Source organism: Sorex fumeus, unplaced genomic scaffold (genome assembly GCF_029834395.1).
Source record: "Sorex fumeus unplaced genomic scaffold, SorFum_2.1 ptg000072l, whole genome shotgun sequence".
Classification (NCBI taxonomy): domain Eukaryota; kingdom Metazoa; phylum Chordata; class Mammalia; order Eulipotyphla; family Soricidae; genus Sorex; species Sorex fumeus.
Genome location: NW_026606129.1, coordinates 85,214 through 156,798, shown reverse-complemented (window position 1 = coordinate 156,798; position 71,585 = coordinate 85,214). Strand labels below are relative to the sequence as shown.

At 54.4% G+C, this 71,585-nt stretch overlaps 1 protein-coding gene across 1 annotated transcript; it reads right to left on the bottom strand.

Moving 5' to 3' along the window:
- Nucleotides 1-51,004: 51,004 nt before the first annotated feature.
- LOC130037410 (vacuolar protein sorting-associated protein 33A-like) lies at nucleotides 51,005-70,578 on the bottom strand. Its single transcript, XM_056129253.1, is given in 15 exon segments — nucleotides 51,005-51,013; nucleotides 52,076-52,110; nucleotides 52,113-52,217; nucleotides 52,220-52,232; nucleotides 53,406-53,543; nucleotides 54,182-54,319; nucleotides 54,974-55,041; nucleotides 55,670-55,796; nucleotides 57,400-57,590; nucleotides 60,447-60,621; nucleotides 61,120-61,236; nucleotides 66,461-66,647; nucleotides 68,355-68,482; nucleotides 69,713-69,734; nucleotides 70,571-70,578. Coding segments are annotated over 15 exon segments (1,461 nt in total).
- Nucleotides 70,579-71,585: the final 1,007 nt, after the last annotated feature.

Sequence of the window (71,585 nt, the reverse complement as noted above, 5' to 3'; positions counted from 1 at the left end):
TGTGCCTCTGTATCTGTGAGTCTCTGTATGTTGTGTATATATGTGTCTGTGTTTTCGTGTGTGCGCAAGTGTGCATCTATGTGTACGTCTCTATCCCTGTGTGTACATATGCTGTCTATATGTATGTGTCTGTGTCTATTTCTGTCTTGATCTATATGTCTCTGTGTTTCTGTATGTCTATGTGTGCATGTGTGTGTCTGCGTGTGCATTTGTCAGTGTATATGAATGTGTGTCTGTATATCTCTACGCTTGATTCTGTGTAAATGTGTGTATGCATCTGTGTGCATGTGCCTATGTACATATCTGTTTGTCTGTGCATGTGTCTGTGTGTCTATGCATGTGTCTGTGTGTATATGTTGGATTTCCATGTATGCATGTGGGTCTGTGTGAATGCCTGTGTGTTTCTATATAAATATAATGTGTTGTTTGTGCGGTAGCTGTGTGACTGTATATGTGTGTGTAATAATGTCTGTGTGTAAACATGTGTGTGTCTGTGTATGTCAGTGCCACTCTATGCATTTGGCTGTGTGTCTACTTATATATCTATATGTCTATATTTCTATGTATGTTTGTGTGTTCACGTCTGTGAGAATGTATGTCAATGTATACATTTATGTGTGTCTATGCATTTGTTTGTGTATATATCTTGTCCCTGTGTGTGCATATTTGCGTCTGTATACATGTCTATGTGTATGTGCACATACCTGTCTGTTTGTAAATAACTTTCTGTATGCACACATGTGGCACATGTGTGTCAGTGTGTCTTGTGATTGTGTCTACTTACATAACTGTATCTCTCTTCATATGTATGTGTGTTTGTATATATGTCTGTGTCCATTGTGATTGTATCTGTCTATATCTGTGTCTCTGTGTGCATTTTTCATTTCATTTCATTTCATCATCCTGTTAATCGTCGGTTGCCTCGAGCAGGCCCCAGTAACGTCTCTTTCATCCTAGCCCTGAGATTATATTCACGGCTCTTTAGGAGAATGAGACCCATCATTGTTACTGGTATTTGGCATATTTGGTGCGCCACGGGGAGTTTGCCAGACTCTGCCCTGTGGGCAGGCTACATTCGATAGCCTGCAAGTTTGTCCAAAGTAGGAATGAGACAACAAGATGTCATAAAGAAAAGTTCTGATAAGATGTCGCGCAGCCGCGAATGCGGCCGCGCGGTTCTGGGATCTGGATTTTATAGTCTCTGAGTCTTGGGCGTTGATGGGATTACACGGCGCCAGGGGGCCAGGTGGTAGGTGTGACCCCCGCCTACTGGAACTTGGAGGATCTGGGTGGAAGATGCTCGACTCCAATTCGAGTAGGCTTGGAGGTCTCGGCCCCGGAGCCCGCGTGGCTTTGTCCCTCTGCCAGTACCTTCATGTGTGCGGAGAGTGATCTCAGCATGGTGGTGGCTGGTCCTGGAGGTCTTCGGCTGCCGGAGCCCCGGTCGGGGCGGGGAGGAAAGCTCGACCCGCTCCCCTCCAAGGGGTCCCGGCGAGGGACACCCAGGCGCGGGGGCAAAAGACTGCACTGTTCTCGTCCGGGATCTGGATTTTATGTGTGCATATTTCAGTATATATGTCTGTTTCTCTGTGTGTTTCTATGTGTGTCTGTGTGTGCATGTTTGTGTCTCTGTATGTCTATGTGTGTACATGTTTGTGTCTGTGGGTGCATTTGTGTCAGTATACAGGTCTGTGTCTGTGCACACAGCTGTGTGTATCTACGTGTATCTCTAAATATGTCTGTGTGTGTGTTTGTGTCTGGCCAAAGGCACAGCAGCAATTTGGGGGTATCTGGAAGTCGAAGGCACCATCAGGCTGCTGATGCACTCGCCCCGCAGGTACAGGCTGACCTGATGGCGCCTTTGGCCAGATCCCAACAACTTGGGGCCAAGTTTACTAAGAGATCAAATGGCCAAAAGTTAGGTCTGTGGGAGACACACCCACAAACCACCTCGGCTTAGCTGTATAAGCTCAAAGCCTCTGCCCCTCTTGGAGAGCCTGGCAAGCTACCGAGGATATCCCACCCGTACAGCAGCCTGGCAAGTTACCCGTGATGTACGTGTATGTCTGTGTGTGACTGCACCTGTCTGTATTTGACTGTATATGTCTATGTGTACGCATGTGTGTGTTCCACTTGTATATGTCTGAGTATCTGTGTATGTCTGTGTGAGCATGTGCTTGTGTCTGTAGATGTCTGAGTGCAAGCACATGTGTTTGTGTCTGTATCCATCTCTGTAATGTGTAAGTAGATGTGTCTGTCTATATGTCTGTGTGTATGTTTGTGTACTTGTGTGTGACTTTGTATTTGTGTGTACGCATGTGTGTGTCTATGCATGTGTGTGTGTATCTCTATGTCTGTATATGTCTGTGTGTGCATGTGTTTGTACCTGTGTTTCTGTGGATATGTCTGTGTTTGTCTTTGTGTGTGTGTATGTGTCTATTTCTGTGTGTCCACCTCTTGGGGAAAAAGGGATGTTTCTTCTTACCTACTGAGTCAAGGCAGGAGAAGAGAGATTCATCCAGGGGATCCAAAGGACCGGGGCTCCCGTGACAAGGAAACGGCTGCCTCCTTTCTAAACACTCCGGCATGAGTGAGCCTGCAGTCGCGGGAGAATGCACAGAGACTCTGGCGCACAAACCCCACTGCAAGGAAGGGACACTCAGCACACAGCTTACAGAGCAGCTTAGAAGACGCAATCAAGTGTACAGATGGGGACCAGGGACAGAGTCAAAGTACAGTGGGGAATGTGTGTAGCTTTCTGTATGTCTGCGTGTATGTGTACGCAACTGTCTATCTACATATAAGTCTCTGTATCTATGTACATGTCTGTGTATGCATGCATGTACACATGTCTGTGTATATGTCTCTGTGTCTATATATCTGAGTGTGAGCATTTGTGTCTGTTTATAAGTCTGTGTGTCTTCTGTGTGTGTATGTTTGTGTGTGCATGTTTCTGTGTGACTATGGGTATGTCTATGTGTGCATGGGTGTGTTGTGCGTTTCTGTGTGTCTGTATGTCTCTGTGAGCATGTGTCTGTCTGTGTATATGTGTGTGCACAAGGGCACGTCTTTTTATGTGTGTCTCTGGGTGCATGTCTGTAAATCTGTGTGCTGCATATGTGTGCATCTGTGTGTATATCTGTATGTGATGTGTGTGTTTTGTTTATTTGTTCATGTGTCTGTGCACATGTGTAATGTGTCTATATATACACCTGTGTGTCTGTGTATGTCTGTGCATCTTTGTGTCTGTGCGTACCTCCCAGCGTCCATGGGTGAGCACGGGCATGTGTTGTATATGTCTGTGCATGTCTGATTCTCTATGTATATGTCCTTGTGTATGTGAATGTTTGTTTCTCTGTGTCTGTGTACATATATGTGTGTCTGTGTATATGTCTGTGTGTAACTGTGTGACTGAGTCTGTGTGTCTATGTATGTATCTGTGTGTAATGTGTGCTCTTGATATGCCTCTGTCAGTCTGTGGATATGTTGTGTGTGGGCACACTTGTGTCTGTATATGTCATGTGTCTGCGTGTGCATGTATGTGGCTGAGCATATGTCTTTTGTGTCTATATGTCTGGTATATTTGTGCACATGTATGTGTCTGTGTGTGCCTGTCACTGTGTCTGTTCATATATTCGTGTGTCTCTGGGTGTGTGTCTGTATGTCTATCTGTGCCTGTGTACATGTTCTTGTCTGTGCATATTTGTGTGTATGTGTGTCTATGTCTGTATGTAATACATATATACATACATGTGTGTATATACATAACTGTGTGTCTGTGTGTCAGTGTTTTTGTGTGTGCGTGCATGTGTGTTTGGATATATGTCTGTGTCTGAATCTGTGTATGTCTGTTCTGTGTCTGCATGTACATGTGTCTGTATATGTCTGTTGTGTTTGTGTCTGTCTTTTTGTGTGTAAGTGTAGGCATCTGTGTATAATTCTGTGTATTTGTGTGTCTGTATATGTTGTGTGTGTCAGTGTTTTTGTGTGTTCATCTATGTCTGTGTATAAGTGTGTGTCTGTATATGCCTGTGTAAGTGAGCACATGTGTGTATGCCTATGTTTGTCTGTGTATGCCAATTTTTATGCATGTGAATGTTGTGAATGTGTCTAAGTTTGTGTTGTGATGGTGCTGCATGTGGGTGTGCCTACATACGTGCCATTCTACTATCAGCCGATTTTATTTTTGAAAATCCGTCTGAAATTTTGTCTGACAGCTCCCTGGAAGATTTACGTACAGTTGGATCAGAGGGGTGCCGAACCCAGGAGGCAAGCTCTGCTGGGGGATCCCAGGATGGCCCCCAGATACCGGCACTCTCTGCGGGAAACTCCGACGCCGTGCCCAGCTGGGGCAGGCTGGCCGCTCGGCTAAGCATTAAAAGTGCAAGAGTCAAAGCTGAATGGTGGGGCTGGAGCGATAGCACAGCGGGGAGGGCGTTTGCCTCGCATGTGGCAGACCCAGGTTGGATTCCCAGCATCCCACTGAGTCCCCCGAGCACCGCCTGGAGTAATTTCTGAGTGCAGAGCCAGGAGGAAGCCCTGAGCATCTCCGGGTATAACTCCCCCCTCCCCACTAAATAATAAAACCGAATAGTTCTAAACATGCCCGCAAAAGGTTTGTCTTGAAACACTCGTTCTTTATCTGGCAGCTATGCAGAGGGAAGAAGACAAGGGCTGGAAGCGGCAGAGGGGGAGCCTGCCGTGAGTGGCCGACCTGGGTTCCACCCCAGCACCCCTTTATGACCCGGCAGCTGTGCCAGGAGTGACCCCTGAGCACCCCCGGGAGGGGCCCTAAGACAAAACAGAGAAACTTCTCTCCGTGTGACACGGGTCAGCTGTCCTTCCTCGGATGGGGACTATTTCCGCTGCCTGGGACAGGCCGTGCCACAAGCAACCCACCACCTTTTCTTCACAAATCACACAAAAAAGTGGGTGACGCTGCGGCCTTCCGATTGTGCAGCTGACTTGAGGGTCCCTGAAGGAGCCTCAGAGATCTCGGAGAGGGCCTCAGACAGAATTCCGGGAGGGTGACTCGCGGCTGCAGGCGACACCACAGAACGTTCCGGAAAAGCAGCCCGACACACCCACCTCTCCTGCAGGCGTAGTTCATCATTCATTCTCATCAGCTGTGCTGAGTTTTCCCCAGACATTTTCACGATGTCCGCGATGTCGTTTTCCAACTTGGCCTTTGCCTTCGTCAACTGCTCTTCTCGCACATCTCTCTCTTTGAATTTGGCCTCCATATCTGAGGGGAGGGGAGGAGGGGGGGAGGGAGGGAGGGAGGTAGGGAGGCAGGGAAGGAGTGAGAGGGACAGAGGGAGAGAGAAAGTCAGGGAGAGATGCAGGGGGGGGAGAACAGCTTTGGGGTGTCGTAGGCAACGAAGCGTCCCCTGCGCTTCTGTCCCAGGCCTCCCTCCGAGGATGTTTCACTCTCTGGCCCCTGCAAACTGCTCGAACCGAGCAGCAGCCAGTGAAACCAAGGACAACTCACAAGACGGGGAAGAAACGCAGGCAGCGAGCAAAGGATGGGGCCAGGACGGGGGTCCGACCGTACAAGGCGCCTCATAGATGGCCCTCAGGGGGGACCTTGGGCAGCATTTGACAGTCGTCCCAGGGCCAAGGTGGCCGGAGTGTCACAGGGCCCCAGGAACTGATGGGGGGGCGGGCGCGAGGGGCACTGGGACCTGCTGTGGGGGCTCCCTGAGGGAGGCCGGGAGGCTGAGGAGGGGGCGCGGGAGCGTCAGCAGGGAGGCGCCTCACGCCCGGGGTGCCCCTGCACGACACCCAGAGATCATCTCTTACCTGTTCAATTTCCTCGCAACTTCTCCAGTTCAGAAGACAGCGCCTTAAACTGTTCTTCTTTTTGATGTAACTTATCAATAGATTCTAGTTAGGATAAAGTTAGAAGTTTAATATATTTCACGTACCATCGGGATTATTTGAGAGTCTGTCTGGCAGGCTCCATCAAATCTCGCACTGGAGTCTGAGGTCATGGGGGCGATAAAGCGTCTCTACGGGAGAAGCCTCCAGCCGAGGGCAACACCAGGAGGTTTCGGCATGGAGACGGTGGGTCTGGGGCCAGGAGGAACTCGAGGTCTTGGCTGGGGGCATCCCAAAATCTTCCCATCCAGCCAGCTCCCTGCCAGGTCACACAGCACTTTCCCAAGCACACCAGCATGTCACCACAAACAGTGATGTAGGGACTATGATGCCACCAGCAGGTCCACCTGTACCTGCGGGGAGATTGCATCAGCAGCCTGATGGTGCCTGCAGACTTCCAGATACCCCAAAATTGCTCCTGTGCCTTTGGTCAGACCCCAACAACTTGGGGTCAAATTTACCAAGAAATTAAACGGACAAAAGTTCAGTATGTGGGAGACACATCCACAAAACACTATATAAGCTATGTAAGCTCATTTATTGGCCTTATTTCAGAGACCCATACATCTCAAAAGAGATCAAAAGATGCAGTTAGGGTCAGTGGCCCGGAGGTAAACGGGAACCCGTGACTGAGAGCTCCAAGCTTGCTCAGATCAGGACTGGGCCTCCTCCCGCCACATTCCCAGTTTTCCAGTAGCTTGGCAGTCACACCCACAAACTGCCCCCCAGCACCACGTAATCTCGGCAATGGCCAAGACCCAGAGACTATACAGTACAGCTCCCGGAAGAGAATGACACAGATATTCCTGGTCATTATATTCTAGCCATAAGAAGCAATACGAAACAAATCATCTAGCATTGCCTTTTCAGCAGGTTTGAGTGCTGGTGGGACTGGTGTCAAAATATCGGATGTAACCAAAGTAGAGAGAGAGTATGGGGGAAATTGTGTGCCTGCCACACAGGCAGGGGAAGGGTTGGCACAGGGGTGGGGCTGGTGGAATTCTGGGGATTTTGGTGGTGGAAAATGTGCACTGGTGATGGGACTGGTGTTTGATGATTGTATGACCGAAACTCAAATATGAAAGCTTTGTAACTATATCTCACATGAATCAAAAAAAGGAGGGAAATATAATAATAATAAAATAATAAAATAAAGTTAACATTCAGAACAGAATTTTAAAAAAATAAGTAATGTGGAGTTCATGCCCAATTAAATCAGCTTCATCAATGGCTGAATAATTAGTAGTACTCCTACTTTATTAACAAAAAAATAAATTAAAAAAAACAATGTGTATGTGTGTGATGTGTGTGTGTGTGTGGGGGGGGCTTTGTGCGCGTACATGCTACGCCCAGGGTACCTCCTGGCTCTACACTCAGGGATCAGCCTGCTGGTATCAGGGATGGATACCAGCTTGGCAGTGAGCAAGGCAAGTGCCTGGCCTGCTCGGGTCTCTGGGAATGAACTTTAAGTCAAAGAGGAAAGAGCCGGAGGAAGTCAGCTGCGGGAAATGAGTGGGCAGAGCCCTGAGTGTGGGACCCCAGAGCCCCGGCCCCGACACAGCCACCCGATGGCCCGCACCCACCTTGCATGTTTTTCTGAACAGAGGCTGACTCTTCTGAAGCCTCTGCGAACTTTTCTTTCTAGAGAAACAGAATCAGATATTCAGACCAGGAGGGTGCAAAGTAGCTTCCAATCAACGACATGGGAGACACTCCATTTTGTGATGCTGTTCATGAAAATGAACTTGCACTCCAAACATAGATATTGGGGGCTGAAGGGCTGGCACAGGGTCCAGGCGCCCGAGTACAGCCAGCCGGTTAGACCCTGAGCAGGAGTACCACCAAGTTAGGGGGGAGCCCCAATAAACACGGTGAACATCTGGGGGCTGGGAGAGAGCACTGGGTAAGGCCACTTGGCCCTGCTTGAATCGCGGCACTAACAGGAATATCCTGAGCACAAAGCCAGGAGTCGCCTCCAAGGACTGACAGGCATGCCACTAGTCCCCCCCCACCACCACCAAATATATATATATATATATACATATATATACATTATATATATATGTATATCCCAGGGCCAGAGCGATCGCCCAGCGGGGAGGGTGTTTGTCTTGCACAAGGCTGACCCACCTTTGATCCCCAGCATCCCATAGGGGATGCACCGTCAGTAGTAATTCCTGAGTGCAGAGCCAGGAGTGACCCCTGAACATCCCCAACTGTGACAAAAAAAGACCAAAAACAAGAACTACAACAAGAACAAAAAAACCCAGAAAACAAAAATAATCCACCCCAAACTCAGCTACCAATGTCCAGTGTGTATCTGCCTGGCAAACATGAGTGAGTTGTGCAAGTATGTATGTACTTGCTTGCATGTCCAAGGACATGTATGAGTCTGCACATGACAGAAGCCCATGTGTGTATACTGGGGTGTGTGCATGGCTGTGGACACACGTGTGTACACATGTTCTCGACCACACACAGATAGCATGTGATGCCGCTTGTGCTTGGCCCATGCTGCCCCAGCAAGGACGCTTCCCTTGGAATCCTCCCACAGGTTCTGAAAGGCTCCTAAGTGCTCAGTCCCGGGTCCTGACAGGATACAGTCAGCACTGTCTCAGCAGAAAGGCCCGGCTCACCCAGGCCCAGAGACAGAGTGACAGGACAGCGGGAAGAGCATTTGCCTTGCACGTGGCTGACCCAGGTTAAATCCCCAGATCCCATTGGGTCCCCGAAACTCCACCAGGAGTAATTCCTGTGTGCAGAGCTGGGAGTAACCTTTGAGCATCACCAGGTGTGACCCCAAAAGCCAAAAACAAAAACAAAAACAACGAGATACTTTAGGTGTTTTGCTTTGTATGTATTCAACCCAGGTTCAATCCCCAGCATTCCACGTGGTCCCCTGAGGGCCACCAGGAATGATCCCTGAGTACAGAGCCAGGAGAAAGTCTCAGCACAGCTGAATACAAGAAAACCCAAGACACAAACCAAAAAAACAAATACAAACAAAAAAAATCCTAAAAAGAAAACAAGAAAACACACTTTGATCCACCCCAGGAAGGTGTCTGGAAGGTTCCAGAAAAGCGGCCTTCCCAGTGCATGTCTCTCACCCACCTCCCCTTGCTGTGAGCCCCCAGTGCTCCCGGCTGGCAGGGGAGACAGAGCTGAGGGGGCAGGGGGCGCTTCTGAGGGGAGCAAGGAGCCCGACACTCCGGGAGCATCGTTGGCCAGTCACTGATCAGGCAGAGGCGGAGGGCATAGCGGGGACAGATCAGCCCACCTAACTTTGCTGCCCCAACGGGGGCTTGCACAGCCCCTGGGGCTTCCAGCTGACATGCTCGTGAGCCTAAGAGGCCACAGGGCCGAGCTCGCTTGAGGAGGCTTCGCTTTACCCTCAGCAAGGTAAAGATCAGCGTCCGACTCCCCTGGTACTCACCAAACTCCGAAGCTCTTTCTCCAAAGCCTCGTTCATTTGGCTGGCGGAGAGACGGTACAAAGGGCTGGAGTACACACCAGGTACGAGGTAGAACTGCAGCACAACTGGGCGAGCCTGAGATCGGTCCACAAACTGAAAAGACCCAGTACTGCTGGGTGGGAGGACCCCAGAGCCCAGACCATGGCTTGGCGCGAAGAAGGAAGTAAGCAAGGGAGGAGGGAGGCTAAGGATACGAAGGAGGGAGGGAGGAAACAGGGAAGAAAGAGAAAGGGAGGGGAGGGAGGGAAGAAAAGGTTTATCTTTTTTTTTTTTGGCCTGCTCGAGCTAATCGATGAACAACGGGAGGACAGTGACAATGACAGTGACCCTATGGGATGCTGGAGATCGAACTCACTTAGGCCGTGTGCAAGGCAAATGCCCTTCCCACTGTACTATCACTCTGGCCCCCAAGATTTACTTTCTTGTAGTTTCTTGTCTGTGACTTTAAAAGTTTGAGGGGTTTCAATATGAAATTTAAAATGAAGAACCTCTAATCCACTAGGCAGCAGTCACCAGAACTTGAGGTTTGTTACATCTTGATGAGAACAAGTGGCTCAACTATCCCCTGCTGTGTCCTAGGAATTGATTCCGTTTGTTTCAGCCGGTGTTTCCGGAATGCCAGCTAAGGAGTCCTGAGTCCTGAGAGGAACTCCCGGGGGTCTCTGGGTCCTTCTGTTATGTCTGTCAGTCCTGTCTACAAATCCCACAGCCCTTCCAACTTGGCAAACAGAGAAGGTTCTCCAAAAAAGCGCTCAGCGTCGGGGGGAGGGGGGAGAAAGGGGGAGAAGGGGGCGGCTGGGAGGGCACGTCTCTGCCACCACAATCCTATAGGAGGAAAAGGGCATTTCTCGGGGCTCCTTGGTGAGAAATGCAGCTTCCTCGGCTTGGCCCAGAACTCACTCTCTTGTCCTTCCCCAGGGTCAGGGCTACTGATGTAGAAAAGTAGATAGGGAAAGGCCCTTTGCAATGAAACACAGTTTCATGGAAGAAGAATTCTAGGAATGACCCACCTTGTGGATACAGAAAGCAAAGGCCTGATAAGACCATCCACAGGCCCTCAGGATATAGGCCTCCCATGAAATTCCTCTTTTTGGACCTCCCTGGTAATCTCCTTAGCAACCGGACTTTTACCCGGGAAGAAGCTTCACGTGGGGACAGGCTGGAGAAACCCTATAAAGGCCACCTGGAAGAAAGGCAGGGTGCGCACATGCTGCCTGAGCCCATGTGTGCTTACGTCCACGTGGCTGAGCACATGTGGTGCCTGAGCACATGTGTCGCCCGTATCTCCCCTCTTGAGATGTGTACTTTCATGCTCTCGTGTCTAATGCTGGGATGTGTGGAGGGGCTCTCTCCACCCTCGGAGAAGCCCGCGTTCTCTCTGGACGTGTTACTCTCTCTCTTACTCTCCATTCCCCCGCTTATCTGCTTATGCCTTTCTCTCCCTCTCCAAAAATCCTCCAAATAAAATCTATTTGTTTCACTGCTTGTCTACTCCTGAAATTCCTTTCTGTGAGGCGAGACAAGTACCCAGTAACCCTGGGTCCCGGGTGGCAGAGGCGGGTGGGGAGAAAGTGACCGTCTTTCTCCTCCCCGCTTCACATAAGTCACCCGTAGGGCTCACCGACATCACTACCATGAGAGTCCATGCCCGTGGCTAGCAGGAGGCCATGCTGGAAGGCAGACTTGGCCCAAGCACCCCTTAGAGACTGAAAGGGATGAAATCTCTGCAGGGCTGGGCGGGGGCTTGTGCTGCAGGCAGGGAGGGGCGGGCAATGAGAAATACCAAGATGGGCCACGTCACCAGCCCTGAGGGAGCTCAGAGGTTCAGAGGCATTGAGCACCAGCTGGAAACTGAGGCGCCTCGGGGAGAGGACGGCAAAGCCAGTCACACGATCAGGTGGTCATCAAGGCCAGGGAAAGACCCTCGCAGCCAGCCTCGAGCCCAAGGGTCTGGGCGGACTCGGCGAGTACGCAGGGGGTGGGGGGGCCGAGGTTTGCTCTGGGGGCTCCTATCTCGTTTTCTCACTGGCCTTGTGAAGAGTTCTCAGTTTCAGAAAGACCCCAGACGGGCCCGATTAGCTGGGGCCAAGGCTAGCACGGCATCCGGGTGCTGGGGACCAATGACAGCCCCAGAATCGTGCCGACACGTTCTCAGTCCCATCAGAGGGAACCGCACGGGACGTGACCGGGAGACCTGTCAGCACCAAGCCGGAACACGGCGGCGAGCAGACGGACACACAGCATGCAGGGAGCGAGCGTGGAAGTGGGCGAGGGCGCCCGGGTACCAACCTGCCGCTCTCGGCCCACTTTGCATTCTCTAACTCCTGAATCTGCCGCTCAGCCACCTGGAGCTGCTGCCTGAGCTTCTCCATTCCCAATTTACCTCGGAACTGGCCTTCTGGAGCCCATCGAGCTGCAAGAGCTTCTCCTGGGTGGCCTCCAGCTGCGCCGTGGTGTCGGCCAGGGCCTGGGCTTGCTGACTACACATGGCCCGCAACCCCTCCAGGTGCTTTACCTTCGTCTCCGCCTCCTGCAGCTTGTTCCGGGCGTCCTCCATCTCCACCAGGTGCTGATCCTCGGTCTGGTCGAGCTTGGCCCGCGCGGCCTCCAGGCTGTTCTTCTGCTCCTGGGCCGTCCTGACCAGCCGCGACCTGAGCGTCTGCAGCTCAACGGCGTGCGCTGCACGCTCAGCCACCTGCTGGGCCTTCAAGTTCTCCACCTCCTGCTTGGACTCGAACTGCAGCCTCTCCATCTGCATCTTGAGCTCGGCCAGCTCGGCCGCCTCGGCACCCACGCCCCGGCTCACGAACGCCTTCGGCTCACCCATGGCCTGTTGGTGTGGGGCGATGGCTGTCTCCAGCTTGGACTTCCACGGGGCGATCACGTCCGTGTTCTTCTCGTTCGCGTGGTCCAGCTTGGTCCTCCCCCACTCGTTCTCCTTGGCGAGCTTCTTGGAGGCCGCCTGCAGGGCCTTCACCTCCTTCTGGTGGGAAAACAAAATTTCCATGAACTTAAAACAGGAAGGAAAAGAAGCAGAAATAGAAATTATTCTTTTGCAAACTGCTTTGGTAGGGTCCGAGCTCAGGACAGCCTCACCTGTCAAGGAAAACTCTGAGAGACCAAGTCCACGCAAAAGCAAGAGGTTTATTCGAGCATGCTCGGGCTCACAGCATGACCGCAAACCGTCAGTGGCTGAGAGCCCCGAGCCTCTTCAGAGGGAGCTTCTTATAGGGCAACTTCCCGCCGTCTCAGAAAAGCCAGCGCACAAATCACCCAATACCTTCGAATGATCACATTAGATGCTGCACGCAGGCAGCCAATCAGGCCTTCTCTGGCCCCATGACCTTATTTAGTGAATTCCAGGGGCAACAAGAAGAAGATGGGGGTCCTTGGTGCTATCAACAGGACGCAGCTGCAGGGCAGGATATGGGCTGGGACTTGCTTTTCTAGGGCCCAATTGTCATGGAGCTATCTTTCAGGTATTCAATTATGTAGGCTAAAAGTAACGTTCTTGCTCAAGTTTTTTTTCCAGAAAAATCAACCTGAGGACACATGTGCTGCAAACGTAAAGGAGTTGGTGCTTATAAGCATCTTTGGTTCTGTTTATTTTGAGTTAATATAGCAACTTCCAGTTTCTTTCCCAGACTTTATGGATTGATGGTGTCTGTACTGCATGGTGTCCCTTTAATTTCGTCTTGTCAAATAGCTATGGAGAATCACTGAAGGTATTCATTTTAGGCTACATTGGTCATGAAGCTTTGCAATAATGCAATAGAGGTTTTATTTGTTTTGGGTTTTTTGCCTTTAAACCTCACCCAGTTGTTCTATTTTTTTTTTCATTTTTTATAATTTTATTTATTGAATCACCATGAGAGCAGTTACAAAGCTTTCGGGTTTAAATCTTGGTTATAAAATGAAAGACCCGTACCTTCACCAGTGCCATTCTCCACCACCCAAAACCCCAGTATGCCCCCATCCCACACCCTCCCCCTACCTGTGGAGAGATGATTTTCACATTGCGCTCTCTCTACTTTGATTACATTCAATATTTTGACACTGGACCCACCATTATTATTTGGGATTTTACCCCAACACTCAGAGCTGCTGAAAGGGCAACAGTAGACAATTTGTTTTCTATTCCTGGTTATGAATAACATATGATGTCACGTGGTTGTAGTAGTGGCTGTGCGATTTTGAAATTCCAAAATTTTAACAATTAAATCTGGAGGAATTTCTTCCCAAAACCTGCTGGGTTCCAGGATTTGTTCCTGAGTCTGTGGTATCATGGCCGTTAAGCAGATTGATCGGGAGCCAGAAAGGCCGTTAGTGGGCGGTGACTAGGGGTCTTGCTGGGATGGGGAGGAAAGGGCTGGTCCCACCCCCATCCCGTGAGGCCCCACATGTCTCATCACTGAGGGCCCAAACCTGACTGTCCAATGGCCTCTGGAGGATGGCAGCCACTGAGCCGCCAAGGGGGAGCAGGTGGAAGGGATAGCACCCTTTCCTCCCTGGAACGGCCCAGCGACAGTAACCTACTGCAGGGTTCAGATGCATTTCTGCCAAAAGCCACTGGATTCTGAGATTTGTGTCTGAGTCTCTGGGATCATGGCCGTTAAGCACCTTAATCAGGAGCCAGAGAGGCCATTTGTGGGTGACGACTTGGGATCTTTTTGTTTAGGAAAGGGCCAGCTCCACCCCCATCCCGTGAGGCCCTACGTGTCTCGTCACTGTGGGTCTAAATCTGACTGTCCAGTGGCCTCTGGAGGATGGCGGCCAGCGGGCTGCCAGGGGGAACAGGCCAAGGCACAAAATCTATTCCCACCTGGGGTGGCCCAGCGCCTCTAACTTACTGCAGGGACTGGACACATTTCTGCCAAAAGTCGTTGGGTTTCGAGACTTGTTTCTGAGTCTCTGGAATCATGGCCATTAAGCAGTTCAATCAGGAACCAGAGAGGCCATTCCTCCAATTATATAGCTGAACTGGAGGTGGTTTGTGGGTGTATCTCCCACATATCTTTTACCTGTTTACTTTCTTGGTCAACTCTGCCTCAAGTTTTTGGGGTCTGGCCAAACGCACGGCAGCAATTTGGGGGTACCTGGAAGTCTGAAGGCGCCATCAGGCTGCTGATGCACTCGCCTCACAGGTACAGACTGACCTGCTGGTGGCACCATACCCCCAACCCAGTGCTTCTTAGGGTTTACTCCTGCCTCTGCACTTAGAGATTGCTCCTGCCAGGGCACAGATGACTGGATGGGATTCCTGCCATCGAACCCAGATCAGCCACATGCAAGTACCCTACTCACTGCACTATCTCTTTAGCCCAAGATAAACGCTTTTAAGAAAATGGTTTACAGGCCCAGAGCAATAGTGCAGCTGGTAGGGCATTTGCTTTGGCCAATCTGGCTTCAATCCCTGACATTCCATATAGTCTGCCCAAGCACTGTCAGGAGTGATTCCTGAGTGCAGAGCCATGAATAAGCCCTAAGACATCAACAGGTGTGGCACAAACATAAAGAAACAAAAAGAAATTGGTGTATTAGAATTCCATTGTAGAAACTGTTTGACTTATTTGACTCTATAATTCTTGATTGTTAGCCAAAAATCTTTTATAAATGAACCTGAGCATAATCAATTATCACTGGCAAAAAGAAATAATTTTATTAAAGTAGATATAGGACACTTGTTTGCTCAAATTTTAATACTGCTTTACATAGTTTGTGAAACAATTTCAAGAATGGTTATTACTAAAAATTTCAATTGATACAGATCTTTCACTTGTCAGACAGTTGATAATCTCCAGAGGAAAATACATCAAAAGCATATATACAATGATAGAAGTTCTTATTATACATGTAGCCTGGATGGTACATTATTTATCACTTTTTACAGAACTAGAAAACATTCAAGTGAAAAAAAATAGATTCAAACTGGATGATAAACTTCTGATGGTTGAGGTCCTTCATTTAATTTTTTAGTGATAAGAAAATCCAAAAGAATTAATGTTGAATTTCTCATCATACATCATCTAAACGCACAGTCAAAAAAAGTAAAGCTTATAAAAACAGTAAATTGGTCATTTTAGGTGTTTCACAAGTAGACTGTTATGTCATCCATCAACTGCTGTAGATTTCTGCACAGTGCAGAGAATGGGGTGGCCGGGCCGAAACTGTTGTTTTCGTAATTGTTCAGTTGTTGAGGTCGTCCCCCTTCCTGGAGAGTGGCCTCGGACGTCATCTCCACTTTATTGTTGAGGTCCCGATTCTTTCTTTGGAGGTCCACAATCACGGAATTCAGGAAATCAATCTGTGGTAAAGGAGAGCGTGAGACGGTGAGCCATCTGCGGGAGCCATCGGAGCCCGCCACAGAGGAGGCTGGGCCCCGCTTCCAGTCCCCGCCCCAGGGTTGGAGGCAGCCAGAGCTCCCCTTTCCCTTCCTGAGCGCAAGCTCCCGGGTGCCCCAGGGAAGACCCCAGGAGGACATGCTGGGCCCCCTCGGTTCCTCTCAGAGCAGGGAGTCAAGAGGGCCTTCCCTCTCCTACAAAGACAGACTCACTTCTTTAAAATCCACGGGGGGAAAAATCCCACTTTACAAAAGCAAGCATGACTGTAGGCACAAACATTCATGTTTCATTTAAAAACTGGCAGGTTTGGGTCTGAGTGATAGCACAGCGGGAAAGGTGCTTGCCTCGCACGCAGCCAACCCAGGTTTGATCCCTGGCATCCCACAGGGGCCAGCGGAGAGCAGCCAGGAGTGATTCCTGAGTGCAGAGCCAGGAGGAAGCCCGGAGTATCGCCAGGTGTGGCCCCCAAAGAAAGAAGAAAGAAAACCAGAAAAACAGACTGATTCTTTTTCTCCCTCAGGGCAAGTTCTGATGACATGTCTCTGAGAGTGCCCAGGCCCCCCCACACTGGAGCCAAGAAACACAGATCTCCCTTCCTCCAGCTGAAAAAAAAACCAAAAAAAACATGGAAATGTTCAGTTCCCAACAAGCCCATGCAGGGTCCACGTCCACAGCCCACATGTAAAGTTCACTTCAGCCCACATGTGCCGTCCAGGGCCACTGGCAGTTAAGTACAGAAGTGCAGGAAGTGAGGGTGTGCGGAAACTCCACAGGGCACGGGGACCCAGATGGTCCCCTTCCTCGGAGAGGATTCAAACTATAAAGCGCTGCAGGCCCGGGTGTGATGGAAGAGGTTGGGGAAGGAGAGATATCAAGGAGGCCCCAAGACTGACTCCTGCCGCAGGCCAGACCTGAGCCTGCTGATGGTAGGTGCGGGCACTGGGGTCTGCAGCAAAGTGTGCACACCCCAGAGGACCCCACCCAGCTGTCTCCCTCGACAGGAGCAAGAAGCAGGAAGGCGGCCCAGAGGACCAGACTCCCCAGCTCTGCGCCCAGAGCATGCGCAAGGTGGCCGGGACAGCCACATGTTGGTGGACGTTTCCGTTTGCGACCGGACCTTCCTGATGGGAAGGAGGCCCTCCAAAGTGGTGTTCGACTCTGTCAAAGTGAAGATTTGCCAATTTGATGGGAGCCCGAAGCCCAGGTTCTGGGAGAGCAGCAGGAGTAAGGGCAGTGGAGGGGTCTGGCTTCTCGGCTCTGGCAAGGACGTGACCCCTTGACTGAAGGGATGTGTCCTTGTCCATGGGGCCTTTCACTCCGTAAGCATCACCTCTTGTGCTGGGAGCGTGTGGGGGTGGGGTTCTGGCAGCAGGTGCCCGGGCCCTGGTTCTCACGGGTGCCAGGTGAGCACAGTCCCTTCTTCCTCAGCTTCCTTCTTTTTGGCTTCTGTTATTTTAATTCATCAATTAATTTGGGAGGGGGGATTTTGGGGTCAGAACCGGGCGTTGCTCAGGAGTGACTCCTGGCTCTGCACTCCGGAATTACTCCTGGCTGTGCTTCGGGGACCATATAAGATGCCAGGGATGGAACCTGGGTTGGCCACGTGCAAGGCAAACACCCTACCTGCTGTGCTATAGCTCCGGCCCCATTCTCGGATATCTTAAATGGTAGATATTCCCCGACTCTTTTGAAGCACACACGCATATATACATAGGTACATGTCTGTGTATTTATACATGCTTATCTATAACCTTTGTGGGTAGTCAGTTTGGTTTGTTTGGTGGGGTGGGGACTAAGCCCTGGCTCTGTTCTCAGGGATCACTCCTGGCGGGGAGGAGCAGCCCAGGCCATCAGCAGTCACTCGAGCCCAGGAAAGTGGGGCTGTGTGGTCAGAGGGCAGTGGCTGGCCTTCTCATGGTCATCAAAGAGCCTTGAGACGCTGCGTATGTCAACACATGTGGCTTCTCTTCCTGTCCCGGCCCAGGCTCTGGGCGAGCTAACTGGGGCGTCCAGTCCCTGCCGGGCTCATTGCTCCTCCGAGCAGTCTGGGAGTGGTCAGCTGTTCAGTGATCTCGCCAGGCCGCCCCATGTCCCCCGGATCCTGTGTGGTCACTCCGCGCAGCACCTCCCCAGGGGTCTTACAGGGGTCACGCAGGGGTACACTTCCCCTCCTGTCCCATGCGAGAACCAGGGACCAATTACTCCTGGCGGTGCTCAGGGGACCATATGGGATGCCGGGGATTGAACCTGGGTCTGGCATGTGTAAGTCAAACGCCCTCCCCGCTGTGCTATCACTCTGGCCCAGGATATGGTTTCTCTCAAGGCTGAGGCCGGGCCTACACGCCCTGGTCACCACCATCACCCACCTCATTCTGCAAGTTTGCATTGGTGTTCCTGGTGTCCTCCAGGGAGGCCAGGGTCTCTGTCTTCTCTTGGGACAGTTGTTCCATAAAATGCCTGGCATCTTCCGCTGTCTGCACAGCCTGGAGAGAGAAACCTCGTTGAGCCACGCGGGGGGGGGGGGGGGGGGCAGGGAGGGGTTGGCCACAGTGGCAGAGCACAGCGCGAAACGCCACACAAACCTGCCACAGTGGTTCCGGCCCCCGCTGGGCGCCGCTCACCCCGCGGGGACTCACGTCTAAACCGCTCAGCGGCAAGACTGATGCCCCGAAACAGCCTAGTGCTCCCAAGAGCCTCCATTCCTCACACAGAATAAAAATGACATGAGCGGACAGCTAAGCAGGCCTGGTTGGAAAGCGTTGGGGGCAGGGGGGAAAGGAAGGAGAGGAGATGTGAGCCGTGAGCACAGGTGTGGGAGTGGGAGAAAGGCAAACCCTGAGTCAGCTGGGAAGAGAGAACACCTGCCCGGCACCAGGCACCCTCGAGTCCAGGCTGCCCTGCACCGGGCACACTGCTGGTGGCACAGGGCACCCCCGAGTCCCAAGTGAGCAGACTCAGGGCAACCGCTCAAAGTCCCCCCGGAAGACACTGCTTTACTTTACAACTCAGTGCCTCTCTCATGCCTTCCCTTATGTCTTGAAGAGCCACAGTGCAATCTTCCGTGAGAACTCCCCCCGGATATGAACATACTGTTCTTTTTGGTTTTATTCACAGCTTATGCCTTGTCCTAGAGGTCAGCAGGCACGTGGTGACGAGCTGTCCCTGCGCCCGCAGCAAACAGCCCGTGACACACGGGTTCCGTGGGGATCCACTGCTCCTTGTGCCGACGAAGAGCAATCCTCTTAACCGCTACAAGGGGGTGCCCGGGGCCAATGGGGGTCGGGCCTGCTCCACTTTACCGTAAATGACGGCAGCGTCTCGAGCTCTCTGATTTTAACGGCGAGCCTGATCTTGTCCTTTCTCAGCAGGCGGTTCTCCTTCTGGGCCTCCAGAAGGTTGGCCGAGACGTGGCTGCTGGTCTGGGCCAGCCGACTGACCTCGTTCTGGAGGAGGAAGTAACTGCCGGCCAGCTGCTCCTTCTCCCGCAGGATCTCGGCCACCTTCTGGTCTGACCGTGCCTTCCTCTCCAGCAGGTCCAGGTGCTCGGCCTGCAACCCCTGGGCATGCGCCCGCAGCTCCTCCACCTCCTGCTCCAGCAGAGCCAGGCGGCCTCGCAGCTGGCTGGCCTCGTGGGCGGCCGCCTGGGTCTCCTGGGCGCGGGCCTCCCGCTCCTGCACCAGGGCCTGCTGTGCTGCGAGCCTGTCCTCCGCCAGCCGCTGGCACTCCTCCTGCCACTCGGCGTCAAGCGCCTCCTTTGCCTGCAGCATACTGGCGTGTGTCTTCTCCAGGCTGCGGGCCGCGTCCCGGGCCTCCTGCAGCGCCGCCTCGAGGGCCGACTGCTTCTCGAGGGCCGACTTCTTCTCGGCCGTGAGCTCCTCGATCTCTTGCACCAGCGACTTCTGATCCCGAGCCAGCTCCTCGTAGGAGCACTGCAGCTTCTGGATGATGTTGTCCTTGTCCTTGGCCAGGGATAGGTTCTCCAGAACCAGCTTCTTGACATGCTCCTCCAGCTGGCCCCTCTCCTCCAGGCCCTTCTTACACTCGGCCACCAGGCCGCTCTTGCTCATCTGCAGCTCCTCCACCAGGGCCTGCAGCCCCACCTTGGCGACCTGCAGGGCGTCGTTCTCCGCGCGCACCCTCTGGAGCTCCTCCTGCACTGCCCTGCCCTCTTCCAGCACTTTCTCTTTCTCCGCCTCGAGGGCTTCTCGGCCGAGCCGCTCCTCCTGCCAGAGCTTCTCTGCGGCCTGCCTGGCCTCGATGACCTTCTCTTTATCGAAAAGAATCGCTTGGTTCAACAGCCAGAGCTTCCTCTGCTCTTCCCGCAGCGAAGAGTTTTTGGCCTCCGCTTCCTTCAACTTCAATAGCAATGACTCTCTCTCTGACTTCAGAGAGAGCTTCTCCTTCGCCAGCAATTGATTCTCTGACCTCAGGGCCCTGCGATCCTCCGACATCAGCTCAATTTCCTCTGATGTTATTAGGTAAGTTAATGACTACAGAAACAAAAGCGGGGAAGAATGGAAACAAGAATGAGATCAAGCAGGCACAAGCAAGCCAAGCACTTAATGTGGCCTAAATACCAGAAATGAAAATGGCAGAGTAGTCTTACCTGCACACACGTGTATATGCGCGCGCGCACACACTCACACACTCACACACTCACACACACACACACGCACACACACGCAGGATGGAGAGGCTCAAACAGTTAGCTTCACAGGGTCAACATATCTACCTGCCTTTTTTGTGGATGGGGGCCCCACACCTGGAGGTGTTCCGGGCTCGCTCAGGGTTCTGTGCTCAGGGATCACTGCTGGCAGGGCCGGAGGACCATACGGGATGCTGGGGATCAACCCGGGTTGGCCAAGTACAAGGCAGCACTACCCATTCTACTATCAGCCATTTTATTTTTGAAATGCCGTCTGAAATTATTCCTGACAGCTCCCCGGAAGGTTTAAGTACAGTTGGATCTTGACATTGGGGCATAAGATTTTTTCCCCCCACTTCAATTATTCTATTATAAAATCCATCACTGTCATAGAAGGGATGCATTAAAAAACTAGTTTTCAGTACAATTCAAAGAACTACAAAAAGTATTTTGTTTTTGAACTTTGTGCAGAAGGGGAAGGCAAAACAACCACTGCTGGTCAAACGATTTTCACAGGGACAAACAGAGGCAGGAAATGGACTTAGTCCCAAAAGTTATACACTTTATAGAAAATCCAGACTAATCCACCAAGCTTTGGAGACTGAAGCCAACAGGTTTTGCTTGCCAAACACAGTAACAACAAGTCTCAAAATGGAGACATTAGTGGGCCCGCTCGAGCAAATCGATGAACAATGGGAGGCAGTGTTTGCAGTAATTTGGGAGGGGCCCAGAGGCTCCAGGAGGAGTGGCCGCACACGGGCCAGGGTCTCCCTCACCTGCTCTCCCTGCCCGTCAGCAACGGGTTGTGCGTTTTCGTTTCTGAGTCTCAATGCACACCATAGTTTAACTGCCATGTACTTTCCAGAACTTTCTGCAGCAAGGGCTATCTTCTCTGTCCAGCTCAGCAGCCATGAGCCACAGCGGGCTACTGGCGTGTGCTGGGCAGCTGACCGTTGAGGGTCATGTTACCGGAATGGGGCTGACCTGAGCATGCACACGAGGCTGCTGGCCACAGAACTGGGCTGTGCAGGTGGTCCAGAGAGGAGATGTAGCCCTGGCTCTGGTGCGTGGTGGAAAGAGGCCAGGCACCAACACACACGCGGGCCATGGCCGCCACTCAGCAGCCCTGGTTTCCTCTGATGTAAGCTCGCTTCCGTTTTCTTTGCATTGGCTTATAGATATGTATACACACACATATACATACAAGCACATATATGTATAGGCATACACATATATGTATAAACTATACATGGGACCAAGCGTGGAAAACTAAAAATGTATCAAAATATGTACATATGAATTAAAATACACTTATTATACGGATATAAAGATGTACACATATGTACATGTTATGTATGTACACACATATATGTGTGTGTACATTATTTTCCTTTTTGTTTTGGGGTTCACACCCGGCAGAGGTCACGACTTCCTCCTGGGTGCTTGGGGGACCCTGGGGGATGCTGGGGATCCCCCGGTGGGTCACGTGCACAGCAAGTGCCCTCTCACTGCACTAGTTCCAGCCGCTCTATTTCTCCCCACTGAGCTTCGAACCTTAACATTTCTCTGATACACTAAAAAATGCGTTTGAGCAATCAAGTGAAAACACGAAGGCCTGAACTTACTGAGCAAGCTAAAAACAAAACGGACAGCCCAAGCTGGGGTCCCTGGGCTTCTATGTGCTCTGCCGGGCGCCCCGGGAGCAACCCCCTTCCGGCTCTCACAGGCGCCAACGGGCGGAGGAAGTGTCTGAGGCTGCAGGCCGAGGCCCCCAACAGAGCCCGACCCCGAGACGGCGGCCCTGCGCCCACACACCTTGGCCTTGTCGGCTTGCGTCTTCAGCTCGGCCACCTCCCGCAGCAGGCTCCCGTTCTCCGCCTGCACCGCCTGCAGCTTCTCCTCCGCCTGCAGCAGCAGCTTCTGCAGGGCCTGCAGCGCCTCCTCGTGCTGCGCCTGGCTCTCCGTGGTGGACTTGGCGTGCTCGGCCTGCAGAGCCTGGGACTGGCTGCGGCTCACGTCCACCTTCTCCCCCTGCGGGGAGCCGGGGGCCACCATCAGCCGCAGGCCTCCTGCCTGCCCCCAGCACACACGCGCGCACACACATACACACACACACAACGCACACAAACACATAAACATACCCGCACACACACGGGCGACTCTGCTCTGCTCACCAGCACACACACACAATGTTCATGAAAATGAACTTGCACTTAGAACATAGATATTGGGGGCTGAAGGGCTGGCACAGGGTCCAGGCGCCCGAGAACAACCAGCCGGTTAGACCCTGAGCCAGGAGTACCACCGAGTTTGGGGGGAGCCCCAATAAACATGGTGATCATCTGGGGGCTGGGAGAGAGAGAGCACTGAGTAAGGCCACTTGGCCCTGGTCTGAATCCCGGCACTAACAGGAATATCCTGAGCACAAAGCCAGGAGTCGCCTCCAAGGACTGACAGGCATGGCACTAGTCCCCCACAACCACCATCAAAATATATATATATATATATATATATATATATATATATATATACACACACACACACACACCCCAGGGCCAGAGCAATCACCCAGCGGGGAGGGTGTTTGTCTTGCACAAGGATGACCCGCCTTTGATCCCCAGCATCCCATAGGGGATGCACCGTCAGTAGTAATTCCTGAGTGCAGAGCCAGGAGTGACCCCTGAACACCCCCAACTGTGACAAAAAGACAAAAAACAACAAGAACTACAACAGGAACAAAAAAAACCCCAGAAAACAAAAATAATCTACCCCAAACTCACACACACAAAAAAACAAACACACACACACACAAAAAAATCCTAAAAAGAAAACCAGAAAACACACTTTGATCCAGTGCAGGAAGGTGTCTGGAAGGTTCCAGAAAAGCGGCCTTCCCAGTGCATGTCTCTCACCCCCTCCCCTTGATGTGAGCCCCCAGTGCTCCCGGCTGCCAGGGGAGACAGAGCCGAGGGGGCAGGGGCACGGGAGAGGAGCCTGAGGCGCTGCTGAGGGGAGGAAGGAGCCCGGCACTCCGGGAGCATTGCTGGCCACTCACTGATCAGGCAGAGGCGGAGGGCACAGCGCGGACAGAGCAGCGCACCTACCTTTGCTGCCCCAATGGGGGCTCGCGCAGTCCCTGGGGCTTTCGAGCTGACACGCTCATGAGCCTCAGAGGTGATAGGGGCCGAGCTCGCCTGAGGAGGATTCGCTTTACCCTCAGCAAGGTAAAGATCAGCGTCCGACTCCCCTGGTACTCACCAAACTCCGAAGCTCTTTCTCCAAAGCCTCCTTCACTCGACTGACTTCGTTCAAGTTCTCCTGAAGACTACGAAGCGCTAGCTCCTTCCCCTGCAGCTCCTCGGCCAGGCTCTCGGCCTACCAGAGTGACAAGGATGGAGTGAATGGACCAAAAATACGAACAGGAACAGGAAGGGGAAAACAAAACAGAAAGCACATATGAGAAGCCCATGACCCAACACAACCCCGAAGAACAGAGGCGTGAGGTGAGCGTGATTGCCTGAAGCTCTCAAAGCCAAGGCCTTGGCGCCATCAGTTCTGGTGATGACTGTCTAGTGGTTATTGAAAATGGCTCAAACAGAGGCATTTTCTAGACCTACATTTGGAGTGACCAGAAAATAAGAAAGCCTATGAGAAAGACTGACTTTCCAGGGGCGGGGAGACGGCACAAAGGGCTGGAGTACACACCAGGCCCGAGTTTGAACTGCAGCACCACTGGGCGAGCCTGAGATCGGTCCACAAGCTGAAGAGACCAGCTACTGCTGGGTGGGAGGACCCCAGAGCCGAGAGCATGGCTTGGCGAGGAAGAAGGAAGTAAGCAAGGGAGGAGGGAGGCTAAGGATACGAAGGAGGGAGGGAGGAAACAGGGAAGAAAGAGAAAGGGAGGGGAGGGAGGGAAGAAAAGGTTTATCTTTTTTTTTTTTGGCCTGCTCGAGCTAATCGATGAACAACGGGAGGACAGTGACAATGACAGTGACCCTATGGGATGCTGGAGATCGAACTCACTTAGGCCGTGTGCAAGGCAAATGCCCTTCCCACTGTACTATCACTCTGGCCCCCAAGATTTACTTTCTTGTAGTTTCTTGTCTGTGACTTTAAAAGTTTGAGGGGTTTCAATATGAAATTTAAAATGAAGAACCTCTAATCCACTAGGCAGCAGTCACCAGAACTTGAGGTTTGTTACATCTTGATGCGAACAAGTGGCTCAACTATCCCCTGCTGTGTCCTAGGAATTGATTCCGTTTGTTTCAGCCGGTGTTTCCGGAATGCCAGCTAAGGAGTCCTGAGTCCTGAGAGGAACTCCCGGGGGTCTCTGGGTCCTTCTGTTATGTCTGTCACTCCTGTCTACAAATCCCACAGCCCTTCCATCTTGGCCAACAGAGAAGTTTCTCCAACAAAGCGCCCAGCGCCTGGAGGGGGGAGAAAGGGGGAGAGGGGGGCGGCTGGGAGGGCATGTCTCTGCCACCACAATCCTATAGGAGGAAAAGGGCATTTCTCGGGGCTCCTTGGTGAGAACTGCAGCTTCCTCGGCTTGGCCCAGATCTCACTGTCTTGTCCTTCCGCAGGGTCAGGGCTACCATGAGAGTCCATGCCCGCAGTCAACAGGAGGCCATGATGGAAGGCGGACTTGGCCCAAGCACCCCTTAGAGACTGAAAGGGATGAAATCTCTGCAGGGCTGGGCGGGGGCTTGTGCTGCAGGCAGGGAGGGGCCGGCAATGAGAAATACCAAGATGGGCCACGTCACCAGCCCTGAGGGAGCGCAGAGGCTCAGAGGCATTGAGCACGAGCTGGAAACTGAGGCGCCTCGGGGACAGGATGGCAAAGCCAGTCACACGAGCAAGTGGTCAGCAAGGTCAGGGAAAGACTCCTGCGGCCAGACTCGAGCCCAAGGGTCTGGGCGGACTTGGCGAGTACACAGGGGGCCCAAGGCGGGGGGGCCGAGGTTTGCTTTGGGGGCTCCTATCTTGTTTTCTCACTGGCCTTGTGAAGAGTTCTCAGTTTCAGAAAGACCCCAGACGGGCCCGATTAGCCGGGGCCAAGGCTAGCACGGCATCCGGGAGCTGGGGACCAATGACAGCCCCAGAATCGTGCCGACACGTTCTCAGTCCCATCAGAGGGAACCGCACGGGACGTGACTGGGAGACCTGTCACCACCAAGCCAGAACACGGCGGCAAGCAGACTGACACACAGCATGCAGGGAGCGAGCGTGGAAGTGGGCGAGGGCGCCCGGGTACCAACCTGCCGCTCTCAGCCCACTTTGCATTCTCTAACTCCTGAATCTGCCGCTCAGCCACCTGGAGCTGCTGCCTGAGCTTCTCCATTCCCAATTTACCTCGGAACTGGCCTTCCGGAGCCCATCGAGCTGCAAGAGCTTCTCCTGGGTGGCCTCCAGCTGCGCCGTGGCGTCGGCCAGGGCCTGGGCTTGCTGACTACACATGGCCCGCAACCCCTCCAGGTGCTTTACCTTCGTCTCCGCCTCCTGCAGCTTGTTCAGGGTGTCTTCCATCTCCACCAGGTGCTGGTCCTCGGTCTGGTCGAGCTTGGCCCGCGCGGCCTCCAGGCTGTTCTTCTGCTCCTGGGCCATCCTGACCAGCCGCGACCTGAGCGTCTGCAGCTCAGAGGCGTGTGCTGCACGCTCAGCTACCTGCTGGGCCTTCACGTTCTCCACCTCCTGCTGGGACTCGAACTGCAGCCTCTCCATCTGCATCTTGAGCTCGGCCAGCTCAGCCGCCTCGGCACCCATGCCCCGGCTCACGAACGCCTTCGGCTCGCCCATGGCCTGTTGGTGCGGGGCGATGGCTGTCTCCAGCTTGGACTTCCACGGGGCGATCACGTCCGTGTTCTCCTCGTTCGCGTGGTCCAGCTTGGTCCTCCCCCACTCGTTCTCCTTGGTGAGCTTCTTGGAGGCCGCCTGCAGGGCCTTCACCTCCTTCTGGTGGGAAAACAAAATTTCCATGAACTTAAAACAGGAAGGAAAAGAAGCAGAAATAGAAATTATTCTTTTGCAAACTGACTGTTTGCTTTTTCTTGTTTTAAGGAATTTCATTGTTTTCATTTCATCATCCTGTTATTCGTCGATTGCCTCGAGCAGGCCCCAGTAACGTCTCTTTCATCCTAGCCGTGAGATTATATTCAAGGCTATTTAGGAGAATGAGACCCATCATTGTTACTGGTATTTGGCATATTTGGTACGCCACGGGGAGTTTGCCAGACTCTGCCCTGTGGGCAGGCTACATTCGATAGCCTGCAAGTTTGTCCAAAATAGGAATGAGACAATAAGGTGTCATAAAACAAAAGTTCTGATAAGATGTCGCGCAGCCGCGCGGTTCCGGGATCTGGAATTTATAGTCTCTGAGTCTTGGCCGCTGATGGGATTACACGGCGCCAGGGGGCCAGGTGGTCGGTGTGACCCCCGCCTACTTCAAAAAACTGGGGTTCTAAAGGATTTGATTTGTGCTGCTCGACTGAAAATCAAAGCTGAGGCAAAGGCGTAGACCCAACTGTCAGAACGAGAGAAAAACGCTCATCAACAGCAGCCTCCGGCCCCAAGGAGCAGAGGTGCCTCCGCCGGGCCCTGCCAGGTGCATGACACCAGGTATCCCTGTCTGATTCGGAGTCTCCAGCAGAAGTGGTCCCGGCGGGGTCGGCCCGGCCACCCCGCATCCTTGCCTGCACCCTGCAAGCCTCTTGACCTGCCCGGGCTTTACCTCCAGGTCGCCTTTGGTGATGGACTCCTCTTCGACTCGGAACTGGAGGTCCTCCACTTTCCTGTGGGGGAGAGGGAGAGTTGTGAGGGGCGTCACTGCTGCCCCCCATGAGGGCCACCATCCTGTAGATGCGCGCCTGACCCAGCCCCCGCCTCCACACACAGGAGGGCTGAGAGAGTCAGCGAGGGCCAGAGCGAGAGTACAGCGGGCAGGGCATTTGTCTTGCACGTGGCCGACCCGGGTTCAATTCGGACCTGAGCAATGCCAGGAGTAATTCCTGAGTGCTGAGGCAGGAGTAACCCCTGAGCATCGCTGGGTTGACCCAAAAAGAAAAAAGAGAAAGTCAGCGAGTCCCCTCGGCTGCGAGCACTGGGTGGTACCCACAGGCTACAGGAGGAAGCTCTGTCGAGCCAACGCCAGGCGCAATGCCATATCAGCCTTTTCTGCCTCGCAGCTAACAGAGGTGGTTAGAGACTGACCAGGTGCGCATGCCAGTCCCTCCCAGCCAGCGCCTGTCCCCGCATCGGGACAACAACTGAGCCCCTTGAGAGAAGCAGCAAATGACTCGGGGCCAGGGCGGGGGGATAGGAGGGGCTCCCAGGGGACGTGGTGAGTTCAGCATGTGGAGCTGAGGGGCTGAGCCGGGCACTGGCAGTGCCCCTGGGCACCACACTGCCAGGAGCCCATCTGAGAAGACGGTCTTGGCCGGCACCCCGTGTCCGTCTGTCTGCAGCCTGGCCTGAGCCCTGCCTGTCTGCTGCCGTGCCCCATGGGTGCTGCGGGTTTCCTCCCGCCCAGGACTTAACCCCAGGGACTCCCACAGGGCCCCACTGGGATACGACAGTTCCCAGCCAGCCAGCACAGGTCTCCTGAACACCAGGCCACGTGGACACAGCAGGGAGGGCCGGGGGTGGCTGGGCTCCAGTGAGCTCCCCCCATCCCCCCCAATGAGGCCACTCTCCGGACTGGGCACCCGCTGCTTTGTTGTTCTCATAGCCCTGGAAGGCCAGGAGCACCCCACCCGAGGCAGCCCCCCAGCTCCTGGCACGGCCTCACCTCTTCTCCTCCTCCAGCTTGTTCAGCAGCTCCACCTTCTCCCAGTCGCTCGCTTCCAGCATGGCCCGCAGCTCGTCCATCTTGGCCTCCAGCTCCAGGATGTACTGTGGAGGCAACTGCGCGTGAGTGTCCTCGCCCGCCCCCGACAGCCCTCTGTGGGCTGGCACCGCCACCTGCCACCGTGGCACGCTGAACGCGTCTCCCACCTAAGATGCAGCATTTCTGGAAGGTGGGAAGGGAAACACAGCACGAAAGCACCGGCGGGGACAACTCGGCGCTCCCTGAACCCCCACGGGGCGAGCAGAAGGTGCATGCGATCAAACCACTTGGCGGACGCCACCGCAACGAGGGCAGTCGGGGACCCACGGCCTCTCCCTGCACCGCCTGCACCAAGCTCGCGCCCAGCCTCTGCCGCAGGTGTCTCTCGGACCCGGCACTGCCGTCTGCACAGACGTCACCTGGTTGTGCCCGTCCCGGCCAGGGCCAGCTCCTGCTCTATCTCCCCCACATGGCTCGTGGCCTTGGCCACCTCCACCCGCTCCAGGTCTCGCTTGGCCAGCAGCTGCTCAATGTGCTGCTGCTTCTCCTTCAGCGCCTCCTGGAGGGCGGTGGTGCCGGAGATCTTGAGGGCGCAGCGGGAGGAAGTTACCGGCAATTGCAAAGGAAAAAGAGACGTGAAGGGGGTGGGGGCGGCAGACGCGGGCATGCATGTGGCTATCCTCAGCAAAGCAGATGGAGGAGCGCTGCATCTGTGCATATGGGCCACTGACTCTCAGCAGAAGCGTCTTGAAACCTTCCCGAAGATCCTTGGACGGGACCTGGGCTCCACTGACCTCGGGCCTCGTGGGAATCCAGAGACTCTTCTGCAGAGCCGGAGGCAGCCCCCTCCACAGCCCGCTCTGGCCTGAGCTTCCTTAAGGCTGAGCCCTTGGCTTGAGCTTGAGGCCGGCTCCAGCATCTTCAGCCTTGCACGTCCGTCCGTCAGGGTCTCCCCAGGGCAGCCTGGCCCTTCTCTCTTCCTCTTCCTTCCAGCTCACCTCGCTCTCCCCAGAACCTGCCCCAGGCCTGAACAGCAGTAACCAGAGACTCTTGTCTCTGGGAATGGCCCCGTGCCCCTGAGGGTCACTGGGTGTGACCCCATAAAAGACCCCTGTGCCATCTGCCTTCGAAAGTGGGGGATGAGAGGCTAGAATGGTAAAGTTGCGGGGAAGGCGCTGGCCTTGCACGCCGCTGACCCGAGCTGGATCCCAGGTACTCACCCCATAGGGTCCCGAGCCCACCAGGAGTGAGTCCTGAGTGCAGAGCCCGGAGTAAGTCCTGAGCATTGCTGGGGGGTGGCCCAAAATCCAGGAAAAAAAGGAATAAGTGGTGGGTGAGCATGTGTGAGGGCTCACGCCCAGCGAGCAGGACAGCACGGGCAGCTCTGGGGAAGACCAAGCACAAAGGGAAGGAGAGAAGAGGCAAAGACAGTGAGGAGGGGAGGGGAGTGGGCTGGAGGGCCGCGGGGACCGGGGGTCCTGTCCGTTCTGTCCTGGGCTCGTGGTCGCTCATGGTCGCTCTGCAGACCAGTTTCCTTGCGGCACAACGGCCCCTGCAGGCAGGGACACAGTGGGACCTGATCTTCATTCTTCAGGCACACGGTGGCGGGGGCTGGGGCGGGGGTGGCCGAGGACGTCCGCTCCTTCTGCCCGGCCACCCCTGACCCATTGCCCTGCTGCGAGCCAGCCGCAGGGTCTCTTGCCGCTTCCCTGCATCATCTGAGGTGCTGCCAATTGCCTGCTGACTGACGGGCCCAGCAGGGCCCAGGCTGTCCACCGCTGCTTTGCCTGCTGGGAGCTCTCGAGCTACCTGTTTCTGTCCGGGGAGCAGCTCATCCTTGCCTCTGCATAAGGATCTGGCCGTGACTCCCCAATACACTTAAAGTATATTGGTCATATTAAATGCTCTCCCCAGGGCCAAAGAGTTTTTTTTTTTTGGGGGGGGGGGAAGGTGCTTGCAGAGGTTCAAGATCCAGCACCGTCAGGAGTGACCCCAAGAGCAGAGAGCCAGGCATAAGCCCTGAGCACCCCTGAATGTGGCCCCAAAACCAAATAATAAATAAATAAAATTTCTAGGAGGACACGAGCTCTCGGGCCCAGCCATGTGCAGTGCTGCCGGGAAGTGCACTCAACTCTGATTTCAAGGGGTGGCTGGGAAGAGCTTGACAGCCTTGGGGGTCTCCACCAAGACCTGGGCTCAAACCCCCTCCACCGGAAGCAGCCCCCAAGCACCACGCCTGGAGTCCCTGAGCACTGCCAGGTGAGCCCCAAAACCAAAGAGCAAAAATAAAAACTAGGAAAGGCGGGCGGCGGTGTTCCCTGAGCCTCCTGGCCTGAGCGGGTGGGGCAGGCCGGACGCATGCGCTTCCTGGGTCCGAGACAACTCCCTGAGGAAACCAGCACGGGAGGGAAGGGCTTTAAGCAAACCATGGAGATGAGACTGTGAGGTTCAGGCGCTGGAGCAGGGAGAAAGCAGCACCCCTGGCATGGGGGGAGGCAGGCGCTGAGGGGCTGGGCAAGGTCGGGGCCACGAACTGAACTCAGGATGTTGATGCCAAAGCCTCTGCCCTGCGCATGGTGTGTGAGGCCCCAGGATCCATGCCAGCAAGGCCAGCCCCTCTGTGGGAGCCTGGTACCTCAGAAGAGCAACTCAGCCAACAAGCGAACCGGGAGGCCTCCCACAGGGCACGCACGGACCTGTGTGCATGTATGTATGCATGCACGTACGTTCCTGTGGGCATGTGTACACACACCTGTGTGCATGCACGCGTTGTGTCTATGCATGTACGTGCCTGTGTGTATATACCCATCAGCCTGTGTATATACGGTATGTACTACGTGTACATGTATGAGTCGCTGTGTGTGTGTGAACGCTTGTGTGTGCACGTATGGAATTATGTTGTCGAGGTATACTTCCATGAAGTCACACAGAATCATCCTGTCATAGACGCTAACGGTGATGTGCAGTTTAGGAGTGAGCTCCACCCTGCGTAAAGATATGCAAGGCAGGGGCCAAAGGGCTGGAGAGCGAAGCCCCAGCGCTGCCCAGGCTCAATCCCGGAGGCCCGCCAGGAATAATCCCGAGCACAGAGGCGGGAGAAAGCCCTGGGCTCTGCCAGGTGTGACCCCAGAACAGAACAAAACAAGACAGCGGGCGGAGGCTGGAGATACGGCTCAGGCGTGGGGCTCTTGCTCGGAGGTGGGAGGCCCCGGCTCAACCCCAGCACTGCAAACGGCCCCTTGAAGCACTGCAGGGTGTGGCCCACAGTCAAGCAGAAAAAGAAAACCGAATTCCACAAACGGGCTGGCTCGCGAGGGAAGGCGAGGGGCTTCTGAGTCTGCTCCCCTCCTGAATGGTGAGGCGAGGGGAAGGAGGAGTCGGACGTGAGGGTGGAGGCAGGGCAGGGGAACCTGGTGGTGGTCGAGCAAGACAGGACTGGCCCCAGGCCTGTGCCCACGGCGGGTGGCCTCCTGGCTCCCGTTCCCGTGTCATCTGTTTTGTATCTTCCGTTGCACACACACTCACTCCCTCCTCTTCCGCATCGAGGGTCAATGCAGGGAGCAGAGGAGGTGGCAGGAAGCGCAGCCCCCAGCAAAGCCAGCCCCCCGGGACACATCTCCATTGTGGGCCCATTTCCCTGTGGACAATATCTCAGGACACCCTTGCACATTCGGACAGACTTTAGTGTTTAGGACTCAGAGAGACGTGAGGGGAGAAGCCACGAGGCCCCAGCTTTGACTTGTGGCCCCGCAATGGACAGAAGTCGAGGCCCCTCTGTGTCGACAGGGGTGCAGAGGGACAGGAGGGAGCAGGGAGGGACGGAGAGGGCAAACAAGCAACGCCAAGCACCAAGCGTTCCCCAGAGTCTCTGGTTCCCGCTCTGACCCTCTGACGCCCCCTTCAGCTCCCCCACTTCATCCCTAAGGCGGCCTGAGCCCTGAGCACCTGAGGAAAGGCCCATCCCTGCTCCTGTCACCGGTGGTGGCTGGGAAGCCACTTGCCTGCCACGTGGAGCTGCTCAGTCCACCCGGTCCTGTTCCGCCTCTCGCCCCTGGGGCCCTGGGTGTCCATGGGGGCCTGAGCATCGCACAGGGCGGGGGAGGGGGGCTGCTTACTAGTTCCGTGTGGCTGGGCCTGCTGCTCACGGATGAGGCCACGGAGCTCACGGAGCTGAGCGAGGAGGCCGACGGGCGGCACTTCAGGCTGGCGGGGGTGGTGGCCATCACACGCCTCGCGGGGGCCGCCTTGGCCTTGGCCAGCGTCGTGGAGGGGAAGCCGATCTTGGTGACTTTGTGAATGCGAACAAACAAGCCACACTTGGGCTGACACTGGAAGTACCTGCGGACCACGAGGAGGGGAGGGAGAAAAGACACCTTTGGCAAGAGAGACAGGCGCCGACCGAGGAGGCCACTGAGTCCCACAGTCTCACACGCCCACAGACTAACACGCTCCCACAGCCCCACACTCCCACACACTCACACCACAGCCAACATTCCCACACTCTCACACCCCAACCAACAGTCCCACACTCTCACACTCCCACTCACCCCAACAAACACACTCACACCCCAACCAACACTCCCACATTTCCACAGCCCCACACTCACACACACTCACTCCCCAACAAACACACACACTCACACCCCAACCAACACTCCCACAAACTCACACGCCAACCAACACACACTCACACTCACACCCCAACCAACACTCCCACACTCCCACACACTCAAACCCCAACACACACACACTCACACCCCAACAAACACTCCGAGACTCACCCCAAGAAACACACACACTCACATCGCAACCAACACTCCCACACTCTCACACTTCCACCACAACAAACACTCACACTCACACCCCAACCAACACTCCCACACTCCCACACACTCAAACCCCAACACACACACACTCACACCCCAACAAACACTCCCACATGTCCACAGCCCCACACACACACACTCAAACCCCAACTAACACACACTCACATACAACCAACACTCCCACACACTCACACCCCAACCAACACACACTCACACCCCAACCAACACTCCCAGACGCACCTCAAGAAACACACACGCTCACAACCCAACACACACTCCCACACTCTCACACTCCCACCCCAACAAACACACTCACACCCCAACCAACACTCCCACATTTCCACAGCCCCACACTCACACACACTCACTCCCAAACAAACATTATACCCTCATGCAGCCTCACACTCACACACACTCTCACCCAACAAACACACACTCACACCCCAACCAACACAAACTCACACTCATCCCCCAACCAACACTCCCACACACTCACACCCCAACAAACACACACTCACATCCCAACAAACACTCCCACACTCACCCCAAGAAACACACACACTCACATCGCAACCAACACTCCCACACTCTCACACTTCCACCACAACAAACACTCACACTCACACCCCAACCAACACTCCCACACTCCCACACACTCAAACCCCAACACACACACACTCACACCCCAACAAACACTCCCACATGTCCACAGCCCCACACTCACACACACTCAAACCCCAACTAACACACACTCACACACAACCAACACTCCCACACACTCACACCCCAACCAACACACACTCACACCCCAACAAACACTCCCAGACTCACCTCAAGAAACACACACGCTCACAACCCAACACACACTCCCACACTCTCACACTCCCACCCCAACAAACACACTCACACCCCAACCAACACTCCCACATTTCCACAGCCCCACACTCACACACACTCACTCCCAAACAAACATCATACCCTCATGCAGCCTCACACTCACACACACTCTCACCCAACAAACACACACTCACACCCCAACCAACACAAACTCACACTCATCCCCCAACCAACACTCCCACACACTCACACCCCAACAAACACACACTCACACCCCAACAAACACTCCCGCACTCACCCCAAGAAACACACACACTCACATCGCAACCAACACTCCCACACTCTCACACTTCCACCACAACAAACACTCACACTCACACCCCAACCAACACTCCCACACTCCCACACACTCAAACCCCAACACACACACACTCACACCCCAACAAACACTCCCACATGTCCACAGCCCCACACTCACACACACTCAAACCCCAACTAACACACACTCACACACAACCAACACTCCCACACACTCACACCCCAACCAACACACACTCACACCCCAACAAACACTCCCAGACTCACCTCAAGAAACACACACGCTCACAACCCAACACACACTCCCACACTCTCACACTCCCACCCCAACAAACACACTCACACCCCAAAAAACACTCCCAGACTCACCTCAAGAAACACACACGCTCACAACCCAACACACACTCCCACACTCTCACACTCCCACCCCAACAAACACACTCACACCCCAACCAACACTCCCACATTTCCACAGCCCCACACTCACACACACTCACTCCCAAACAAACATCATATCCTCATGCAGCCTCACACTCACACACACTCTCACCCAACAAACACACACTCACACCCCAACCAACACAAACTCACACTCATCCCCCAACCAACACTCCCACACACTCACACCCCAACAAACACACACTCACATCCCAACAAACACTCCCACACTCACCCCAAGAAACACACATACTCACAACCCAACCAACATTCTCACACTCTCACACTCCCACCCCAACAAACAAACACACCACAACAAATACTCCCACATTTCCACAGCCCAACACTCACACACACTCACTCCCCAACAAACACTCATACCCTCCCACAGCCCCCACACTCACACACACTCAAACCCCAACTAACACACACTTAAACCCCAACCAACACTCCCAAACACTCTCACCCCAACAAACACTCCCACACTCACCCCAAGAAACAAACACACTCACACCCCAACCAACAATCCCACACTCTCACATTCCCACCCCAACATACACACATACTCACAGCACAACAAACACACCCACATTTCCACAGCCCCACACTCACACACACTCACCCCCCAACAAGCACTCATACCCTCCCACAGCCCCACACTCACACACGCACACCCCAACTAACACACACACTCACACCCCAACCGATATTCCCACACTCCCACACTCCCAACGTCCCACACTCACACTCACACCCCAACAAAAACACACTTACACTCAAACCCCAAGAAACACTCCCACACTCCCACAGCCCCACAGTCACACACACGCACACCCAACCAACACTTGCACGCTCTCAAACCAACAATGACACGCTCTCATTCCCTCACAAATATGCTCACACCCCCAAGCAACACTCACATGCTCATGCCCTCACCAACACTCACAGCCCCACACTCACACGCTCACATACACACACCCTCATACATACATATCCACACTCCGAAGCACACACATTCATACATTCACACACACACTCCCTCGCACGCCGCCCACCCCCACTGCGCAAACCAGGGGCGATTCCAAGCAGCCTCCCCGGCATCTGAAGGGCGACAGCAGGCCGGGGGGTTCCTGTGGGCCGAGCACAGCTGCATGTGGGAGCCCCAGGCTGTCCCCACATCCCTGCAGGGTCCCCGAGTGCCACCGGAAGTGGCCCCACCTAAGAACCAAGTGAAGTGGCCTGCAGTCCCCTCAGCACCTCCCGGGCACCGTGCATTGCCCCAGGCTGTCTGGGGGGGGGCAGGAGGACCCACCTCGTTCCAGCCACGGCGCCATCGTTCTTGCCCAGCGGCTTGTCCAGCTCCACGCCACACCAATTCCCCTTGGCGAAGTCCGTCTCCCCGAGGAAGCGCACCACACCGGCCTTCACGCCTCCCACCTGCCGGAGGGACGCGGGTCAGGCACCATGGACTGCGCACAGTGCCCCCACCCCTGCAAAGGAACATTCTGGCTTCAGAGTAGGGATTTCCGGAAGAAACCCCAAAGGTCAAGGTGCCACTTCCCCCCGCAACCCCTACAGGGTGAGCAGACGCTGCTGCTCAGTGTCCATGCAAGGCAGCAGCGTTCACACCCACTCGCTGTCACTGGCGGCCTGGCTGACCACACCCCTGGGAATCTCTGACCCAGGCCAGCCACCTGGTGTGGCGAGGGGGTCCCTGCCCCGCGGGTGTGGGAGCGGAGCCGTGGCAACCCCACCGCTGGAGAACAATTCAGCCAGAAACCAGCTAAAGGAAAATGACTGTTCTCATATCTTAGCAGAGTTCGATTTTCCAGTTCTCCTTCACTATGCCTTGGCTTGATGCTTGGCCCCTGGGACGCAGAGCAAAACAGAATCACAGCGCTGGACACCGACGGGAATGCTGACAAAAAGGGCCAGAGCACCGGGGGAAGGGCACTTGCTTTGTGTGCGGCCACCCTGGGTTCAATCCTCAACACCCAAGATGGTCCCCCTAGCCCGCCAAGAGTGATTCCTCAGTGCAAAGCCTGAGTGACCCATAAGCACTGTCAGGAGTGGCCCCAAAACCAAAAAGTCAAAACAGAAAGGGGAGAGAGAGAGAGAGAGAGAGAGAGAGAGAGAGAGAGAGAGAGAGAGAGAGAGAGAGAGAGAGAGAAACCTCAACTAATAATGCCCGAGAGCGTGGTTTTCTTTTTTCGGGTCTGGGGCAGGACTGGGTTCACGTGCTCGCGGGTCACTCGCAGCACGAGGGGTAGCAGCGTCACCCAGGACTGTCTCTGTGAGTCCTGAAGTCCCATCTGCAAAGGCCCTGGCACAGCCTCCGTGGCCAGGCGTGGGCCCTGGGAACTGTGAGTGTGACAAAGAATAAAAGAACAAGAGACAGGTGGCTGGGGTGGCGGCCCTGGGCTGAGAAGAGGCTGCAAAGTTCATCGGCAAAGAATCTGGCACAGAACATGCCATCCCTGACCCGGAAACAGCCTCCTGGAACAGCACAGCTGGAAGGCAGTCAAGTCTCTCAAGACCCTGACATTATATCCTGGAAATATCATCTGCCCAAAACTGCTGCAAGCCTGTCTCCAGAACATTCTGTCAGAGCTCAGCTGGAGAGAAGGGAAGTGATCTCCCAAGGTCAGGAGAACCACCGCACATGAGCCCGGAGAAACTCTTCACGGTTGGATTCTGAGACGCCACAGGACGGACAGAGTGACCTCCCGCTCTGAGACACCATAAGACTGACCAGAGCGACTGACTGTTCCGCTCTGCGACCCCTGCCTACTTGCGAGCACAGACGGGACTTGAGGTCAGAGCTGGGCATTTCCAGTGACCCCAATGAGGGTCCCTGAGTCTCCAGAGAGAACCAAAGTAGCACAAGCATGGGGGCAGTCTGTCCACTGCCAGTGACAGGGACTGCAGGGGGCAGGGGACCGTCTTCCACAGGCCTGGAGGCTGGAACAGCCATGTCAGAGCCTTCGAAGGGCTCCTCGGAGGTCAGTCCCGTAAACATCGGGGCCAGCTGGCGCAGAACCTGGACTTCCTGTGCGCAGGGAAGAATGGGGCAAAGGGCAGGAGGCCCTTTGGAGAGCCGGGAGGGCGCCAGCCCTGCCCAGGAGCTTCGCCTCAGTGCCCCGAGTCCAGCCCCCACTCGCCACGGCCTCCTGACCACGGCTGCGTTAGGCCGTGGAGTGCCAAGCAAACCTTCCTTGAATCAGGAAAAAGACCAAATAAAGTGTTTGGGTTTTCTTTTTTCCCCCTTCTTCTTTCAGAAAACAGCCATTATGCTGGTTGTGGTCCCCGAAAAAAACCCTCAAAATTTTTTTAAAGGCGTGCTCTAGCTGAGGTATGGATCGATGGAACAGCACAGCGGGCAGGGCGTTGGCCTTGCACACACCTGCCCGGATGTGGTCCCTGAGCACAGGGCCAGGACTCAGCCCTGAGCACCACCACCAATAAATGAATAACTGATCAGAGTTATTCACCGCAGAGCCAGTGGCGGTGTCCCCGCTCCCTTGTTCCAACGACACTGGTGTCCCTGTGTCCGGGTGTGGACGGTTGTGAATGCAAGTTAAAAAAAAAAGTCTTTTTTCTTCTTTGGGTCTTTTGGTCACACCTGGCGATGCTCAGGAATCATTCCTGCACTCAGGAATCATTCCTGCGATGCTTGGGGGACCCTATGGGATACCGGGGAACCCAGGTTTGCTGAGTGCAAGGCAAACGCCCTCTCTGCTGTACTACTGCTCCAGCCCCCCAAACAGTCTTTAAACCGTGAGTCTCCTCCAGCTCCAATTCCCTCCCCGTGTTACTCTTTGGCCACTCCGAACGCCGACCGTGACCCTCCAGGACCCTCCGAGGGCCACCCTGCACCTACAGGCGGGTCCCCTCACTGCTCTCCTCTCCCGCCTCCACCGCTCGGACACCGGCCTGGCGGTGGCCATCCCTGTGGTCCCTGGGAAGCCACTGGCTCCGGGACAGCCCCCAGTCTGTCTGGTCAGAGCCGCCCGCCTCAGACGTCCCCAAGGGGACTTTTCCCGGCCGCTTCCCATGGGTTCTGAAAGCGTTATTGAGTGCTTCTGCTGGGGGAGAACAGTTGTCTACAGCCAAGCGCCTCTGCTTTGGGGACCGGTGCAGAGGAATGGGCTTGGGGTGGACTGAGGATGCCACGTGCAAGGACCTGGTGACCCCCACCAGAAACTCATCTCACGGGGGTGCCCCCTCGCCCCCACCTTCCAGTAGCTGCTCAGAGAAACACAAGAGCAGGTGCTGAGTCTGAAGATCAAGCAACCAAGTCAGCAAAACATACTTTTGAGAATGTTCCGGAGACGGGTCCCTACCCATGGCCTACCCAGGGTCCATCCCCGACACCCCAGATGGTCCCCTGAGCCCTACCAGATCCCTGAGTTCAGCACCAGGAGGAAGCCCTGTGCACTGCCAGGTGTGGCCCAAACACCAAACCACACACGTCTGGAGAGACGGCTCAGGGCTTGCGCACAGCCGGGCACGGAATGGCCCAGAGCGGCTCGGGGTGAGCCCCATGACGCCCCATACACAAACATCACAAACCAGAGAAATGGAACCGATTTCCAACTTCGTTCGTTGGTTTGTTTTTTGAGTCACAGTCATAGTGCTCAGGGCTTACTCTTGGCTTGGTGATCAGGGATCACTCCGGGATGTGCTTGGGGGACTGTACATCGGACCAAGACTTAAACCCCGGGTCAGAGGTGTGCAAAGCACGCGGCCTCCCCACGGCATGACCGCTCCACCCTGTTTTGGCTAAACTGGTAAAACTGGCAGCATCCCCGCACGCATCCATCACGCTGGAAACTGCAGGACCAGGCGTCCCGGCTGCTTGTGCTTCCACCCAAACCGCGAGTCTGCAAAGGCTGATGGACCAGACAGGCGAATGGACACCCACCCGCGACCGCTGCCCTCAGCACTCACCAGCACCCGGTCCCCGAGCTTCAGCTCCTGCTCCCCGTTCTTGAGGGAGCCAGCCTCTGAGAGGTTGGAGATGGACTCGCTGGCCGTCCTGGTCAGGTTGCTGATGTGAGGGGTGGCCGGTGCCTCCTTCGCGGAGGGCTGGGGCGCCTTCCGGGTGGCGGCAGGGGCCGGGGAGACCAACAGGGGCGGTGTGGCCCGGACAGCAGACGCTGGCTGCAGGCCGTTGGTCTCATCGTTGGCCTGCAAGCTCCTGCTCAGCTTGGACGGCCGGGTGAAGATGCCCTTCAGCGGCTCGCACTGGAAGTAGCGCACACCCGCCACCGAGCCGTCGTTCTTGCCGATGGGCTCGTCCAAGACGATCCCGGCCCACTGACCAGGGGCAAACTGGGTCTGCCCGAGGAACTGGATGAATCCAGGCTTGTTCCCCTTCACCCAGACTCGTTCCCCCACCTGGAAGTCGTCCACAAACTCCTCCTGCGTCTCCGAGGAGGGGGCGCTGGGTGTTTTCTCTCCAGGCACGGACTCCTCAACGGGAGCAGCCGCTGGAACAGCAGAAAGGGTCAGAAGGGTCAGAAGGGTCAGGAAGGGCCTGTCCAGGTCCAGTTAAAGTGTGGTTGGCGGGGGAGGGACACCCAGCAGTGCTTGGGGCTACTCCCAGCCAATGACGGGGGCTGCTTGTGGCGAAGCCTGGCCGGGCCCGCCGTGAAGGGGACGTGCCTACCTACTGCAGCATCCCAGGCCGCAGTCATATCTGGGCAGCTGAGGGGAAATCTTTGGACACACCCCGTGATGCTACGGAGCAAGCCAGGCGAAAGCTCCAACCCAGTGTCTTATTTCTGCTGTGTCCATGGCCCATCTTCTTTTTCTTTTAGCGGGGGAGCACCCCAGCCAGTCCTCGGGGCCTATTTCTGGCTCTGCGCTCAGGGTCACTTATGTGAGGTTGAGGCTGGAGAGTCCCATGGGGTGCCGGTTGCCCTCCCCACTGTCCTGTGGCTACGGCCGGCAATGAGGCCCTTTAGTCCAGGTGAGTCCACCTCCCTCAGCCTGTCCCCAAGCCCGGGTGAGGGGGCTAGCAGTTAGGAGGGAGCGTGTTGGTCGCCTCAGCTGACACCACTTGCCGTGACACTAAAGTCACAGAACGTGACACTCGTGTGTGAGAGCTGTCCCCAGAGCCATGAACGTGCCTACAGCTCAGGGAGCCCTTCCCGGGCGAGGACTCGGGAGGGGGTTCCCGGGTGGGAATGAGTATCCCCTGGCCCGGGCTGAGCGCACTTACCGGCCGAGGGCGCCTTCAGGGCCCAGCTCCCATGCTTGAGGATCTTGGTGGGGGCCTTCAGCCCGCTGGGCCTCAGCAGACTCATGGTCAGGTGGTCAGACGCTGCTGCGGCCACTACTGGGCCCTGACCATCGAGCCCACTGTGGGGCCTTCTGAGGCGCACTCGTTCTCAGGGATAAATCTCTGAAGAGCAGAGGAGAGAGTCTGTCTCAGGGGAGCGACCACAGCAGCTTCCGGAGCCCAGAGAGCTGCCAGTCTGACACTCGCCACCCCAAGTGTGACCCCCAGCCTCCCGCACAGCCCCCTGAGCCCACCAAGTGTCATTCCTGCGCAAAAACTCAATCCCAAACAGACAAACAAACAACTGCAGATTAGGGGCCAGAGGGCAGAGGGGACAGGTACTTGCCCTGCGGGCAGCTGACCCTCACGCCCTCCCTGGCATCACACCCACCCCCAAACACATTCAGGAGCCAGAAATCGTCCCTGAGCACTGCAAGTGTCACTGACCACCTCCCCGTCCAGACACTGACTAGCCGGGAAGCGACTCAGCAGTGATCGCTGGTCTTGTGTGTGCATGTGTGCGTATGTGTGTGTGTGAGAGAGGCCCGGGGTTACACACAGAAGCTAAGGCAAGCAACATGCACACTTTTTTCTATGGGCTGAGAACTGCCAGGGAAAAGGGCCCAGCAAGACTGTGCCAAAGGGGGGCTGGAGAGCGATAGCACAGTGGTAGGGCGTTTGCCTTGCACGCGGCCAACCCAGGTTCGATTCCCAGCATCCCATATGGTCCCCTGAGCTCTGCCAGGACTGATTCCTGAGTGCAGACCCAGGAGTAAATTCTGTGCATCACCAGGTGTGACCCAAAAGGGAAAAAAAATGTGCCAAAGGGAAGCGAAGGAGGTTTTGGCGTTTCCTTCGTTCCTTGTGATGCTGCCCAAGTTTGATAACCACAAGCCAGTATTAACTCCATTTCTTAACCCACAGAACTGAGGCAGACATGTGGATGGGGGAAGCGTCGCCATGGCAATGGAACTCTGAGGAAGTCAACAATAGCTTCATGGCCACCAAAAGACCACCTGAGGGCACGGGACCCAAGGTCTGGTCAAAATTAACCCACATTAGGAGGCCCAGAGCAGGCTGGATCCCCGGGGGGAATTGGAACAAAGGCCAGGAAAGGAATTTCTAAGAGGACCTTGGACCACTCAACTCTACCCCCTTGGCAACCACTCTAGCAACGGACTCTAGGTAGCTAGAAACTCCCACCAGGGGCAGCCTGGGGAAAACCCGAGATTAGCCACCTTGAACCAAGGGGGGGCGCTCATGTGTGCCCAAGCCCAGGGACTGCTCTTGCCTACGAGGTCGGTCATGTCACAGGCTTCTCCCCTCCTGAGGTGTGGACTTTCGGACCGAACGCAACCAGGCAACCTAACGTGTTCAGTGGCTTTCTGCACCTCTGGAGAAGCCGCACTCTCTCTCGAGCCTGTTACTCCCTCCCTCATTTCCCCTTCCTAAAAGCCTCCAAATAAAATGTTCCTGCTTCATGCTCATCTCCTGAAATGCTTTTCTGCGAGAAGGACAAAGGCCCGGGGGCCTGAGGAGGTCGAGGATCGACTCCCTTTCCCTGCAAAGGGCAACCCCTCACTCCGGCCCGAGACCCCGGGAAGGCCTAGTGGGTGTTGTGTGGCTGGTAGGGCTCGTCGCGCTCATCAGTGCCAGCGCTCCAGCCAGTCCCGGGGGAGTGACATCTTCTCCTCTGCTTCTCATCAGCCCCCCATGAGGGCCCACTGACTTCAGAGTCATTCCACATTGAATAGAAAAGTCCGCAGGGGGCAGAGAGGCAGGACAGTGGGGAGGGCACTTGCCTTCTATCCAGTTGTCCTGGGCTCGATCTCCGTCAGCACAGGGACGTTAGCCGGCCAGGGTGACCCCTGGGCACAGCCAGGTATGGCCACCCCACCCCACCCCACCCCACCCCACCCCACCCCACCCCCACCCAAAAATATATATATGACTACTAAAAAAACTTAAACGAACTACAGATTAAAAACTATCATACACTAAAGAACTGTTAGAGAAAAAAGCCGCCTGCACGCGGGGAAAAAGCCCAGAGACTGCACTGTGTCACACTGCACTCGCAGCTTAAAGAACTGAGCTCTGCCAAACAGGCTCGTTCCAGTCTCCTGCAGAGACTGAAAATGGCAGTTGGAGTCTAGAATGTTCCGAGGTAGAACAAGAATTCAGCAAGGAGGAGGGCATCATGGGCCCTTCTTAAAGGGGCAGGTGCCACCCTTTGTGACGCCAGGGTCCGGCTGAGGCTCCGGAGGGCTGCCCTGCAGACGCCAGCACTAGCTGGCCAATGTGCCTCTGGTCCCTGCGGGGCCCAGTTCTGGACTCCTGGGCCCTGAGAAAGTGGTTTCAGAAAACGTTTGACAAATGTTTGGCAGTTACAGATCTCCAACTGAGGTCATTCGGCGTCCCCTGAGTGGGACCTGGACTCAGTGACCATGCCCAGGGCCCTCCTCAGGAGCCAGGCCATAAAATCTGTGGGCAGCGGGGGGGGGGGGGCGAGGGGCAGAGCGACAGGGCAGAGGCCCTGAGCCCGACCCTGACAGCCCTGCTCTCTGTGACCCCAGTGCTGTGAGCAACACCTGCCGCACCGTGGCCAGGGAGTGGCCCAGCCTACTAAGGCCTGAGAGCTGTACAGAGGAGTCTGGCCTGGCCTGCTCGGATGGGAGCACAAGCTGAATGAGTGCGGGTCCCCTCGAGGATGAGTGAGCAGGAACGGGGGAGTGGTGGGGAGGAGGGGAGGGCGGAGTGACCTAACCTGGGGGCTCAGGATGGGACACCTGGACGGGACACCTGGCGGTGCTCAGGGCCGACTCTGATCCAGTCATCGGGGCTCATGCTGGCAGGATCTGAGGGTGGGGGGTGACGTACAGGGTGGGGTGGGGTCAGTCGCAGGCAAGGCAGGCTCCTTGGCCCTGGGCTACCCTTCCGGGCAAGGATACCTATTTTCTTTCTTTCCTTTTGTTTCTTGGGACACCCGGCAGTGCTCAGGCTTACTCCTGGGTCTGCACTCGGGAATCACTCCTGGCGGTGCTCAGGGGACCTATGGGGTGAGCCATGCACCAGGCAAGCGCCAAGTCTTGATGCCTAGGTGCCCACGAAACACAGTGTGCAACAAGGGACTCTACAGAGAACGTCAGGGCCAGCAAAGGCTACGATGAAGTCAATCAATTCTGAAAAAACACAAAAAGATGCGAAAGGAGGGGCTGAAGTGAGAGCACAGTGGGGAGGGGTTCGCCTTGCTCACGGCTGACCAAGGTTCGATCACCAGTCCTGAGCACTGCCAGGAGTAATTCCTGAGCATCCCTGAGTGTGACCCAAAAAGCCAAAAAAAAGAAAAAAACAGCGCGAAAGAAAATGTGTTTGAGCTTCACGCCCTACCGAGGTCGCCAGTTGCCCCCCACAAACGGCTCTCCGGCATGGCCACGACTCCAGAGCACAGAAACCAATCTCTTAATTATCTAACTTTTAATAGAAATATTTCCAGGGTTAATAAGTAAAAGAGCAGAAATCCAAACCCAACTGTAGAAAGCAAATCATTTCACAACGCTTTTTCAGGATGTCTGATTTGGGGGGGGGGGGTCGTAAACTCTAAATAATAATGGTGCATCTTTTATCGAAACAATGAATCTAGTCAAAGTAGATAGAGTGTTAACTAGAACTCATCTGCCTCACAGGCATTGAGAGGGGTGGGAGGTGGGGTTCTATTGGGGTTCGCGGTTAAAAATAAGTATTGGTAAAGGGAAATGTGTTTGATATTTACACGACTGAGACCTAAACCTGAAAGCTCTGTAACTTTTCCCACAGTGATTCAATAAATAAATAAATAAATTATAAAAAAAAGAAAAAAAAGAAAATGTGTTTGAGCCTCACTGTCTCCCTGAGACTTGAGCACTTAGTGCCGTGTGTGAGCCCAGTAGAGTCTCCGGCCTGAACAAGCCCCGACCCCCTCACCCCCATGCTCCTGTGTTTGGACCGTGACCCTAAATCCTGTGATGGGACCACATGTGTCCATGACAAAGATGCTAGCAGGCTCACGCCCTAGAACGTCCCTGCTTCACACAGGCATGGCACACGGGTCCTGGCCTGCTAGCGGCTGGCAGTGACTCGGCAGGAAGCAGAGGTGTGAGCCTGAACGTGGGTCAAGTCCGTTCCTTCAGCTTGGAGGGCAGGAATGTCCGAGAGGGGGTTTTGAGCACTGCCTCACAAGCATGAGGTCCTGAGTCCAAGTCCCCGGGGTCACACGTGCACCTGGCACAAAGCCGGCACAAACCAGGCAGCTCTGCTGTCCCAGCACCAAGCAGGAAGGGGGGTGACCCCAGGAGAAGGGCCACCGAGAGAGGAGGTGGACACCACAGAAAGGAGGAGGGAACACAGGGCAGGAGTTGAGGGCTGCAGGCCCGGGAGCACCGGGCAGAGAGCAGCCCTGGGGAGCAGGAGGCCAGGCGGGCGCCCCTTGTCACGGGCCACTCGAGGCAGTCGCACAAGCCGTGTGCAGACCCACGAGGCTGACAGGGCGCCAGGGACAGGGCAACCCCAGCAAGGATTTTTCTTTAAGTTTTGGGCCATGGGGCCAGAACTCTAGTACAGCGGGGAGGGCGTTTGCCTTGCACACAACTGACCCGGGTTCAATCCCGGCATCCCATAGGGACCCCAGAGCACCTCCAGGAGTAAGTCCTGAGTGCAGAGCCAGGAGTGACCCGGAGCATGTCCAGGTGTGACCCAAAAACAAAACAACAGCAGAGCATGTGGAAGGGCCCAGAAGCTCCGAGCCACGGAAACGCCAAGGTTGGTTGGTGCCCACTCGCCCCCGCCCCCCGCCAGTCCAGGCCGGCCTGGGATCAAGGTGCCCGAGCATCCCGAGACAGGATCTGTCTCAGCGGCTCGGTGCATTATCTCAGCCTATCACCCAACTCGACTGGGATTGACTCTGGTTATCTCCTTGACTGGTTATCTTGGGCATCTCCGGGGCCAGCCGCCAAGCTCCGTCCTCCCACCTGGCCAGGGCGGGATCAGGTGTCAGCAGCTGGGCCCTGAACACCCCACCTGCCCGTCCAAACGCAACGCAAGCACAAAGGCCAGGCTCGTCCCCAACTCATAGGACACGACCAAGCTAGGGGCCCCGGAGAGCACTGGGCCCGAGGACGGGTCCCAGAGATCCCCAAATTTCCCTTGCTCGACGGCCTGGCCCAGCAATCTGCATCAACCACTGGGCCCGAGCTCTCTGCTTGCTCAGCGAAACGCAGCACCTCACACCTGTGTTTGGAGGGGAGGAACAGCAAACTTTTTTTTTTTGGCTTTTTGGGTCACACCTGGGGATGCACAGGGGTTATTCCTGGCTCTGCACTCACAGGGGTTACTCCTGGCTCTGCACTCAGGAGTGACTCCTGCATTGCTCAGGGGACCATATGGATGCTGGGACTGGAAGCGAGTTGGCCACGTCAAAGGCAAACGCCCTACCCGCTGTGCTATCTCTCCAGCCCCGGAACTCCAAACTTTATATAGAAAACAACATATTTCACAATGCCTTTTCAGCCATTCTGATTGTTGGGGGGTAAATTCTAAACAATCAAGGTGCATCTTTTGTCGAAACAATGAATGTAATCAATGTAGAGAAGAGTTAAGTAGAAATCATCTGCCTCACAGGCATTGGGTGGGTGGGAGCTGGGGTATAGTGGGGTTCTTGGTGGTGAAAAATGAGTACTGGTGAAGGGTGAAGGGAAAGGTGTTTGATCATTGCATGACCGAGACTTAAATCTGAAAGCTTTGAAACTTTTCCCACGGTGATTCAATAAATAAACATAAGAAGAAAAAATAAATAAATAAATAAAATTATGAAAAACAAAAAAAGTAAGGTGGAGTTCAAGCCCAATTCAATCAGCTAATCAGTGGCTGAATAAATAGCAGTACTCCTACATTAAAAACAAACAAACAAACAAACAAACGAAAAACACTGTCCTTGTGAGGCGAGTGCATCAGCAGCCTGATGGCACCTCCATACTCCAGATACCCCAAAATTGCTGCTGTGTCTTTGGCCAGACCCCAAAAACTTGGGCAAAGTTTACCAAGAAAGTAAACGGCCAAAAGTTAGGTATGTGGGAAACACACCCACAAGCCCCCTCCGGCTCAGCTATATCCTTGGAGGCCTCTCTGGTTCCTGATTGAACTGCTTAATGGCCATGATCCCACAGACTCAGAAACAAATCTCGAAACCCAGTGGCTTTTGGCAGAAATGCGTCTGGTCCCTGCAGTGCTGGGCCCATGAGTTCATGCCTTGGCCTGTTCCCCCTGGCGGCCAGGTGGCCGCTATCCTCCAGAGGTCACTGGACAGTCAGGCTTGGGCCCTCAGTGACAAAACTTGTTGGGCCTCACAGGATGGGGGTGGAGCCAGTCCTGTCCTCCCCGTCCCAACGAGACCCCAAGTCATCGTCCATGAATGGCCTCTCTGACTCCTGATCAAGCTGCTTAATGACCAGGATGCCAGAGACTCAGGAGCAGATCTCAGAACCCAGCAGGTTTGGGCAGAAATCCCTCCAGATTGAAGTGTTCAAATTTGGAATTTCAAAATCACGTGGCCACTACTGCAGCCACACAACATCATAGGTTATTCATAACCAGCAATAGAAAACAAACTGTCTACTGTTGCCTTTTCAGCAGATCTGAGTGTTGGGGTAAAATCTCAAACAATAATTGTGGGTCTGGTGTCAAAATATCGAATGTGATCAAAGTCGAAAGAAAATAATTTGGAAATCATCTGCCCCACACATAGGGGGAGGGTGTGGGATGGGGATATACTGGGGTTGTTGGTGGTGGAAAATGGGCACTGGTGAAGGTACGGGTGTTTCATTGTATGACCAAGACTTAGACCTGAAAGCTTTGTAACTGCTCTCATGGTGATTCAATAAATTAAATCATAAAAAATGAAAAAAAAGTAAGGTGGAGTTCATGCAGAATTCAATCAGCTAATCAGTGGCTGGATAAATAGCAGTACTCCTAAACAAAAAAAAAAAAAAAAAGAGAGAGACAGAGAAATCCAGAAAAACGCGGCAAATCTGTACCCCAAGCGCACTCCTCCCCAAACGATCCATTTTCCCCCACCCGAGATAAAGCTGACATGCTATGGGTCACATCCTCCTGCCACTGACCCCCAAAACCCGACGCTCCCTCCTCCCACCCCGGGGACTGATGGCACAAACTCCATCTTTGTGTCACGCCGTACATGAGACATTTGTCACTAGAACCTGATGACTCACTTCAGAACCTCAACAGAAGCCACAAAGATGGGGAGCACTGCTCGGGGAGCACCATGCAGGGGCTGCTCAGACCTTCTCTGCCTCTGTCCCCCGCCTGCTCTGGGGACGATGCATAGACAAGTGGCCAGGGGTTGAGAACAGAGGAACCAAGCCTGGAGGAAGCGGGTGCTTGTGTTTTGTTTTCTCTGGAGGCCTGTAACTACGGCTCCGATTAAGAGACAAAGAAGGCCGCAAATAGGCAAACACTCTGAACTCGGTTAGCACCCAACTCTGATCTACCGCCAAGATCTGCTCTAAATGAACCTTGAAAGGGTAAGCTAAATATCTCTCAGGGAAGCAAATAACCTTAGGGGATTATCTGCGCTGGTACTAAAAATGGGGAAAAAAAAGTCTGTTTTGTATTTCTTGAAAATGTCAGCTGGACTCAAAGCTGGGGTTTCCGAAGGCAGTTCTGTTTCATCCCGCAGCACAAATGCTTCCTCCCTGCTAGACCTCTGGCTCACGTCTGTCCAGCGTCTTCTGGACAGGGAAACACCAGCCCTGGGAGGTGTGGCGTGATGGGACACTGGCACACAGGAAGCACCTCAATTTGGGTCATTTTCCCCCCTTAGGACTCCGAGGACCCCTTACCCCTCGGGCAGCGCCGCACGACATTCTATCAGGAAGTTACATAAAAATCAGTCTTCCGTTCCAAAGAAAATTTCAGGAGCTGCAGACACAGTTCAAGACTATATACAGCCTGAAGGCACAGGACATATGCAAACGGCATCTATTCACTGTCATCAGCGAGCCCCGTCACCCGTCTCATGCTGGCATTCAACTTCAAAATATCCAGATAGAGGAAATTTTTATGTGTCAGGGGGGAAAATCAGAGTTAGCAAGAGCTCGAAGAGAAGAGCAAGCCGGCAAACAGGACTGAGAGAAGGTGACTGGAGGTGAGGCCGGTCTCTGGCCTAACCTGGGTCCCAGCCCCAGCTGCCCTGCAGAACCCGCCAGGGGACACCCCACATGCCTCGGAAAACTCACGGACACCCCACATGCCATGGAATCCCCCCAACATTCACAGCCGCTCAGTTCTGACTCACACACGCCCTTCCATGCAAAAGAGCTGAAGGAACAAGGATCCCCAGGTCGAAGCTTCTAGTGTCGGGGCTGGAACGATAGTACAGCGGGGAGGGCATTTGCCTTGCATGCAGCCAACCTGGGTTCAAATCCCGGCATCCCATATGGTCCCCTGAGCACCTCCAGGAGTAAATCCTGAGTGCACAGCCAGGAGTAAGCCCCGTGCATCTCTGGGTGAAAAAATTAAAATAAAAAGATAACACCGTGGAGGTGTGCAGACTGGGGGCAGGGTGCAGAGGGAGACCTCCCAGAGAGCCTGGCCCAGAGTGAGCATAACATCCCCAAAGACCCCGTAGGATGGCTTCGCCAGGTCTGGGGTGCAGCCTCACACTTGAGTCTAAGCCACCCTGGTCAGGATGTCCAAAGAGTCCTCAGAAAAGAACCGGAAACTCTGCATTGGAGCAGACCACAGAGGATGATGCAGGGGAAGGAAAGCATTAGGGGGCCTCTTTCGAACTGCTCAGGGGCCCAGGTGACTGTTCAGAGCGGGAACTGTGTCTGCCTGCGGACAGCTAAGCCGGCTCCTGCCCGGCCCTGCCCAGCCCTGAGCACCCAAACAAAACATTCATGTTTAAAAACGGCGTATTACTACAGAGACACCTCTAACAACTCCCACCCGGCGAGGCTCAAGGGATAGGCTCTGCACTCAGGAATTATTCTGGTGGTGCTTTGGGGACCATATGGGATGCCGGGGATTGAACCTGGGTCAGCTGCGTGCAAGGCAAATGCCCTCCCAATGTATATTGATCCAGCCCTTGTAATTCCTCTTTAAAAGCCCCTAGGGCTCTGTGTGTGTGTGTGTGGGCGGGGGATCGGACATGAGCAGCAGACTCTGTTCTGTGAGGGCTGGAAGGTCCCTCATATTCACACGAGGAAGCCTCAGAGATGGACCTTGGTGAGGGCGCCTGGGCCCTTGGCAAACTCCACCCAGGCGGGGCGAGTCCCCCAGCGCCTTGAGCCCAATCTGACTGCTCACATGACACACGCCAGAGTGCCCATGTTCTGGGGTCCCTTTGAGCAGAATACCCGGAGTGAGGGCCACTGCGAGCAGCTCAGGTGAGCAGAGCCGTGGCTTCCCCCACCGGGATGCGGGCTCGGGGGCCATCGTGGCTCACGGAGGGGGAGAAGATGCGAATGCAGCATCCACAGGGGGATGTGGGGCCCTTGGTTCTGACCTGTCTCGGGTATGTCTGTTGGGATGGCCCCACCCCGCCCGCACAGGGCCAGGAACGACCCTGGGTGTGACAGAGACAGCCCCTACCCTCAGCTGGGGTGACCAAGCCGCTTCCTCAACGCTTCCGCACTGCTGACTGGGAACAGAAGGAGCAGAGAGGCCTCTCCCAGACATGCAATGACTCGCATGGAAGGTGAACCCTGAGTCCTGTCACCACATAGGGCCGGGCAGGCCCCTGTCCTGTCACCACACAAGGGCATGCAAGCCCTTCCCTGCTCCAAAACTGGGGTGGGGAGAGACCATCGGGGGAGCCCAGGAAAGTTCTGGATTCCACAGGCCGAAGCCCAGGGACGTGAGCAAACCCACGGGGAGCTGGGTGACAGCAGCCCAGAACACAAGCGAGCCCCAGGTTCTTTCTCTTAAGGTGCTGCTGAGACCAACATGCTGAGCGGAAAGGGGGCCCGGAAATCTGGTGTTGCACCTGCATTCTCGAAAGGTCAAGTCTTGAGACCAGCAGTACCAGTACCACAAATCAACTCACACGCCCAAGAACGCAGGGAAATGCGATTGCGTCTCAAAGACACCTACACAAGCTTCCAATGGCAGAGGGCGCAGGCAGGCACCGGGGGCGCTTGCGCCGTGCACGGGTTCAAGCTGACTCCCTGGCTTGGCACTGGGGGTCACACCAGGCAGGGCTTGGAGGACCATATGGGGTGCCAGGGAACGAACCCGGGTCTGCCAGGGGCAAGGCAAGTGCCCTACCCACCTTACTATCTCTCTGGCCTTGGTATGCCGTTTTTAGAGGACATTATCAAGCTGATGTGTTTCCCCCTTGCATCTTCCCCTTCATTCCGGTATTTATTTTCCCTTTCCCTCCCTTTCTTGCTGAGGCTGAGGGTCGCACACTCTGGGTGGTGGTTACCCAGTTTGGGGGGGGGGGTCTCATTTGGCCTGCCAGAACTGCAGCCATGCCCAATTTTCCCTATTTACAGCGAAGAACACGTCATAGGAAAAGCATCTGGTTGAAATCTCACATAAATCAATGCTTTTGGGTCTACAGATTGTCTTAAGGGACTAAGCATGGAGAAACCTCACCGCACAGAAGAAAGAGCCAGAGTTCTGGCCCAGGCGCCCCTAAGAGCCAAGCTGACACTTTTAAAGAGAATTTTTTCAGAAGTGCTGTCATAAAGATAGTAAACAAAACATATAAAATCATATTTGCAAACAAAAATCCACCTTTCAGAAAAAGACAACATTTGAAAAAGAAAAACTCCGGGGGGCCAGATATATAGTTCAGCGCAAAGGTGCTTCCCTGGCATCAAAGAGTCAAACATGGACCCCTGAGAACCCCCTAGAGTAATTCCTGAGCATCACCAGGTGAGGCCCCAAGCAAAAACCAAAGCAAAGCAAACAAATAAATATGTGCTGAAAATAACCAGTAGGAAACAGGCTGGGACGGGCGTGTGGGAGAAACAGAATTTCCCGCACACCCTGCACCCAGCCCTGAGGTCACACTGCAGAACCTCAAGAGTTTGAATGAAAAATGTAGGCAATTGTATTTCTAGAAAATGAGAATGTAAGATTAGAGGCTTCAGGTCTTGCCAAGACTCAATCAAGGGGAAAGGCGGGTCACGAAAACAAAATCCCTCACAAACCTGTTTCTTCTGCAGGCCCGTGGGCAGCGGCTGCGCTCCTCGAAGTGGGGGCCCGGGAGAATGCGCAGAACTTCCTCGATTCTGTGCCAACCAGGCCGGGAGAGCAGCTGGGCCAGACGCATGCTGAGGGGGGCATAGCCGAGATGTCCGTGGGGTTCTGCGGAGGATTCGAGAGGGACACCTGGAGTCAACCAACTCCTCTCTGCCTAATGGGCCATGGGAATTTTTTATTTTTTGGCGGAGGCCATACCCTGCGGTGCTCAGGGCTCCCTCCTGGTGCTGCACTCAGGGATCACAACCTGGGTTGGCCGCATTAAAGGCAAATGTCCTCCACGCTGCCGTCCTGAATTTGACTTTGGGGAGGAACACAGTGTGCTCCAGCCTAGCCCGCTGAGCCCTGCCATCTCCACCCTCTACCCAATTCCCAATCTCTCTCTTTTCTCCTCTCTCTCTCTCCTTTCCCCCCACCCCCGCCCCTACAGCTTTATGCATCAGACCTCGTGGTGCAGAGCTGACGCATGGCTCTGCCCTCACCTCTCCTGGCCCTGAGTCCTTCTGTCTCAAACCAATCTCAGAAAGCTGCTTGGTGCCCCTGTGTGCTGGAAGGTGCCAGTGCCCGGCAGCCCGTGCAGAGGGCAGGGGCGTGGCCAAACCCCAGCACCGCTGGGTCTGAACATTCAACGGTCTGCCCGGGAAAGATTCCATCCGACCCCCACAGAAGAAAAACTGTTCATCGATTTGGTGAGAAACTTCTCCTATGGAAATTTGGCCCACTGCGGGGAGGGAATGTGGAGAGCTCTAAGCTCAGCCAAGCTACTCTCAGGCATTCTTCCAGGGGCGAGGCCCCAGGGCACAGCCAAGCCCAAATCTCCCAAGGGTGAGAGTGACAGCACCCAGCATCACAGTGACCCCCAGTCTGAAACCCCCCCTCTCTCACAGTGACTCTGAGTCCAGCAGCCCCAACTGCCCACGGTGAGTCAATTGTGTTGGTCCCCAATCCTCTTACTTGAGGCTGGCCTTTTCGCTGGCCAGAGGCTTCCTTGAGTCCTGACCAGCCTTCCCCGCCCTGAGGCCTAAGTGGACAAGGGCCCCCGCTTCCCACCCCCCAGCCCCCATTTTCAAAGAGCATCCCCCAAAAAGCCCCTCTCAGTCCTGGCTTCTGCAAGGGCAGCGCCTTCCCACCAGCAGGATGCCACACCACTGGGGAAATGTGTGTGTATGTCTATGTACGTGTCTGTGTGTATGTTGGCGCGCGTGCATGTGCGTGAAGGCTCGGCTCGCCTATTAGATGGTGTGCATGTGACTGCGTGTGCTCGAAGACTCGGCTCACCTGCTCATTCACATCGTCCATCCAGAGGCGCAGGGTCTTCCGGAAGGTGGGGTAGCTGTTCCTGCCCCCCTGCTGGGGCCGCAGCAGCCCGGCCTTCTCCAGGTTCTGTAACGTCAGGATGTGCTCGTAGCCGTATGTCTGCAAGAGAAGTTGGGGAGCCTGCTAGATCTCCCACTTCCGAAGAGGGAGCGAACATGTTCACTCTCATTCTGATACTATTGTTTTTGAGTCATACCTGGCAGCATCCAAGACAAGTGCCTTACCCCTTTCTAGCTCTTGGTTTTTGTTTTTTTTCTTTTCGGGTCACACCCGGCGAAGCTCAGGGGTTACTCCTGGCTTTGCACTCAGGAATCACTCCTGGCGGTGCTCGGGAAACCATATGGGATGCTGGGAATCGAACCAGGGTCGGCTGCGTGCAAGGCAAACGCCCTACCCGCTGTGCTATTGCTGCAGCCCCTTTCTAGCTCTTTGGACCCCACATTTCCACTTTAAATCAGAATGCATGGGCCCAACGTAAGGAAGATAGATGACAGTGTACTCAAATGACTGAGTAGGAAAAGGAGGCCAACCACACCTCCTGACGTGCTATTTTCCAGATGTCTCCTTTGTTTTGTTTGCTTTTGCCCCCGCACTTCCTGTGCTCAGGGATCAGTGCTGGTGGGACTCAGGGGACCCATATGGGTGCCGGGGATCGAGCCTAGGTGGGCCACGTGCAAGACCAAGGGCCTTTTTAAAAAGTTTCTCCCTTGGCAAATGAGTCACTTAGAAACACTGACCTGGAGAATTTCTCTTTTGTAATAATCCAGAACCTTCTGCTTGAGCCCACTGTTGCACACCGACTGCAGGCAAATGAGCCTGAGCACCTTGATGAGTGGATGCTTCTGGGCGATGCAGTCCTCGATATAACTGTTGACCTAGAGTCATGGCAGGTTTGTGCGTGAGCGCCGGGTCTGGGCCTGCAGGCCTGGGCGTTCCCGGGCCCCTCAGAGGCTCGATCAAGGAGAGGCTGGAGATTGGCTCACGCTCCTGCCCACACTCCCTGGACAACCTAAGCTCCAGGGGCTGCGGGCGGGTGCAACTGTCCCACTTGTCAGCGACACCTGAGCAGCATCAGTAAAGTAGCAGGGACTGTGGGGAATTTGGGCGCTTGCTTGCTGCAAGTGAGAATGCGGGATTTATTGACAGGCAGACAGGAAAAGGGATCATACAACCCACGCTCTTAAATTATCCGTGATGGGCTTCAATAGTCTTGGGCTTCAGGGCTGGGTCTTGTTTCTGTGAGGACAGCAAACAGCAATGGAACACATGCACACACACACGCAATGGAACACACACACACACATGCACGAACACACACACAATGGAACACACACACACACACACACACACACACACCACCCCCGGTCAACAGAAACCTATCCCTTGGCAGAATCTCTTTCCGCACATTTTGCACTGCCCTGACAGGTATTTAGGCCAGACACGGGAATCAAAGCGATTCCTTTCCTACCTCGAGTTCTGTTTGCCAATCTGGTTAACTATTGGCTAAAACGGTTTTAGTGTTCACGTACCTGATCAGTGTCTATTCCAGACATCAACTCCTGCTCCACGGTTAACTGATCAAAGAAGTCTTCAGACGCTGAAACATAATTCACACACGAGCATCTCAGAAGTGGGATAAATGCTCATTTCTCCCGGAGGCATGCAAAGTAGCAAGAAAGCACCAAGTTTAAGTCATCACCGGGAAGGCACCTTCCAGAACAGTGAGGCTGACGGCCTGTGCCCCGAGGTGCGCCTAGACACAGAGCCCCGGGGCCTGGGCCCTAGCAGCTCCCCCTTCACACTAATCAAAGCAATTTCCAAGGGCATTTTACTTTGGTTCGTTTGGGGGCTACCCCGGTGGTGCTCAGGGATCACTCCTGGCAGGCTTCGGAGACCATATGGACTCCGGGATCCAACCCGGGCCGGCTGTGTGCCAGGCACTGCAGTACCGCTGCAACTCCAGCTCCTTGCAACATCCGACTGAAACCAACCTCAGCAAGTAGTGCCAGGTCTGGCGAAGCAGTGCTGGTGCCACCCGGAGCCTGGGAGAGCCCTGCTGCACCACCTGACCCCGTAGAACCCAACAGTCACACTCGGAACATTTCTGCGAGGACACAGCGGCTAGCACAGGGAACAATGCACAAGTGAAACAGTAGCCGGGGCCCCCAGAAGTAGCAGGGAGCCAGTGACACACCCTGAGCCTGAGCCCGGGACAGGGCACTCACTCGTCACGTCCTGGATGAGCTCCGCGATGGAGGTGTGGTTGGCCAGGGAGCCCCGGGCCGCCTGCATGTGGGGTAGCTGGGAGACGAACTGCTTGATCTCGCCCACCGTCTTGGCGTTGTGCCTTTCCTGAGGGAGGGGAGAAGGTCACGACAGTACTGGGGACAGCACTCAGGGCCACACACACACACACACACACACACACACACACAGGGCGTGCCCCAGTCACAGCCACAGCAGTGCTGGGAAGGTACCCAAGGCCACACACACACACACACACACACACACACACGCACACACACACAAACACTGTGCCTCAGCCCCAGCCCTGGCTGCCAAGAGTGCATTTTTAAGAGTTTGGGTCTTTGGGTTTCCCAGGGCATGTTTGAATCACGTGCAAGGCAGTGCCCCGGGCTTCCTTCTGGCCTGGAGCTCAAGGATCACTCCTGGCCTACACCGGGACCACATGGAATGCTGGGGAGTGAACCCAGGTCAGCTGCATGCAAGGTAAGCGCCTGGCCCGTTGTGCTATCCCTCCGGCTCCCCCAAATTAATTTTTAGTGTGAGAAACGGACACAAAACGAATTAGGCTATAACCAGATCCCACAGCCACAGGAAACTAGAAAAGGCAGGTTGGTGGGTCCAGGGACTGCGACAGCCACATCCTGCAGCACTGGGAGACCATGTGGACAGGGAGGGAGCCCAGGGCCCACGCAGGCCACACCTGACACTGCATGGTCCCTGCCAGGGATGTGGAGCTCAGCAAACTGCCTTGAAGCCACAAAAGCTAACGCTCGTATATCCTGAGACCTCAACAATAGCAAATCAAGTGTAAAACGTTTCCTGGGTCCAAGCTATACAGTGGGGGAGGCGCTTGCTCAGTGCCCGGCCTCCCCACAGAACCCCGAGGCCTGCCAGGAGCCAGCCCTGAGCACTGGCAGCGGGAAGGGAGGGAACTGGACACCACGGCGAGCTCGGAGCTGGCACAGTGAATGCCCGACACTTCTTATCCATAGCTTTATAAGTCACGGTGAGGAAATAAAAAATTGAGGAACAAAACCCAAGTGAACAAAAGCAACTTCAGAAATACAACAACCATGGGGTCAGAGTGACAGAACAGTGGCGAGGTGCTTGCCTTGCATGCGGCCAGCCTGGGTTTGATCCCCAGCATCCCATGGGGTTGCCTCAGCCCACCAGAAGTGATCCCTGAGCGCAGAGCCAGGATTTAGCCCTGAGCACCTCTGGGTGTGCCTCCCCTCAAACCCCCCCCCCCCAAAAAAAAAATCCAAAGAAATACAAATACTGATATAGTGGAGATAACTCCTAAAAAAGATGAAATCAGGAAATCCATCCTTCAAGGGAAAAAGTGATTTTTAAAAACTTCCCCAGAGTTAAAAAATTCAGCTTCTATCATTTTACTGATTCAGGTTTCAAAAGTGACCTGAACCCAGAATAAAGAGCAGCAGGAGGGCGCGAGGTGCTAAGGAAGCTGGGGGCCGGGGACTGTGCTCTCAGTATCACCCGCCGTCCCAGCCTGCTCGGGCTGATCCCGGATTCCCTAGATGCAGGAGCTAGCGGAGATGCCGCCACCGCCAGCGGCTGGGAGGAAGGAGAGAGGGACAGGGAGTGCGGACGGTGACTGGCAAAGGACCTGACACCAGGAGAGGGCCTGGCACCACCTTTCCCCAGGCGCCCGCAGCCCGCCTGCCGCCTGGCCCCAGGCCCCAGTCACCTCAAAGGCGGCCGAGATGACCTTGGCCTTCTTGCTGAGCACGGCGCCCACGGCGTTGAAGTTGCAGTCTCGGATCTCGACGTAGAGCTCCTCAGCTGAGTTCAGCGGCAGCTTCTTGGCCTCTGTGGGCAGGTCCTGCCTGTCACCCTGCCTCTTCGGGGCGAATTTCTCGGGCGGCAACTTTACATGACCTGCACGGGAGGGGACACCCCAAGTGAGACTCCAGAGACTTCCTGTCAGGGGAGAGCACTGGGCTTTGAGTCACTAGCTGTGCACGAGCGGAGGACGCTCACACTTTTCACGCACGGCTTCCCTGGCCTGGCCCGTGGGCCGCCTTCTGCCACTGCCAGCCCGAACCGAACTCAGGATGGGGCCACCCGAGGAAACATGCCCCAGGGCGGCCCACTGTCTGTCCTGCTGGCGGTGCATGTGCATGCAGTCTACACCGACATCTCAACAAGCCAAGAGGATGGGGCTGGAGTGATAGCACAGCAGGGAGGGTATTTGCCTTGCACTGGGCAGACCCTGGTTCGAGTCCCAGCATCCCATATGGCCCCCTGAGCACCGCCAGGAGTAACTCCTGAGTGCAGCGCCAGGAGTAACCCCTGTGCATTGCCAAGTGTGACCCCTGTCACTGTCCTCCCATTGTTCATCGATTTTGCTCAAGCAGGCCCAGTAACGTCTCCATTTTGAGACTTGTTACTGTGTTTGGCATATCGAACACGTCACGGGTAGCTTGCCAGGCTTTGCCGTGCGGGCAAGATACTCTCCAAAAAAGAAAAAGAAAAAGAAAAACAAGATCCCAGGAATCACCTCAGCATGGAAGTGTGCATGAGGGCAGGAGACAGCTCCGAAGGCTTCTTTCCTTTCTTTTTCCTTTCTCTGATATTTGGGCCACACCTGTCAGTGCTCAAGGCTTATTCCTGGCTCTGTGCTCTGGGCTTATTCTTGGCAGTGACTGGGGGAACCATATGCAGTCCTGGGGACCAAACTCACCCTAACTGCTGCTCTGCCTCTAGCTCCAAGTTGGTTCCTTTCAAAAAAACATCTCCTCCAGTTTCAACACAAATCCCGACGTGTCTACACACAATCAGCTCCACTGCTGTGGGTCCAGAGAGACGGGTCATCGGGGGCAGCACACGCTCAAGTCCAGCTGTCTGTTCCTCTGAGCACTGCCCCGTGTGGGCCCTGAGCACTGTGGGGTGGAGCTGAGAATCATAAAGCAACAAGAACTCCTGCATCGGAGAATGTGGGGAGAGAAAGGGACCGACGGAAGGAAAATACTTCTCGGTGCTTTCCAAATCCTAAGCCCCTCCGAACAGCCCGGGCGCCAGCGTCTGGAGACAGCACACCACGGTGGCCGCGGGACCCGGGGCCTGAGCACATGCTGAGATACATGAGGTCGGCAAGACCTCGCATTCCTGCTCAAAGCAGAGGGGCAGCCGCTGGCCCAGGCAGCCTGCACGCAGCTCCTGCACGGGCCTGCCATCGCCCTCGGTCCAGCCACGGGCGCAGAGCTGGGGGGCTATGGGGAAGCCCAATTTCCCCTTGTTTTTCAGATTTCTCTTAACGGTTTCTTTTGGGGGGGTTACACCCAGCGATGCACAGGAATTACTCCTGGCTCTGCACTCAGGAATTACTCCTGGCGGTGCTCAGGGGACCATATGGGATGCTGGGAATCGAACCCGGGCTGAGCCGCGTGCAAGGCAAATGCCCTACCCGCTCTGCTATCACTCCAGCCCTCTCCCTTAATTAAATGTTTGATCAGCAGGAAGTGTGTGATGTGAAGAGACTGTGAGTTCCCGAAACTCCTTCCTCCCGGAGGCACCCCACGAGTCCCATCTCTCACACCTCCGCACCCCCAACCCCAGCACCTCTGCCAGATCCCCCGAGACTTGCAGAAGCACCAGGAGGTGGGGACCCCTCACACAGGGTGCTCCCGTGCCAGGACAGCTCGGAGCAGGAGTCTGGGGAGGGGCTGTGTGTGTGGCATCACCCCCAGCTGCTGCCAGGCACAGCCCTGGTGGCTCCAGGGCCACAGACTGGCCCCACAGAGCAGAAAATCACCGAGATCAGCCCCACGGCCCCTTGGGCACTGCTTACGACTGTCCCCACAAAAGGAAACAACTTAAGAAGTTATCCTTCGGAACAACTGGTAAAAAACAAACCGGAAACACCTCCATAATCATCAAAGAGCAGGAAAACGGGTTGTTGTGTGGAAATGCCTCCACATGTGGTCCTGCTCTGCTTCCGTGGCCGCCATCACTGAGCCACACATTCACCACTGCAGAAACACACACACACACACACACACACAAGCCATCGCAATCCACTCTGCAATAACAAGCTTGGCACACTGGACAGACAGCACTGTCCGGACTCGACCAGCACTCAGCGGCTGCAGGGCTCTGTGTCCCCAGAGAGACCCCATGCAGTTAGCTGCATCCCCGTCCTTCCAGACCGGGGCTCCATCCCCAGGGCTGTTTCCCCAGCCCACAACCAGGGCCACTCCTGAAGGCGCCAGAATTACCCCTCTTGAGGCCTAGGGCTCCCTGTTCTGAAGAAAAGACACAAATCAGACTGTGGGAAACTTCTCAGACTGTATCCCAGCAGGAGCTACTCCCGGCTCAATGCTCACTGGACGAGGCAGGAGTATGGATGGAACTGAGCGCTGGCTGTGTGCCTGGCACTAGCCCCGTGAGCTTTCCTGGCCCCCACTCAGATCTGAAGTGCTACAGAATCTAACATCCGGGGCCAAACCCCCCTGACCTCGGACCCAGGCACCCCTCAGAAACACTCTATTCCTCACGCCTCCCTGGACGGCCTGAGCAGCGGGGCTGCACACTGCATGGACCTCTTCACAAGGCCTGCCTCGGTTTCCCCAATGGTGTCCTGGCTCGAGCTCACTTTAACCTTGGGCTGAAAGTCAGTGCCTGACATTTTCAAGTATTCTGACTTACACACAAAGGCCGCACCTTCGAAAACAGACACTTTTGAGATTGATTTTACTCAGCTAACCTATTAGTAACTGATGTCACTTCACTTACTGTTCTGGATGCCATAAATTTCATCGATGAGTCCCTCGTATGTCAGCTGAGTCGCAAGGGGCGTTAATAAATCCACATTTCGATCAAGCAACAAGAGGTTATCAAAAACAGGAAATACTGAATTCTGGCTTCCTGCAAACTCTCTCTTCACCCTGATCATCATATTGGCCACTTGCTGGAAACAAAGTACAGAACCAGGCAGAGCCTTTTTAGCAATGGGCGGATTTTAAAATGAAGCTAAAAAGAGCCCGGCAATCCAAAATTTAAAAATAAGACGGAAAAAAATCGAACAATAAAATAAAACAAGACAGGCCTGAGACAGTATGGAGGGCAGGATGCTTGCCTTGCAGGTGACTGACCCAGGTTCAATTCCTGGCACCACATACGATCCCTCAAACCCTGCCAGGAGTGAGCCCCGAGCACTGCTGGGTATGGAGAGGGTGGGAGGAGGGAGAGTGCGAGAGAGGGAGGGAGAGTAGGGATGGAAAAGAAAAGATAAAGAAGAGAAAAGAGAAAAGGAAAGAGGACTGGGAGACAGCAGAGGGGCCAGGGGTCACGCCTTGCACGCAGACAGCCTCAGTTTGGTGGCCCGAGCACAGAGCCAAGAGCACTGCGAGGTGGAGCCCCAATCCCCACCCGCAGGAGAGAGGCCCCCCTCCCCGCCCTGGCTCACCCTGGCGCACTCGCCCTTGCCGAAGATCTGGGGGATGGTCCCGTACAGGGCCTGCAGCGTCATCAGGCCCTTGGCCGCGTGGTACAGGCTCGTCTGGTCGCTGTCCAGGTAGCACTCCTGTGGGAGAGGGCCGGGCGCGTGGGCACAGGCTCTGCGAGTCAGCACCGAGGCTCCAAGGCAGCTGACTCTACTGGCGGCGAGTATCGCTGGGCGGGCGAGGAAAGGCTGGCTTCCGCATGCCCGCGTGACCACACGGCAGAATACTCTGGGCTTGCAGAAGGGCAGGCAGCCTCTCCCACATACAGCAGCGAGTGTCACAGGGGACAGGAGCAGGGCAGCCACGGTCTCGGAGAAGGGCCACAAGGTCCATTTAACACACAGACAAAAAGAAACATCTTTGGCCCAGAAAGAGGGAAGAGCACGCACGCGCCCCCAGCCGGGCGGTTCAGCAGGGCTGACAGAGCACACACGGTCCCCAGCGGGGCCTCAAGATCACTCCTGCGCCTCAATCCCTTCATCCAGCAAGTGCAGAGAGCAGAGGAGGGAAACCACGCAACGCGCTTCACCTGCACTCCACCTGATGGGGCGGCACTGCTGGTGCCCATCGCGGGACTCTCTTTATTTTTTTTCTTTTTGGGTCACACCTGGCAATGCACAGGGGTTACTCCTGGCTCATGCACTCAGGGACTACTCCTAGTGGTGCTCGGGGGACCATATGGGATGCTGGAAATCAAACCCGGGTCGGCCGCATGCAAGGCAAACGCCCTACCCGCTGTGCTCTTGCTCCAGCCCCTCATAGTGGAATCTTTGACCCTGACTAAAGCAGCGGCCTACGGGAGTGCACCCCAAAGGCGTGAGGACGAGGGGTGCAGACTGGGGGCAGGGTGCAGAGGGAGACCTCCCAGATAGCCTGGCCCAGAGTGAGCACAGTATTCCCTAAGGTCCCATAGGATGTCTCTCCCAAGTCTGGGGTGCAGCCTCACACTTCAGTCCAGAACACCCTTTTTGGGATGTCCAAAGAGTCCTCAGAAAAGGACCAGAAACTCCGCATTGGAGCAGAGCAGAGAGGAAGATTCAGTGGAAGGGAAGCATTAGGGGGCCTCTTTCGAACTGCTCAGGGGCCCAGGAGACTGTTCAGAGCGGGAACTGTGTCTGCCTGCGGACAGCTAAGCCGGCTCCTGCCCGGCCCTGCCCAGCCCCGAGCACAAAAACAAAACATTCATTTTAAAAAATGGTTTATTACTACAGAGACACCTCAAACAACTCCCACCCGGTGAGGCTCAGGGGATACCCCTGGCTCTGCATCCAGGAATTATTCTGGTGGTGCTTCGGGAACCATATGGGATGCCGGGGATTGAACCTGGGTCAGCTGCGTGCAAGGCAAATGCCCTCCCAATGCATATTGCTCCAGCCCTTGTAATTCCTCTTTAAAAGCCCCGAGGGCCATATCTGGTGGTGTGTGGGTCCCTCCTGTCCTGAACCCGGGGCTCCCCAGGTGATGCTGGGGCTCTAGCCCTCTAAGCTATATCCCCACAACCCATAATTCCGTATTAAAAAAAATTTTTTTAAAGTTAACCACAGGGGCCGATAGCACAGCGGGTAGGGCGTTTGCCTTGCACATGGCCTACCCGGGTTAGATTCCTCCGTCCTTCTCGGAAAGCCCGGCAAGCTACCGAGAGTATCCTGCCCGCACGGCAGAGCCTGGCAAGCTCCCTCTGGCTTATTTGATATGCCAAAAACAGTAACAAGTCTCAGAATAGAGACGTTACTGGTGCCCGTTCCAGCAAATCAATGAACAATGGGAGGACAGTGCTACAGTGCTAACAACAGAGGCCAGCGCGATAGTGGCCAATGCCAGGCTACTAGATGCCAGGAGTAACCTCTGAGCATCACCAGATGTGTCACTCACACACACACTCACACACACACACACACACACACACACATGTTAACAGCACATCTACCCTGCATGTTTTGCTCGGTTGTAACTGGCAGTGGGGTGAACCTTTGCATTATCAGCCCAGTTCTACTCTTCTCAGTGGATTTCACAGGGCCATTCAGCCCCCAGGGCCGTTTGCGAGGGCCCAGCGCTAAACCCACTGATATCACATACACACATTTTTACTCAGTCCCGGGAGCATTGGGGCTGGGCACGGGTTCAGGCTGACTCCCTGGCTTAGCACTGGGGGTCACACCAGGCGGGGCTTGGAGGACCATATGGGGTGCCAGGGAACGAACCCGGGTCGGCCAGGGGCAAGGCAAGTGCCCTACCCACTTTACTATCTCTCTGGCCCTGGCATGCCGTTTTTAGAGGACATTATCAAGCTGATGTGTTTCCCCCTTGCATCTTCCCCTTCATTCCGGTACTTATTTTCCCTTTCCCTCCCTTTCTCGCTGAGGCTGAGGGTCACACACTCTAGGTGGTGGTTACCCACTTGGGAGGGGGGTCTCACTCAGCCGGCCAGAACTCCAGCCGTGCCCAATTTTCCCTATTTACAGTGAATAATATGTCATAGGAAAAACATCTGGTTGAATGTGTAAACACACAAAAAATCAAAGGGCCGGCGGTCTATCTCTCCCGCCACCCGCGTTTGGTGGTCTCAGGCCGTTTCCCTGGGAGGTAGACGGCGATGGTCAGGTGAAGGAAGGAAACGGGGACCAGGCTGGTTGGTCTTACCAGCAGTTTATTACAGGGAAGAGATGTATATCATGGAGGCCCCAAGATCTCTCAAACACGTGCTCCTTTGTTCTCTCAGCTTCTGTCCTCAGCCCCATCTTCCCAGGTTCTCTGATGCACGTGTCCCCCAGAGAGCCCTTAAATCTCCCTTATATAGATCACAGTACCTCTAAAGGGCGCAATATAATGATGTCATCAAAAGGAGTTACAGAAAGAACATTGAGGCAGCAAACCATACATTGTTTCTTTATATCCACATTGAATCCTGGCCTCACCTTTTACAAGCTACAAGCACTTGGATTAGCACAACAAAGACCAGTCCCTAGATCTTGGAATCTACATCAGCCTGCCTGGAGCCAGGCATCTACATCCCAAAGATCAGGCCTGTCTAAGCACCTGGGATCTGCATACCTAAGGCCAGCTAGGTTCCTGTGAGCTAAGGGAAACTGCCTCAATATACTGAAATCATTTACTGAAGGCAGTTTGAAGGGGAGAAAGTTCAGTCTCATCCAAGCTAGTCAGGACACACAGGGAAACTGCTTCTAGGACGTGTTTCTCCTCTCCTTGTCCAACCAACATATAAGCATACATATAATTTTGTATGGACACAGTAAGAAATACTTTGAGCTTATAGAATTGCACTCCTAGGGCCATCTCGATCTCAGACTGCAGTGCTCAGGCCAGATAGCTTTCCTATTCCTAGCAGCAGGGTCCTAGTCTCGTCGTTACTTTTGGATCATGACAGCATTTGCCTATGATCAAACTCTTAACTTATAGTTAAGAACCGTGGCACCTTGGCCTGGCCCATCGCGATGCCAGGGTAGCACATAACTTACCGGCTTGCCCTGGTTCCATCCAGCCCCTCGTTGGGACCCTGCCCTTGGGGTACTAGGAAGTGAGAGCAACTGAGGCTTAAGTTGAGAAAGCAGATGCCCAGGAATGAATAATATCCAAAGCTAATTAAATTCTAAATTATAAAGCATAATATTACAGCAGGTAGGGCGTTTGCCTTGCACGCAGCCAACATGGCCGACCCGAGTTCGATTCCTCCGTCCCTCTCGGAGAGCCCGGCAAGTTACCGAGAGTATCTCGCCCGCACGGCAGAGCCTGGCAAGCTCCCCGTGACGTATTCGATATGCCAGACACAGTAACAACAAAGTCTCCAATGGAGACGTTACTAGGCCCGCTCGAGCAAATCGATGATCAACGGGAGGGCCTTTACTTTACTCTTTTACTTTAATATTAATTAATTGTCTTCCTGTATCTATACAAAAGGACACTGCATTAAAGTAAACTGCTCAAAAGACATAAGGGAGGAGAAAGCAATATTAACTTACAGTACAGCTTCAGTGTCTAAGAAGGATGAGACCTTACAAATTGGTTGGGGAAGAGAGCATAGAAGTGGTTACAGACACACAAGGTAATGGGAGTGACTCGGGAGCACTGTGATGGGTGCAACCTGATAAACCTAAGCTCCGTGCACTCCAACAGTTGAAAACTCACATAAATCAATGCTTTTGGGTCTACAGATTCTCTTAAGGGACTAAGCATGGAGAAATCTCACCCCACAGAAGAAAGAGCCAGAGTTCTGGCCCGGGCGCCCCTAAGAGCCAAGCTGACACTTTTAAAGAGAATTTTTTCAGAAGTGCTCCCTGTCATAAAGATAATAAACAAAACATATAAAATCATATTTGCAAACAAAAAACCACTTTTCAGAAAAAGACAACATTTAAAAAAGAAATAGTCCGGGAGGCCAGATAGATAGTTCAGTGCGAAGGTGCTTCCCTGGCATCAAAGAGTCAAATATGGACCCCTGAGGACCCCTAAGAGTAATCCCTTAGCATCATCAGGTGATGCCCCAAGCAAAAACCAAAGCAAAGCAAACAAATAAATATGTGCTGAAAATAACCAGTAGGAAACAGGCTGGGACGGGCGTGTGGGAGAAACAGAATTTCCCGCACTCCCTGCACCCAGCCCTGAGCTCACACTGCAGAACCTCAAGAGTTTGAATGAAAAATGTAGGCAATTGTATTTCTAGAAAATGAGAATGTAAGATTAGAGTCTTCAGGTCTTGCCAAGACTCAATCAAGGGGAAAGGTGGGTCACGAAAACAAAATCCCTCACAAATGGCTAACTGGAAAAACGCAGTGACAGACTTAACTATTTCTGGCTAGAGCGGCCCTGCCTTCCACTCTCGAAGCTTCCTCTACAGCCAGTCAAGTCAGGGTGGGACGGGCACAAGGACAAACATCGACAAGCAGCAGAGAAACACCAGAAATAAACACATTTAAGGACAGTTGATTTTTGAGAATTCAGTAAGGGCAATCACAATTTTAAGCCAATTTGTTGAAACAGGAGGGTCTCCATACGCAAGAGGAGCAGCGGCCCGAGAGACAGCACAGGGGAAGGCGCTGGTCTTGCACGCAGCCAACCTGGGTTCTATCCCCGGCAGCACATATGGTCCCCGAGCATGGGCAGGGGTGATCCTTGAGCACAGAACCAGGAGTAAACCTTGAGCACTGCTGGGTGTGGCCCAACTCCCGTCTCTCCCCAAAAGGAAGAAACTGGAGGCTTCCAGGAATCACTGAAATGCCAGTGTCAGTGTCACCATCACAAACGAGGCAGAAACAAGCGTCAAGTTCAAAGGGCAAACACTGAACTTACTCGGAAGGCGCCCTCCGGCTCCATGGAGAGAAGGTCCCCGTCGAAGGGAATGAGGTCCAGGCTGTACTCCTCCCTGTGGATGAAGGAGCCCAGGATGCCCCGGTCCTTCAGCCGCTGCTCACACAGCAGGTGACGCCGAGTCACAAACAAGATGTGGAAATCTCTTGTGAGGCCACATCTGTCTTCACTGCAAGAGAAGGACCGTGCATTAGCCCAAGACCCCGAGGCGAGGACTGCTCCCCAGGTCCCCCCCTGTGCCTGACAGTGTGCTGTAAAGAGACGCTTATGAGCTACCCCCCACCACTGACTCGGCCCAAGATTCTAGTTTTCTTGCTCTCTTGATTTTGATGCTTTTTGATGCAGGTATGGCGTTTGCCTTGCACACAACCGACCCGGGCTTGATTCCCTGTTCCCAGCATCCCATATGGTCCCTTGAGCACCACCGGGGGTAATTCCTGAGTACAGAGCCAGGAGTAACCCCTGTGCATTGCCGGGTATCACACAAAAAGAAAAGAAAAAAAAACCTCTCAGGGTTATTGCAACGGACATCTGTTTCTTGCAGAAAAAAATGTTTCTATTTAATCAAGCGATGTCTCTAGGAAAATAAAAGGTTGCTCCACACCGTGCCCGATCTCGCGCAAATAGCCCACATGCTTTTAAGTCCTTAGGGGCCACATCGATCAAACGCAATGCAGACTGGGCTGGTGCACTTCCTCCATAGATGCTGCAGCATTAAATTTTAATCAGTTTCTCCTGACTTTGCTTATAAAATTTGAGCATATGGTGAAAGGAGCTAGGAAGGCTAGGAAGGAGTTAATTAACTTGCAAAATTGCTTTCTGTAAACAGTTCAGCAGTCTTGAGGTTGCAAAATTGGATTGAACCCAGTAGATGTGTAAGGTATGGGCTAGAATAAGACATAACTATTTAAAGATAGGTAGAATGTTTTGACCATCCTGGAAACTGAAACTATGTGACCAGGTCAAGAAGTTTGGGTGAGATACTCCAAGAAAAACTGCAAGGAACCCAGAAAACCACGTATTGGCAAAATATGTGCAAAATAACAAGTATTGACAATATGTGGTCTTTGTTCTCAAACTGTATAAAAGGTGACCTGTTTCTGAGTTCGAGGCTCCCAGCCTCTGCCCGTTCTTGGGTACACTGTGGAGCCCCAGCATGCTGGTCTGAATAAAACCCCGCTTGAATTCCTGCAGGAACGTTGTCTGTCTGGTCTCTCGTGCCTCCCAAGGCTAGGGAACTCCTGACCCCAACAATGGTATTCAGTACTTGAAAAGCTGTATTTTTTTTTTTTGCTTTTTGGGTCACACCCGGTAATGCACAGGGGTTACTCCCAGCTCTGTGCTCAGGAATTACCCCTGGCAGTGCTCAGGGGACCATAGGGGATGCTGGGAATTGAACCCGGATTGGCTGCATGCAAGGCAAACACCTATCCGCTGTGCTATTGCTCCAGCCCTAGCTACTTTTCTTTTTATAAAGAAATTTGGGTCCTTCTACTGAGACAGGACGCAGCTTTCTACTGTCCTGAGAGAGGGGGTTTATGTGGTTAGCCCTGCCTCCCCTACCCCCAATACACAAAATTTCCCATTCTCTATTTATAGTTTTTGGGCCACCCCGGCAGGTGCTCAGGGATAACTCCTGGCTATGCACTCAGAAGTCACTCCCAGAAGACGTGGGGACCGCACTGGGTTCCGAGGATCTATCCTTGGGTGACTGCAGAGTATCCTGCTCCTGACCCCCCATTCTCCTCCTCCGACACACTCTCACATCTGTCCAAAGATCCACTTCCCAAAGCGCTGGCAAGCAAAGGTGTCCTGATGAGCACTCAAACCACTAGAGGAATGATTCCGTATGGACCCAGCATCAGCTCTGAGATACCTAAGCACATTTTCAGCCATTATATCCATCAGTTCTAGCCGGGGTCTGACGAAAAAATTGATATTCTTGACATCGGCTGCTGGCAAGAGGCTTCCTTTGAGTGTGAACATTTTCTCCACCTCATCTTCCTAGGAAAGCACACATACAAATGGTGAACAGAATCCCTAAAACTTACCAGCCGACCCAAACTTGGGCATCACTGCAGGCAGCCAACCTGGGTTGGATTGCTGGCCTCCCACACCGTCCCCAAACACCACCAAGAGTCAATCGTGAGTGCAAAGCCAGGGGTAAGCCTGAGCACTGCCAGGGGTGGCCCAAACAAAACAGACCAACAACAAAAACTCAGGTGTTGTAACACTCCCACTCCAAAGCACAGTATAGTTTAGTGTTGAGTTGGAGAGTGCAGGGGTTAAGGTACATGCCTGACACATGACTGCCAACTTCGCCCCCTGGCACCACAAGGGTCTCTAGCATTGCCATGTGCATCCCTGGAGAGGCCACTGGAGTGGCCTGGGCGACCCCTGCCACCACAGCGCCAAGCATCATCGAACTGCTAAGAATCACCACCAGGAGGTGCCCTGGGGCAGTGCTCAGGAGACCCAGGGCCAGGGAGAAAGTAGAGCGGGGAAGGTGCTTGCTTTGCATTCAGCTGACCTGGGGTTCTATCCCCAGCACCCCATACTGTCCACTGAGCACTGCCAGGAGTGATCCTGAGTGCAAAGCCAGGAGTAAGTCCTGAGCACTGCCTGGCACGAGCCCCCCAGTAAAATTAAAAACCACTTTAGTATAAAAATTTAGATTCCCCAAAGCCAGGTGTATAAATTCAGGCTGAAGCAACCAATCCTGTGTCTGAAAAACTTTGAGCCACATTACGTAACAATCAGAAGACATGCCGCTCCGTCGAGGAGAAGAGGGGGGAGCACACTCACCCTTGAAAGGTCCACTGAAGGCTCCGATGCTGCCCGAGCCCCTGAGCTGCCTGTGCCCATGTAGCCGAGCCAATGCGGTGCCCGCAGCTCTCCTTGAGATGGGGGCTTTTTTGCTTTCCTGTCTAATCTTGGGATGTGTATAGGGGCTCTCTCTGCCTTTGGAGAAGCCCGCGGTCTCTCTTGAAATGTTTCTCTCTCTCTCCGCTCGTCCTCTTCCTAAAAGTCACCAAATAAAAGGTTTTTTCCTTCAAATAAATAAACAAAAGGTCCACAGAAGATAAAACATTTGTCACTCATAACAGCGTCAGTGATTCTAAAAACCAGACAGCTCTGCACACCAGTTACTCCAGAAGTGGAACATCATATTACTCTTGCTAGAGTCCAGAAGGACAGTTTCAAAAAAAATAATAATAACCAAAACCCGTTTACCTTTAGAAGTGTAAGTAAGTAAGTAAAGGCCCTCCCGTTGATCATCGATTTGCTCGAGCGGGCCCAGTAACGTCTCCATTGGAGACTTTGTTGTTACTGTGTCTGGCATATTGAATACTCTCGGTAGCTTGCCGGGCTCTCCGAGAGGGCGGAGGAATCGAACTCGGGTCGGCCACGTTGGCCGCTTGTAAGGCGAACGCCAAAGGGTCCTGTGAGATACTCATCCCAAACTATTGCCTGCGGGAGGGAGAAGCATCCCGTTATTTGAGTGAAAGGAATTTTCAATAACGGCCAGCAGCAAACAACAGTCATTTGCAAACTCCGGACAAACAAAGCTTGCAGTGAGCAACAGCTGACACACTCATATTCGTGGCCTGAAGAAAAACAGCATCAGGGCAAGGGGCGCGACTGGCCACGGAAGCAATCACTGTCCTCCACAAAGAGTGTGTCTGCAGGGTCCTGGGGTCAGACTGGGGTCATGAACCCCGCGGGTGAACTGCCAAGGAGACCTTGGAGGAGCAGGCAGCTGGGAAAGTGGCTCCAGGGTCGCAGGCCGCGACACCCGCACGCGGGACAGCGGGGAGGGCCTGGACGCGGGGCTGCGCTCGGCCTGCCAGACGGACTCGAGTCGCCCCGTTTCCCTCCAGGGCCGGGCCGCAGGGCGGGAGCGCAACGCCCCCTCACTCGGCCTGCACTGGGGGCGCCCCCGGCTCCAGAGGCCGCCGCCCGCCCGCCGCTCCCCTCGCTGCCCGCGCACTGGCCCGGGAATCGCGCAGGGAGTCCAGGGTCTCCCGTGCGCGGAGGACAGGTGCGATCGCGGCGCCGCCCAGCCCCGCCGCCACGTGACGCGCGGGTCACGTGAACATCGTGACGTCACGCCTCCTCCGGAAGCCTGAAGCGGCCGGGACCCCGTGCCTCTTTCGGGTCTGGGGCTCCCTCTCTTGGTTCCGCCCAGCCCCCGCTATCCCAACCTGGCCCCTTCGGGTGGGCGTGGCTCAGGCCAATGTGGGCGTGGTTCAGAGAGATGGGCGTGGCTCGGCCCTGTGGGCGTGGCCCGGGCGGAGATGGGCGTGGCTCGGGTCCACGTGGGCGGGGCCGGGACTCGACCTCATTTCTCAGCTTCTCCAGCTCTGCGTCCTTCTCCCTGAGCAAAGCGCTGGTAATACTGATGGATTTCTGCAGGGAAACTTTCTCTTCATCGGGATCTCTTATGAACACGAATTCTCTAAAAGACCAAAGAGTTAAAAATGCCAGAAATCAAGCCAGAAGGAGGCCAGTGCACAACTGCCCTAGAACGTAGGCTCAACGGCTCCCTGGACTGTTGCAGGGGGAGGGGCCCAGGCTTTGATGCTTGCAGTTTAGTGAAATTTTACTTACTGTGAGGGAGAAAAAATTTGCCTATGTGTACATGCCAGAACCTGCGTATCGTTGTGTCCATTTGAATTTAAAGAAACAAGTTAATAACTTTGGGAGATGGAGAACAGAAAGAAAAAAGAAAAAAAAGGACTTGTTGCACCCCCCCCCCCCAAAAAAAAGAATTCTTTTAAACACCTAATCCCAGGTTGAAGTGCTATTTCTGGAATAAATTATTACCAAGCAATGACAACAATTAAAACACACACATGCAAAGCAATTATACGAATGTCTTGCAGAGCGGCTTTATGCTGGGAGTATCCATTGGTTCTCACTCATTTCAGTAACTTTCAGCAAGTTCGGAGATTTTGTTTTTGAAACCTTTCTGAGCCAGAACAGGGGCAAAGATTGTTCCGACTAATCCAACAGAGAATGGTTTTCATCCAGTCTCTGGAGAGGACCAAAGTGAGTTGCTCTTAAACAAAAAGGCAATTCGCAAAAGGCCAGAACAGAAAGATGA